The sequence below is a fragment of the Humulus lupulus genome, chromosome X, assembly GCF_963169125.1.
Source record: "Humulus lupulus chromosome X, drHumLupu1.1, whole genome shotgun sequence".
In the NCBI taxonomy this organism is placed as follows: Eukaryota; Viridiplantae; Streptophyta; class Magnoliopsida; order Rosales; family Cannabaceae; genus Humulus; species Humulus lupulus.
Window position 1 is genome coordinate 185,262,297 of NC_084802.1, and position 71,205 is coordinate 185,333,501.

The 71,205-nt window shown below is 35.6% G+C and overlaps 7 protein-coding genes across 8 annotated transcripts; 2 read left to right on the forward strand and 5 right to left on the reverse strand.

Annotated features, from left to right (window-relative positions):
• Positions 1–29,679: 29,679 nt before the first annotated feature.
• Positions 29,680–31,573, reverse strand: LOC133804384 (FBD-associated F-box protein At5g27750-like). 2 transcript variants are annotated; one of them, XM_062242552.1, is made up of 3 exons: positions 31,007–31,573; positions 30,267–30,928; positions 29,680–30,030 (listed from the first exon to the last, which is right to left on the reverse strand). In XM_062242552.1, exons 1-3 carry the CDS (start codon positions 31,479–31,481, stop codon positions 29,839–29,841), a joined length of 1,329 nt encoding a protein of 442 aa, XP_062098536.1. In that variant the 5' UTR covers positions 31,482–31,573; the 3' UTR covers positions 29,680–29,838. The 2 variants fall into 2 exon arrangements, with proteins under 2 accessions (XP_062098536.1, XP_062098535.1); XM_062242551.1 differs by having other exon boundaries at positions 30,267–31,573.
• Positions 31,574–33,083: 1,510 nt separating this feature from the next.
• LOC133804080 (ABC transporter C family member 3-like) lies at positions 33,084–38,844 on the reverse strand. The gene is made up of 10 exons (XM_062242230.1): positions 36,482–38,844; positions 36,291–36,377; positions 35,549–36,187; positions 35,282–35,446; positions 34,828–35,122; positions 34,510–34,724; positions 34,094–34,399; positions 33,934–33,997; positions 33,422–33,661; positions 33,084–33,322 (listed from the first exon to the last, which is right to left on the reverse strand). Exons 1-10 carry the CDS (start codon positions 38,612–38,614, stop codon positions 33,216–33,218), a joined length of 4,251 nt encoding a protein of 1,416 aa, XP_062098214.1. The 5' UTR covers positions 38,615–38,844; the 3' UTR covers positions 33,084–33,215.
• Positions 38,845–45,705: 6,861 nt separating this feature from the next.
• On the reverse strand, positions 45,706–50,899 carry LOC133807242 (pyrophosphate--fructose 6-phosphate 1-phosphotransferase subunit alpha). Its single transcript, XM_062245451.1, has 18 exons — positions 50,687–50,899; positions 50,287–50,459; positions 50,057–50,169; positions 49,189–49,377; positions 49,025–49,092; positions 48,668–48,751; positions 48,311–48,364; positions 48,061–48,141; positions 47,878–47,971; positions 47,652–47,725; positions 47,408–47,518; positions 47,261–47,305; positions 47,128–47,184; positions 46,861–46,965; positions 46,664–46,780; positions 46,434–46,537; positions 46,170–46,335; positions 45,706–46,088 (listed from the first exon to the last, which is right to left on the reverse strand). Exons 1-18 carry the CDS (start codon positions 50,774–50,776, stop codon positions 45,972–45,974), a joined length of 1,842 nt encoding a protein of 613 aa, XP_062101435.1. The 5' UTR covers positions 50,777–50,899; the 3' UTR covers positions 45,706–45,971.
• Positions 50,900–52,183: 1,284 nt separating this feature from the next.
• LOC133803297 (bZIP transcription factor 60) lies at positions 52,184–54,188 on the reverse strand. The gene is made up of 3 exons (XM_062241290.1): positions 53,712–54,188; positions 53,004–53,227; positions 52,184–52,892 (listed from the first exon to the last, which is right to left on the reverse strand). The coding sequence occupies exons 1-3, from the start codon at positions 54,116–54,118 to the stop codon at positions 52,633–52,635; spliced, it is 891 nt and encodes a 296-aa protein (XP_062097274.1). The 5' UTR covers positions 54,119–54,188; the 3' UTR covers positions 52,184–52,632.
• Positions 54,189–58,346: 4,158 nt separating this feature from the next.
• Positions 58,347–62,200, reverse strand: LOC133803294 (mitotic spindle checkpoint protein BUBR1). Its single transcript, XM_062241288.1, has 12 exons — positions 61,756–62,200; positions 60,775–60,990; positions 60,601–60,660; positions 60,161–60,305; positions 59,893–60,050; positions 59,613–59,694; positions 59,464–59,527; positions 59,346–59,391; positions 59,080–59,251; positions 58,908–58,990; positions 58,730–58,810; positions 58,347–58,647 (listed from the first exon to the last, which is right to left on the reverse strand). The coding sequence occupies exons 2-12, from the start codon at positions 60,969–60,971 to the stop codon at positions 58,584–58,586; spliced, it is 1,152 nt and encodes a 383-aa protein (XP_062097272.1). The 5' UTR covers positions 60,972–60,990; positions 61,756–62,200; the 3' UTR covers positions 58,347–58,583.
• On the forward strand, positions 62,200–62,776 carry LOC133803298 (calvin cycle protein CP12-3, chloroplastic). Its single transcript, XM_062241291.1, has one exon. It carries the CDS (start codon positions 62,220–62,222, stop codon positions 62,604–62,606), a length of 387 nt encoding a protein of 128 aa, XP_062097275.1. The 5' UTR covers positions 62,200–62,219; the 3' UTR covers positions 62,607–62,776.
• Positions 62,777–63,398: 622 nt separating this feature from the next.
• LOC133803295 (chlorophyll a-b binding protein 7, chloroplastic) lies at positions 63,399–66,179 on the forward strand. The gene is made up of 6 exons (XM_062241289.1): positions 63,399–63,588; positions 63,701–63,867; positions 63,956–64,102; positions 64,770–64,902; positions 65,536–65,628; positions 65,712–66,179. Exons 1-6 carry the CDS (start codon positions 63,448–63,450, stop codon positions 66,006–66,008), a joined length of 978 nt encoding a protein of 325 aa, XP_062097273.1. The 5' UTR covers positions 63,399–63,447; the 3' UTR covers positions 66,009–66,179.
• Positions 66,180–71,205: the final 5,026 nt, after the last annotated feature.

Below are 71,205 nucleotides of genomic sequence, written 5' to 3' on the forward strand. Positions count from 1 at the left end.
GGTCTCCTATATATCACTCTAATATATAAGAAAAGATGGTTTTAATAATACCAAAAAAATTTATAAAAGTCATACCATAATACATTTTGAAACATATATATGAAGGAAAGTTGATGAGTTTAGACAATTTCCACTTATACTAGAGTATTATAAAACATTTTTAGTATTATTTTAACATGCACGTTTAACTTTAAATGACCATTATCCTTATAAGTTTCCATTACATTTTTTCCACTTATATTTTAAAATATTTTTACCGTAACACTTTTTAGTATTGTTTTATCATTTTCATAAGTTTAAAATATGATTATTTTTCTTTAGTTTTCACTTATTGAGAGTATTATATATCAAATGCTCAACAATATAATACTTTGATGCTTAATTATTTTAAATGATAATAACAAAGTTAATTACATATTTGAGATAATAAAATCATATATTAATTAATTGGGGAGATGTAGTAAGAATTAATGCATTCATTCATGCTAGAAATTTACCCCTCTTTCTACTTTAAAATTATTTTTTTTAAAAGGAGGTTGCTATCTTAAGTTCCATTAATTAATAGTAACAAATTCTAAATCTAAACTTGTGTGTAGTTTGTTCTTTTCTTCTCAATCAGCAAAATACGCTAGAAATAGTAATACATACTACAAAATGAGAAAGAGATAAATGTCATATCAAGTCCACATACTATTATATATAATTATCTGATTACACAAGAAATAATGGCAACCTCTAATCAACATATTCAAAAACAAAACTAATAATACATGTTTATAAAACTAATAATTCATGTTCATATGCTAGGTCCAAATCCATAATTAGGGGTGAACATTTGACCCGAAAAACCCGCAACCCGAAAACCCGTTTTTTTGGAAAACCCGTCGGATTCGGGTTAAATCCGATCCGAACCCGACAAAAGTCGGGTCGGGTTTTAAATTTTTTTAACTCGGGTTCGGGTACGGGTTCAAACCCGAAATCCGAAAAAATTGTATTTTTATAAAATTTGGCTTTTCAGCCCAAAACCCAATAGTCCCAGCCCAACCAGAAATCAAACCGGAAATCTGAAAAATTGTATTTTTGAAAAAAAGTGTAAAAAAATAGTATTTTTGCAAATTTCACTTTTCGGCCCAAAACCCAATAGGCCCAGCCCAACCCGAAACCTGACCCGAACAAACCCGAAACTTGAAACCTCACAAAAACTCGATTTTTTCGGATCGGTTTCGGTACTATTTTTCTCCACCCGAAACCCGCAAAATCTGAACCCGATGCACCCAAAACTCGAAAATCTGACCCGTGTGCACCATCTTGATGCGTGTATATATATCTCTTCTATATAATAAGTGTGTAGATAACGGAAATTCTTGGTTTTAACGGTTTTTTATTTTTTTAATGTTAACTTTAACGGAATATTGTTATATTTAATAGAATATTCTTATATTTAACGGTAATTTGTAAATACTTAAACTTAAATAAAATAAAATAAATATTTAAAAAAAATTAAACTATGATATTTTTTTAGATATTTTACAATGATAATTATTTAAAAATAATAAATAATTAAACAAATTAAAATATGATATTTTTGAGATATTGTACAATGATAATTATTTAAAAATAATTAATAATTAAACAAATTAAAATATGACATTTTTGAGATATTTTACAATGATAATTATTTAAAAATAATAAAATCATACATTTTATAACTTAAATAAAATTTAATTAAACTTAAACTCACTTATTAGAATAATATCATATTAAATATATAATATAATCTACTGTTAATTAGCAACAAATTTTTTTTTTTTATATAGCAAGAAACTTAAATTTAAAACTCATGTATAATATTTAATATTACATTAAACATATAATATATAATCTATTGTTGTCACTCCCAAGTTCACAAACTAGAACAAACATAAACCTAAACAAAAATAAATAAATTATTTAATTAAAATAGGATATTTATTTAAAATTTATATGACATTAATATAAATTTAATAAAAATAATTAATAAATTCTATAAATAAAACTTAATAAATGTGCATATTGTACGTTGCTTGTATCTAGTATATATATGTGTGTATATTTATGATTTGTTGCAATGGTTAATTTGTGATTGTCACCACTTTGTTGTGTAGAGATATAGAAAATAGTACATAAACAGTAAAATGTAATATAAATTTTACACCTTATTTTAATAGAAAATAGTACTTACTTTACAAATAAATTTTAAGGTGATTCTATTAACACCTTTTTTTTTTCTTTTTGCATCCTCCATTAACAATAAAATTATATTTCTGTAGGAACACTTTTAATTTAACCGATAAACTAACAAGTATAAAATAAATTATAAATGTTAACATTTATTTTTATATATTTTAATTTCTTAACAAATATGAAAGTCAAATATATGTAATTTATTAATTGTAAATGAGGTAATTTTTTTTTTTAAATAATATTATTTATTTATTTTTATTTTGTGTTTAACAAAATAAAATTAAAATTTGAAATTGATTTTTTTTTTAATATGGAGATGTATTAATTTTTCTATATTATTTTAATAAATCATGGTGCAATTTTTTGTTTGTTTCTTTAAAAAAAAAACGGATGCCAAGCCAATACATAGGATTCATGCACTCTAAAAAAAAATACTTTAGTATATATACCCAAAATGATATATATATATATATTTAAAAAAAAAAAGTATTGCAACAAGGATAATTTTCATTAAATTATTATATGTGTAACAATGAAAATTCATTACGTGATGATAGGTCATTAGATTTAGATAGGCTACATACAATACAACCTCATGAAAATTTAAAAAATATATGGGTCAGTTACTAATTGGGTCTTATATCACCCATAAAATTCCCACAGTTGGATCTTAATAGATTTAAGAGTCTGGATTACGTATTAGCTGAGTTAACCTGTTTATATTAGCATTTATTATATTTATTTATATAGTTTTAGGAAAATCTCCTATACTATATATCATCACACCATCATAAATAAACTAGGCAACAATAATAGTTTTAAACCAGGCAACAAATTTTAGACTAATCAGTTCAATTAATCACCAGAGTGCAAGTTTTAAACTAGGCAACAATAATAGTTCAATCCAAACATATAAATTAATCTTAATACAGTTAAATAGGGGTCGACGTCCTTAGGCCGAGCCCTCCGATTATTAACTGATCCCAGATCGCTTAGGCCAAGTTGCGTTCAGTACACTCAGCATCAGCCCCAGCTCCCTTAGGTTGTATTTTCACATCACACATAACAGATTTACAGGTTACATAACACATACGTTCATTTACATGGAATCTCAGACCCATTCACAACTTAGGTGCAGTTTTCTTATCTCGAGTCCCGAGCGAAGGATAAAGAGCGGTCCCGAGCACGATTTTCAATCCTGAGCCTTAACAGTAATCCTAGTCACAAGCGACAATGGATAACTATAAAAAATTTAATCCAATTAAATGCTTTGGAATCAAATACTAACCTCCGGGACCTCGAATTCTACTAAACTGGGTAGTAGAAATCGTCCCGAGCCTCCCCAAGCCTAAAAACAAACCTAGGCTATGGCTGCCTAGGCGGGTCGCGACCTAGCCCTAAGGGTCACAGCGCGCCTCACGTCAGAGGCGCCAACCTCTTGTTCCAATGGGGAGGCGAGCCACGACTTGCCCTTTAGGGTCGCGACGCGCCCATAAGTCAGCAAGCCCCCAGGGCCTTATGGGGCACGCAGGCCGCAACTCCCATGAACTGGGTCGCGGCGTGCCCTAGTGAACCCAGAAATCCCTGGGTATCTCCAACATTTTTCCCAGCTTAACCCAATAATTTACACCCCAAACACCAGCCAAACCTAGAAGTATGCCTAAAATCCTCATTCAAAAAGCCCAAAAATCATAGAAATTCATAAACAACTAAATACCCTCTCCCAATACTCAAAATCAGACTTAAAAATCTACTTCCTTGCAAGCCTAAAATTCTAATGGAATTCAACATATTAATCAACCTAAAATCCTTACCTTGATGATGCTGATGTTGTTCCTGAGCTGCACCTCAAATGTAATGCCCCAAATTTCCTAATAAGGTTTAGGACCTTGATTAGGAGGCCGGGAGGGCCATAATTGATTTATTATGATATTTAATTATTATATGCATGTTTATGTGAATTATATTATTATATGATGGTAAATGCATGCATATGGGTTCATTTTTAATTATAAGGGCATTTTGGTAATTTGGCATTGGTTTTGATCTTGTTGCAGTATGTGTTTTGGATGAGAAATGGTGTTTGTGCTAGATGGAATTTAGGGCTTTGCTTTTCGGAATGGGTTTATGGTGAGGTTTGGGTATGGGACATGGGGTATGGCCGTTTGGCTATGGCTCTTTCTTTTGTGTAAAAAGTATGGTTCAATCGGACCATACAATAGCCCCTCGGTCCCAAGGGCATCCGATCGGATGCTAGCTATACTCGGACTAGGGCCCTCGGAACCTCGGACACGCACGCTTGAGCTGCTTGGACTAGACCCCACGGAGCCCTCGGACACTAGGTGTACCGCTCGGATGAGGCGTAGCTCCTCGGACCCAGGCGCGCATCTCCTCGGACAGTAGCTTCATGCGCGCATCTCCTCAAACAGCAGCTTCATGCACGCATCTCCTCGGGTGTGTAGGCATCCGACCGGATGCACCGCCCAGCTCCTCGACACTAAGCACACCGCTCGGACCAAGCATGGCATGCCCTAGGCACTTGGCACGCCACTTGGACCAAAAAAATTTCTATGTCCAAAAATTTTAATTCACGCTCACCCTAGGGACCTTAAGCAATTTTTAGGCACTTTAGGCACAAAATTTATTTTTTCTCCATGCATGCTAAATTTTCACTACTTAGATAAAAAAATTTCTAAGTAGAAAAATAAATTCTGCTCTTGTTGAAATTTATCTGTATGGTTACTCACCTCCCCATTTTTTTATTTTATGTAGAGGAATCGCTTCGACTATAGGGGAGGTGATAACCACACGCATTCTGATACTTTCATCCCGCAATTGAGCGATACTCCTCCAAGTAGCGACTCTTCGCTGTTAGTCATGCTTAACAATAGAGTTTCCTACTCGACCAATGATACATGCTCAGCTGACTAGGGAAGTTGTGTCTCTCCCGACCAGGAAAACGTTGCACTTGATTAGCTAGACTTTGTGCCTTGCCAGTAGTTCTCTTTTTTGTTGTGAAGACAATTGTTGCTTAGCAGCTTTGATATTTTTCTCGTACAACCGAGCTGTTGGCATTTATACTTTACTTTTCTTTGTTAACTTAAAACATTCTAAGTCTTTTTAGACTTAAAAAGTTATAAGTTTTTTTGTGAATAGTAAAGTCACTTTGATGTATGCCATATATTTTCGCATGAGTACTTAGTTTTCTAACTTAGAAATTCTAGACATTTCATAAGTCCATACTAAGTATACTTTCTCACACTCTTATTGCTTTAACATTTTATGAGCATAATGTTTATTGTCACACGAATATCTGCTCCTAACTTGAAATTTTAAAAAATTCCAAGTTACTTAAGCTTTGTCAAACAAGTTAGCTTAATGGCCTTTTTGGACTTCGAAAATTTACAAGTCAGCCTAAAAACATATATATTAACTCGTGCTCTTATTGCCTATGTTAAATTATATACCAGTATACCCCATATGCCCCCCAGGTGATCGAGGGTTGAAAGATCCTTAGTCACTTGCTACTTGACCGAATCTGTTCGAGCAGTTAATTACTCGTGAAACACATAGAATATATGGAAAATATTCGAGTAGTTGAACACTGCTTGAACGTATCGACCAGTTGAACACTGTCCAATTTTACTGACCAGTTGAACACTGCTCGGATAACTAACACACATGCATATTTGTAGCAAGAATCGACCACGTTGCGTGTAGTCTCTTTTATTACTCGTAAATTAAAAAGGACAAAACATGTCTAATAACGAGTCTTAAACAACCAAAATTGTTCAAAAATAAAATGACTGGTTAGCAAATAACCAGCTCATAAACCAAACTTAAATAACAAGTCAAACAACTCGAAATCAAGCTACCACTCTGAAAGCGGTATTTAGAAATAATATATCCTTCGATGCTCGCCACTCCAGTGGTTTCTGATCCTCGCACTCCCGCTCAGCATACTTCTTCTTTGCTTCGTTGCTTTCCTCAGCCAAGTGTGGACCTCCACATATAGTGTCTAAGGTAAAGTCCACAGGTCCGGGCTGCAAGGGTGGAGATCTTTGTCGCTTGAAACCAGGATTGCTGCTACCTCCTTCTCCTTGGGGTGTCTCTGCCCGATACTTCCTCAACTTGCCCGACCGGAGAAGAAATTCTATCTCGTCCTTGAGGTGATTGCATTCATTCGTATGGTGACCATAATCTCCATGGAAACGACAAAACTTATTCATGTCTCTCTTCCTCATCTCTTTTCTGATGGGTGGAGGTTTCTTGTAGGGAACCTCTTCATGACTAGCATGATATATTTCTGGTCGGCTAGCCGAGAGAGTGGTGTAGTTAGTGAATTGAGGCTCATACTTGGTTGGCTTTTCACTTGAATTCAACTTTGCTTTCTTTTCCTCATGGTGGCCAGACCCGTTATTTCCACGTTTCCTTCCACCAGAGTCAATTGATCCGCCCGGATTATTTATGTCATTCTCCTCTTTCTCTACTGCATCATCCAATTTCATATACTTGTCCGCCTGGTCAAGAAATTGTTGAAGTGTTGAAATTGGATTTCTATGTATACTGTCCCACAAAGGGCTCCGATAAGTTATCCCAGCAGATATGGCAACCATCTTCCCCTCGTCTCCTACAGTAGTTGCTCTATTGGCTTCTCTCATGAATCTCTGTATATAGTTCTTTAGAGACTCATATTTTCCTTGTTTGATATCTGCCAATTGGTTGGCATAAACTGGTAGAGTCCTGCCAGTGTTGAATTGTCTACAAAACTCCTTCCTGAATGCTTCCCAAGAGGTAATGGAGTTTGGCTTAAACTTCCAATACCATTCCTGGGCAGTATCCGACAATGTAGTCAGGAAAACTCTACACCGATAATCATCACTTACTCCAAGCAATTCCATCTGGTCCTCGAACTTCCCAATATGTCTAATGGGATCTGCCTTTTCTGTATATACTGGCAGAACCGGTGCTTTATATTTTGCCGGTGGCTGGGCTGTTCTAATCCGGGCACAAAATGGGCTGCCACTCCGGTGGTCTATTGCATCTATCCCGGAAGGTCGTTTTGACAAACCTTGCACTGCAGCTGCTAGTATATCCAGCTGGGCTTGGATGGCTGGTGCAACTGATGGAGTCCCAAGATCTTGACCGCCTGTTCGGGCATTACCATCTGGCGCGCCGTCGTCTAGTATTTCTACTTGACTGGCAGGGCGGTCCAGATTTTGCCCTTCGACCGGGACGGTCCTCCTCTTGTTGGTGATAACATCCCTTAGATCCTTCCGGGAAGCCTGCTCTTCTGCTCGATCGACCACCATACTCTTCAATTTCCTAGAGGGCTTACTACGTGGGACTTGCGTTTTCCCACTACGCTGCTAGCCGGGGTGCAGTGGAGGCCTTTCGGTACGCCCTGGGCAGTCTTTTCCTCCTTGTTGGCCATTTCCCTCCTTTTCCTTTGACTGGTCGGTGTGATGACTATCAGCCTCATCACGACCATGCCCATCTTTGAATTGTGAAGTCCTCTTCTCTCGAGGAGTCTTGGTCTGATCCTGCCTGGGTGGAGTCTTTTTACTGCCCGACTGGTGACTCCCTAATCTAGAAGTCTCTGATCGGTGGCATCTGGAGGGGGTTCTAGAGTGCTCCCTTTGCGTCGAGGCAGTTTTGGATCGGTCCCCATCATCTTCCCGACCATGGGGGTTACTCCTGCTTCTGCCCGGTCCTCGAGAATCGGCTCTGTCAGTGGTCCTCTAACCAGCATTATTATTTCTTGCTCCCTGGGTGGCTGCTTGTGCAGCGACTTAAGCATTGGCTTGGGCCAATTGGGTTGCTGCTTCTAGAGCAAGTGCTGCTTCACGATGTCTCCGGTTGACCTCCTCCTGTTGTTGTCTGAGCTCTTCGCTTTTGGCCTCCATATCGCGCCTTTGCTGTTCTAACGCGGCTTTCTGCCTGGCCATCTCTTCAGCGAACGCCTCCTGTCTGGCGTGGAATTGTGCCATCTCCTCCTGGAAGGCCCCCATGGCCTCTTGGAGTTCTTCGACTTCTGGAGTCACGTCCTCGAGCATGACCCTAGGCTCAGTCTCATGGTCTTGAAGGCTAGGACCTTCTGATCTGGCAGGCTCTTTAGAGGAGCCTGTCTTCTTGGAGGTCGCATTGGTGTTCTTAGGCGCCATAATACTTCAGGGACCGTCTGTCTTTCTCTTCAGGCTCTCAATGAAAGCACCAAAATGTTGACCGCATTTTTGGCCAACGACGTGTAGACGTCAAAAACGATAAAAACCTTCAAGAGAAATAAATGACAGAGACGAATTTTATAGTGGTTCAGCCCCAATGTGTTGGTAATAGCCTAATCCACTTAGAGTTGTGATTATAGATCTGCACTCAAGATCAGATGAACCTGAGTCAATTGAGTTTCTTCAGTGCAGATTACAAGAATACAAGAATTCTCTCCAATACAAGTACTCTCTCTCTCTAGAAAATAAGAATTAGAATCAAAAGTTCCAAAAGTCCCAAAAGTCCCTTTTATGATGCCATAAGCCTTGTATTTATAGGCTCAGGATCGTACAGATGATATCCCCCATAATCGGGATATTTTATTATTCTCATTATATTAAAATTACAATAATATTCAAAATATAACAATACACTAAATTTGTGGGATAAATTGAGAGATTCCCGCGTATGCCAAGACCAATTCTTGTTGAAGCCGTTTCTGGGAATCTTGACGTAGTCCTGCTCTATCTAGTCGATCCATATCACATTCAGTCTGGTCGGCTAAACCTTCACTGGGCAGACAGGTCATGACTGGTCGGACATGGTCACGACTGGTCGGACATGGTCATGACTGGGCAGACAAGGTCATGCCTGGGAAGACAATCATATGACTGGTCGGATAAGGTCATGCCTGGTCGGTCATGACACTTGACTGGCCAGTCAAAACTCTTCATTGGTCTACCGGGTCACTCCTAAGCCAGATCACTTTATCACAACTCTGAGGAGCCAATATATTTATTGACTATTAATGTGTCGTTTACGGACCATGCACTGCCACTTGTCACCTCTATTGCCAAATCATCGATCTCCAATCTTTGGGGATAACATTTTCCCCCCAAGTTTATTATACGATTTTCTCGTATGATAAACTTTTCTTCTAGCAAAATGTTCTTGAGGTCATTCAAAAGCTCCTATCCGGTCGATAACTTTCACGTAAACCCACGACTGAACTTGTCTTTTGATTTCTTCAAATCCAATTTTTTGATCTTGTTGCAGTATGTGTTTTGGATGAGAAATGGTGTTTGTGCTAGATGGAATTTAGGGCTTTGCTTTTCGGAATGGGTTTATGGTGAGGTTTGGGTATGGGACATGGGGTATGGCCGTTTGTCTATGGCTCTTTCTTTTGTGTAAAAAGTATGGTCCGATCGGACCATACAATAGCCCCTCAGTCCCAAGGGCATCCGATCGGATGCTAGCTATACTCGGACTAGGGCCCTCGGAACCTCGGACACGCACGCTTGAGCTGCTCGGACTAGATCCCACGGAGCCCTTGTACGCCTCCTCGGACACTAGGTGTACCGCTCGGATGAGGCGCAGCTCCTCGGACCCAGGCGCGCATCTCCTCGGACAGCAGCTTCATGCGCGCATCTCCTCGGACAGCAGCTTCATGCACGCATCTCCTCTGGTGTCTAGGCATCCGATCGGATGCACCGCCCAGCTCCTCGGCACTAAGCACGCCGCTCGGACCAAGCATGGCATGCCCTAGGCACTTGGCACGCCACTTGGACCAAAAAAATTTCTATGTCCAAAACTTTTAATTCACGCTCACCCTAGGGACCCTAAGCACTTTTTAGGCACTTTAGGCACAAAATTTATTTTTTCTCCATGCATGCTAAATTTTCACTACTTAGATAAAAAAATTTCTAAGTAGAAAAATAAATTCTGCTCTTGTTGAATTTTATCTGTATGGTTACTAACCTCCCCATTTTTTTATTTTATGTAGAGGAATCACTTCGACTATAGGGGAGGTGATAACCACACGCATTCTGATACTTTCATCCCGCAATCGAGCGATACTCCTCCAAGTAACGACTCTTCGCTGTTAGTCATGCTCAACAATAGAGTTTCCTACTCGATCAGTGATACATGCTCAGCTGACAAGGGAAGTTGTATCCCTCCCAACCAGGAAAACGTTCCACCTGGTCAGCTAGACTTTGTACCTTGCCAGTAGTTCTCTTTTTTGTTGTGAAAACAATTGTTGCTTAGGAGCTTTGATATTTTTCTCGTACAACCGAGCTGTTGGCATTTATACTTTATTTTTCTTTGTTAACTTAAAACATTCTAAGTCTTTTTAGACTTAAAAAGTTATAAGTTTTTTTGTGAATAGTAAAGTCACTCTGATGTATGCCATATATTTTCGCATGAGTACTTAGTTTTCTAACTTAGAAATTCTAGACATTTCATAAGTCCATACTAAGTATGATTCTAGGACTGTTGGTCAGCATGATTCTATTTGGGTGATAGTGGATCGCTACACCAAATCAGCTCACTTTCTACCAGTGAGGACTACTTATACAGTTGACCAGTATGCAGATCTCTATGTGAAAGAGATCGTGCGGCTCCATGGTGCGCCTAGGTCGATCGTGTCAGATCGGGACCCTACTTTTACATCCAAGTTTTGGGGGAGTTTGCAGAAGGCCATGGGGACGCAGTTGAAGTTCAGTACTACTTATCATCCTTAGACAGATGGGCAATCTGAGAGGACGATCCAGATTTTGGAGGACATGCTGAGGGCATGTGTGCTGGACTTTGGTGGATCTTGGAGTAAGTATCTGCCTTTGATAGAATTCTCCTACAACAATAGTTATCAGTCTACCTGTAATGCCTCAAATTTCCTAATAAGGTTTAGGACCTTGATTAGGAGGTTGGGAGGGCCATACTTAATTTATTATAATATTTAATGATTATATGCATGTTTACGTGGATTATATTATTATATGATGATAAATGCATGCATATGGGTGTATTTATAATTATAAGGGAATTTTGGTAATTTGACCCATTGGGTGCATATTGTAATTTGTGAATGAGATTTCATTATTATGGAGATATATTCGAGATATTCGACATGAGACAATCATAGATTATGAGTTAGCGGTTTTGTCATAACGGGGTCAATTTTGGGGTAATAGAAATGTTTATTTGGTGATAGATTGAGAATATTTGAGATCAGGGTGGAATTCTGGAAGTTTTGACTATGGTGTCCCCGGGGGTGTTTTCGAGACCCCGAGCACTAGGTTTTATTTGAGGTTACTTAAGCTTGAAGTAGCTTGTCAGATAAGAACGTATGTTAGAAAACCTCTCGTTCTCTCTCTTGACTGTCCGTTTTACCATTTGAGCATTTTTGAGGAAATCTTGAGTTCTAGGAGTCGGAATCAAGCGAGGGTCGAGGCATAGCGATCCTAGGAAAGAATCGAAGCATCTTAACCGAAGGATTTGACGGAAAACAACCCAATCGAAGGTAATCGAAGTTTAAGTTTTGAGTTTTTCCGAGTTTCTAAGCTTTGAAATGATTTTGTGAATCGTTGAGTTTTCGGTTCGTTTGAACCTTGGGTTTTGAGGGTTTTGAAGTATTGGGAAGCTTGGGAACCTTATTTTGATGATTGGGGAATGTTTAGGTATGTTTTTTGGGACTTTGGAATGTTAAAAGTACGTTTGGGAATGGTTCTGGGTTGGGCGCCGCGGCCCTGTTCTTGGGCGTCGCGGCCCTAGCTCGAGTTAGCAGGTGGGCTTTCTGTTTCGCTGGGCGCCGTGGCCCTTGTGTGGGGCACCGCGGCACTTGCCTCTGGAAATTTTGGGGGCCGCGGCCCAAGGTGCTAGGGCCGCAACCCTTGCCATGTTTTCACCCCGTTTGTTCGTTTTGACCCCGGGAAGTTAGCTAAGGGCCTCGGGAGTGTCCCTACTACTTGGATTAGTTTGGATTGATCTCTTGGAGGCTAGTTTTTGGTGTGGAAACCTATGTTGATCATTTTATTGATGGAATCCCATATTTGGTTATGATTAGGTGACCGCTAAAGGCTTCAAGGTTGATCGTTCTCAAGGGTCGGTCTTATATTGGTTCTAGCTCGAATCTGAGGTAAGAAAACTGCACCCTGTGTATATGTATGACATGCATGGCTATTATTGATGCATGTTGGTTGATTATTAAGTATGACATGCATGGCTATTCTTGATGCATGTTGGTTGATCATTAAACGTGACATGCATGGCTGTTATTGGTGCATGTTGGATTGTTGAATATTATACATATGATGGATGAGAAACATATGCCTAGGACATGCTTTGTATACTGAGTATGATATCGTTCGGAGCTTGAGCCTCTGTGTTTATGCATGATCCTAATTGTACTAGTACCTGTTAGGTAAGCATGCTGAATACCTTGTTTATGGATATTGAACATGTAATATATGTTTAGTGGCATGGCTTACCTGTGTATGGCACTGACTAGTCAGGGACCGACCCTAAAGTCGATGAACATGCATTGAATGGCTCTATGGCATTAATGCTGGATCGACCCTAAATTCGATGAACATGCATTGAATGGCTCTATGACATTAATGCTGGACCGACCCTAAAGTCGATGAATTTATAAGTGCTTGCCTGTTCAAAGACCAGATGACTATAGCCAGGGCATATGGCCCTGGTGACCGTTTGTCACATGGTTAGGGGACGCTGTCCATAGTTACGACTCTAGAGTCGGGAGATTAAATCTAATCGAGGTTGGCATTGAATGACCCATATAGGGTATTAATGCTGGACCGACCGGAAGGTCAATGGGAACTATAAGAGCTTACCTGCTCTAAGACCAGATGTTCACAGCCAAGGTATATGACCCCGGTGACTGTTTGTCACATGGCTAGGGGACGCTGTCCTTAGTTACGACTCTAGAGTCAGGAGGATGGTTATGTTGGTGACCAATCACCATGCACCTTTCCTGATCAAACTTATGAAGGAACCACTTATCAATTAAGCCTTGGTGACCCTATCGTCACATGGCTAGAGGGAGTTGTACCCACTTTTGTGACTTTTGGCTACTGTCACCTATCTGTTTTGGACCGTTGGTCCTGAATGGCTATTATGATTATTGTTGATATTATATCATGCTTTATCGGGTTTTCTTGCTGGGCTTCGGCTCACGGGTGCTATGTGGTGCAGGTAAAGGCAAGAGGAAGCTGAACCATCCTTGAGTTGGAGAGCTTAGGTGATGATGTGTACATATGTAACTGCTCGTCCGCCACGGCCGAGGTTTAAAGAGGAACTAGGGTTGAACCTCGTTTTGCCGCTTAGAACGGCCTGTTGTAAATATTTTCTGTAATAGACTCTGAAATTATATTTTCGGGATCCTAGTGTATATATTAAATGTTCTAGTGAAACGTTACATCTTAACCAAATTTTTTAATCCCTAAACCGCTAATCATACTTAGTTACACGATTTTGGCCAAATGACTTGATTAGCGAGTTTAGCACTGTTTACAAGACACACCGTAACGATCCCTGGAGTTGGGGCGTTACACTACCATTGGAGTTGCACCTTATGAGATGCTGTATGGTAGGAAATTTTGGTCTCCCATTCATTGGGATGAGACAGGTGAAAGGAGATACTTAGGTCCTGAGGCAGTTCAGAGGACCAATGAGGCCATAGAGAAGATTAGAGCCAGAATGCTTACTTCTCAGAGTAGACAGAAGAGCTATGCAGATCCCAAGCGTAGGAACGTGGAGTTCTAGGTAGGAGACTATGTCTTCCTTAGAGTCTCGCCATGGAAAGGGGTGAGAAGGTTTGGGAAGAAAGACAAGCTGAGTCCCAGATATGTAGGTCCATTTGAGAACCTGGAGAGGGTTGGTCAGGTGGCTTACAGGTTGGCTTTGCCTCCGGCGTTGTCTGCCGTGCATAATGTATTTCATGTTTCAACTCCTCGGAGGTATGTGCCTGATGTTAATCATATTCTGAGCTATGAAGATCTGGATCTTGAGGCAGATCTCTCCTATGAGGAATAGCCTATCCAGATACTCGACAGAAAAGATAAGGTCTTCAGGAACAAGACGATACCTTTAGTTAAGGTATTGTGGAGGAACAGCAAGGTCGAGGAAGCGACCTGGGAGCTGGAGTCAGACATGCAGAATCAGTATCCTGAGCTATTCAGGTAAATCTCGAGAACGAAATTTCTGTAAGGAGGGGATAGTTGTAATGCCCCGAATTCTCCAATGTGGTTTAATGGCGAGATTAGTAGGTCAGGAGGGCCATACTTGTTTAATTATGTCATTAAATGATATTATGCATGTATATGTGAATTATATTATGATATGATGTTATATGCGTGCATGTGGGTCCACATTTGAATAATTATGCTATTTTGATAACTTGGCCCATTGAGGGTGAATAGGTGTATTTGGGTGCATAACTTGATTTGTGAATGAGATTCCATTATTATGGAGATATATTCGAGCTATTCGGCATGAGACGGTCATATATAATGGATTAGCGGTTTTGTCATAACGGGGTCAGTTTTGGGGTAATAGAAATGTCTATTTGATGATAAATTGGGAATATTTGAGATCATGGTGAAATTTCTGAGGTTTTGACTATAATGTCCCCGGGGGTATTTTCGGAACCCCGAGCACTAGGTTTTATTTTAGGTTACTTAAGCTTAAAGTAGCTGTCAGATAGAACGTACGATTAGAAAACCTCTCGTTCTCCCTTTCGATAGTTCGTTTTACCGTTTGGGCATTTTCGAAGATATCTCGAGTTCTAGGAGTCGGAATCAAGTGAGGATTGAGGCATAGCGATCCTAGGAAATATTAGAAGCTTCTTAACTGAAGGATTTGACGGAAAACAACCCGATCGAAGGTAATCGAAGTTTAAGTTTTGAGTTTTTCCGAGTTTCTAAGCTTTGAATTGATTTTGTAAATTGTTGAGTTTTTGGTTGGTTTGAACCTTGGGTTTTGAGGGTTTTGGAGCTTTGGGAAGCTTGGGAACTTTGTTTTGATGATTGGGGAATGTTTATGTATGATTTTGGAGGCTTTGGAGTGTTAAAAATACATTTGGGAATGGCCCAGAGTTGGGGGCCGCGACCCTGTTCTTGGGGTGTCGCGGCCCTGCCTTGAAGAAGCAGGTGGGGTTCCTTGTGCCTGCTGGGCACCGCGGCCCTTGATGGAGGGCGCCGCGGCCCTTGCTTCAGGAAGTTCTGGGGGCCACGGCCCAAGGTGCCACGGCCGCAGCCCTTGCCCGGTTTTCACCCCGTTTGCTCGTTTTGACCCCGGGAGCTTAACTATAGGCCTCGGGAGTGTTCCTACTACTTGGATTAGTTTGGATTGATCTTCTGGAGGCTAGATATTGGTGTGGAAACCTATGTTGACCATTATTATTGATGATGTCCCATGTTTGGTTATGATTAGGTAACCGCTAAAGGAATAAAGGTTGATCGTTCTCACGGGTCGTTCTTTTAATCTTTCTAGCTCGAATCTGAGGTATATATGACATGCGTGATTATTATTGAGGCATGTTGATTGATAAATGTGGACATGGATTGCCTATTAAATGCTAACAAACGTTGAATACTTGTATATGTACTGATTAGTCAGGGACACTGACCTAAAGAGTCAGAAATGGCATAGCATCATGGACGCAGAGCCAAATGAAGATTAGATCTTATCGATATCAACAAAGAATGACTCATATGGGGTATTAACGCTGGACCGACCCTAAGGTCGATGAAATTATAAGTGCTTGTCTGGTCTAAGACCAGTTATTCAGAGCCAAGGCATATGGCCCCGGTGACTGTTTGTCGCATGGCTAGGGAACGCTGTTCCAGGGTTATGGCTGTAAGTCATGAGGAAGGTTATGTTTGTGACTAATCACCATACACCTATCCTGTTCAAACTTATGAAAGGCTCACTTATCTGTTAAGCCCTGGTGACCCTATCGTCACATGGCTGGAGGGTGTTGTCCCTGTATTAGTGACTCTTGCGATAGTCACCTATTTGTTGGGACTGATAGTCCTGGATGATTATTACGATCATTGTTGATATAATATCATGCTTTATTGTGTTTTCTTGCTGGGCCTTGGCTCATGGGTGCTATGTGGTGCAGGTAAAGGGAAAGAAAAGCTCACCCAGCCTTGAGTGGAGAGCTTAGGTGGTGATGTGTACATATGCGGCCGCTTGACCACCACGGCCAAGGCGTTCTCAGAGGAACTAGGGGGTTTACCCTATTTTTGCCGCTTAGGTCGGCGGGATTGTAAATTTGAAACTGTAATGACCGTTTTGTACTGAGAACAATTTGTAAATGTTTTGATTAGCTCTTCAGAGCAGTTTGTAATGAAAATATCCATTTCCTTTTTAGTAGCTTTTCACCTTAACCTGTTAATTACACTTAGAGCACGTTTTTGACCAAAGGACTCGGGTAGCGGGTCAAATTTACGGTCCACCGTTCACCGTAACTATTCTGGGGTAACCAAGGCGTTACAATTTTGATCCTCGCTTTGGGGATTATGAAAGTGATGTGGGACCGTCCGAGGAGTTAGAGGAGGTCCCAATAGATGAGAATGATCCGACCAGAGGAGTCAAGGTTGGAAAAAAGTTGAAGGCAGAAGTGAGAACACAACTGATAGAACTTTTGCGAAGGAATCAAGATGTCTTCGCTTGGTCTCACAAGGATATGGTGGGTATCTCACCAACTGTGATCAGCCACGTGCTCAACGTGGATGAAAGCTATCCAGTGGTGCAGCCGAAGAGGAGATTGCTTGACAAGGATCGAGCAAAGGCTCTTAAGGAGGAGGTAGAGCGGCTAAAGGAGAATGGGTTTATAAGGGAAGCGTATTACCCTGCCTGGGTTTCAAACCCAGTGTTAGTGCCTAAACTCAATGGAAAATGGAGGACTTGTGTAGATTTTACTGACCTGAACAAGGCATGCCCAAAGGACTGCTTTCCTTTGCCGAGAATAGACCAGCTGGTGGATGCAACCTCTGGTCATGAAACATTGTCCTTCATGGACGCGTATTCGGGGTATAACCAGATCAGCATGCATCCTCCTGATGAAGAACATACCAGCTTTCGAACAGACATAGGGCTATACTGCTACAGGGTCATGCCCTTTGGATTAAATAATGCAGGAGCTACCTACCAGCGTTTGGTAAATGGTATGCTCCGTGACTTAATCGGCAAGAGCATGGAGGTGTATGTAGACGATATGCTGGTGAAATCAAAGGAAGCTGAAGGGCATGTACAAGACTAGGAGGAGTGCTTTGCAATACTGAGAAAGTACAACATGAAGTTAAACCCCCTCAAGTGCTCATTTGGAGTAGGTTCTGGAAAATTTCTTGGGTTTATTGTGAACTCCCGAGGAATAGAGGAAAACCCAGAAAATATAAAGGCTCTCGCAGAAATGAAGTCTCCAGCCAGAATTAAGGATGTGCAAAGCTTGACTGGGCGGATTGCAGCTCTAAGTAGGTTCATCTCTAAATCAACGGACAAATGTGTCCCGTTTTTTAACCTGCTTAGAGGGGGCAAGAAATTTGAGTGGACGATAGAATGTGAGCAAGCTTTCTAGGCCATAAAGGAACATTTGGCCCAACCTCCTGTTCTTTCAAAGCCAGTTGATGGAGAAGACTTCTTTTTGTACCTAGCAGTCACGGAGCACGCTGTTAGTGCTGCCTTAGTACGAGAAAAGGATAGAGTGCAACACCCGGTATACTATGTTAGCAAGCGATTGATAGGAGCAGAATCCCGGTATCCCATGATCGAGAAGTTGGCTTATTGCTTGGTACTTGCATCACGAAAATTGCGGCCATACTTCCAGGCACACCCCATTAAAGTTCTTACCGACCAGCCCCTACGTCAAGTCTTGCAGAAGCCGGAGTCATCTGGTCGGCTACTTAAATGGGCAGTTGAGTTGGGCCAATTCGAAATCAAGTACCAACCGAGATCTGCTATTAACGGTCAGGCTTTGGCAGATTTCATGGCTGAATGTACCGGGATCGCTGATGTTCCCGACCAGCAAGAGCGTGTCACTGAGCAGAAAGAGGAACTTCTTACTTGGCAACTTTTTGTTGATGGGTTGTCGAATGAGCATCATTCAGGAGCTGGGATTATATTTGTCACGCCAGAGAAGCACTGAATTCATTGTGCACTAAGGTTCGGATTCAATGCTTCTAATAATGAGGCGGAGTTTGAAGCCCTCCTAGCAGGCTTGCGCCTGGCTAGAGATGTGCGTGCCCGGTCGGTGGAAGTGAACAACGATTCCCAATTGGTGGTCTACCAAGTCTTGGGGGAATATCAGGCAAGGGGCCTACGGATGGTGGCATACTTAAATAAGACCAAGGATCTGCTAGCATAATTCGGGAGTACACCATCAAGTTGGTACCACGGGAGCAGAACTCTAACGCAGATGCTCTAGCAAAGCTAGCTAGTGCAAAAGATGCTGAAACTCTGAACATAGTACCGGTGGAATACTTGGCGGAGCCGAGCATTAATGAACAAGAAGCCATGCCTATCACAATAGCTGACACTTGGATGACACCCATCATTGCTTACCTTGAGCAAGGAACCCTCCCAGACGATCATAATGAAGCAAAGAAGGTTATGAGGCAAGCTGCTAGGTACATTATGATGGATGGGGTGTTGTATAGAAGAGGGCACTCTTTGCCTCTACTTAGGTGCATAACACCCGACCAGTCAAAAACTTTATTAGCTGAAGTGCATGAAGGGTTCTGTGGAGATCATGCTAGGGGGCAGAGTCTATCTAAAAAGATTTTGCGGCAAGGATTTTTCTGGCCTACAATGAACGAGGATTCTATGGAGTATGTAAAGAAGTGTGATAAATGCCAGAGATTTTCTAAAGTGCCCAGGGCGCCTCCCAATGTCTTGAAGCAAATGCAGAGCCCATGGCCTTTTGCAGTGTGGGGCATTGATCTGATCGGAAAATTGCCCAAAGGGAAAGAAGGAGTGCAGTTTGCAGTGGTTGCAGTGGATTATTTCACTAAGTGGACTGAGGCTGAACCACTAGCCACGATCACCTCAAAAAAAGTGTTGGACTTTGTGGTTAAGAATACAATATGTCGCTATGGCCTGCCCAAGAAGATAGTGTCTGACAACGGCACTCAATTCGACAGTGACATATTTACCGATTTCTGCACTCGGCATGGCATCACAAAAAGTTTCTCCTCGGTGGCCCATCCACAAGCCAATGGGCAGGTTGAAGCCGTAAACAAAACTCTGAAGGACACTCTGAAAAAGCGTCTGGACCGAGCTAAGGGTGCTTGGGTGGAAGAATTGCCAGAAGTCCTTTGGGCATACAGGACTACTGCCCGGACAGCAACTGGTCATACCCCATTTTCCTTGGCATATGGGTATGAAGCCATGTTACCTGTGGAAGTAGACCCACCATCTCATCGAAGGACCATTTACAACCAGGAGGAGAATCACCAATTGCTAGCTGAATCTTTGGATTCCCTCGAGGAGAGACAAGAAAAGGCAAACTTGAGAGTTGCTGCTCATCAGCAAAAAGTGGCGCGCTATTTCAATTCCAAAGTCCGAGATCGAAAGTTCCAGGTCGGAGATTTGGTCCTCAGAAAGGTGTTCATCAGAGACCCAGCGGCTGGAGTATTAGGACCAAACTGGGAGGGACCGTATCAAATTGAGCAAGTCTTGCCACCCGGCACTTACAAGCTTGCTCGGTTAAATGGAGAGCTGATTAGGAACTACTGGAATGGCGAGCACTTAAGGAAATATTATCAATAATTACTGCTTACATAGTAGTAGTAAGCATACTGCTTATTCAATTGCATTGTTCGCTTGTTTTATTACATGTTTATTCAATTAATACAAACATTCATAAAATCCTGAACATATGGATAGTTACAATTATGGTGACTAGGTCACAGTGGATTATAGTTGTAATTATATGTTCAAAAGAACAAGTCCTAGATTAGATCAGTGCATTGGATTTTCACTGATTAGGAAATCTACGATATGATCTACTTACACATTAGGAGTGTGATGTCTTGTCCAAGGCATTGACCAAGTAGATATGATCGGATGTATTTGGTTACATCGGACTAGGACCGATATTGATTATTGATTGATAAATAAGTATCGTTGTTATCGAATCTAATCAATATCACAACGTTGACCATAGGTTAAGTCGATCTTAATTCTGAGTGATAATATTCTGCTAATTATATTATTTAAATCTTTTGACTTGTTCGTTACCAGCTTACCCTACGGTCTAGCCCATACTTACATCTTGGAGATTTAGTAATGAAATTGAGTGGGAGTATTATTCATAGATATGAAATCTATAACTTCTGTATGAGAAGTGAAAAGATGATTTCCTTAATTGCTTTGTTCAAAAGGTTAAATGATTGAGATCTCATTTCTGTGATTAAGTTCACGGAAATATCATTTATAAGGAACTTAGTGGGAGTTAAGGATAAAATACTGATGAGGGGTAAAACGGTAATTTTCACCCAGCTTGTTAGTAAGTCATTGATAGAGGATTGACTAACTGTAATGGTTATAACAATGGATAACGTATTTATGCTTTGGAAAATACGTTCTATGAATTCAAGAGTTCAATTCCAAGTCTATAGTGGAGTCACGAGGAATTAATAAGGTAGTGAAATTATTCGTAAATAAATTCACGGTAACTTATTGGAGCTTGATTTCATGGATCCATGGTCCCCGCATCACCTTTGAGTAAATCATCTAGAATGTCTCAATTAATTGATTTAATTATCAATTAGGATTTTTTTTAAAGTTGACTAGGTCAATTTTGGAAAATTTATAGAGATATGAGATTTAGAGAATAAAAGAGAATCTTTGGGTAAATTTATTAATATTGATAAATTGGTGTCAATATAAATAAATAAAAATTAAATCAAGTTTCAAATTATAATTAGTTAATTTGAATAAGGATTTAGTTAATTAATTAAAATAAATAAATAAATAAAAGGTTTTGAATTTAGGCCCAATTGGGATTTAAATTCAAAATAAAAGTATTGGGCCCAAGTCCATTTGTGGGAGCCCAAGGCTTTTATCTTTTTGTTTATTAGTTTAATTAATTCAAAATTTAAATTTAAATTTAAATTTAAATAAAGCCCATTAAGTTGTTTATATAAGGAATATGATATCTAGGGTTTTCATAAGTCAGTATCAGTTAATTCATTGGGTAAGTGAAAACCTAGACACTCTAATCCTTTCTTAGCCACTTTCTCTTCTTCTTTTCTAGATCTCTTTCTCATGTGTTGAGAACCAGCCCACACTAGTTCTAGATTGATCAAAGGCTTGGTGAGGAAGACTGTGTTGCTAATCTAATTCAATCTCTTGATAATACTCTGCTACAGAAAGGAATCAAGAGTTAGAGAGATTGAAGGAATGAGTTGTTCCAGTTCCGCTGCGTATTCGTAAGTTTCTACATCATTGTGTTTATGTTAATTTACGAATATAATGTTCATATGTATGTCATGTTATTCTATGTTTCTATTATGGTTTTGGAAAAATAATAGGAAGCATGCATCTAGATTTAAATTTTAAGATCCTACACTTTGTATCAAATGCTTAACTTGTTATTTAAGTTTTTTTGTGAACTGGATATTTGCTAAACAATGTTATTTTGTTTGAGACTCGTAATTAGACACGTTTTGTCATTTTTTTTCTACGAGTAATAAAAGAGATCACGCGCAGCGTGGTCGAATCTTGCTACAAATTTTGCATATGTGTTGATTATTCTTGCTTGACAGTGTTCAACTGTCATTACAATTTAAAACAAAAAAGGTCTTCTAAAAATAAATATACATATATACCGGGCAGTGTTCAACTGGTCGGTACCCATCAGAGGAATGACCAACGTTTAAATAGTTGCATGTTTTTGCAGTGGTTAACTGCTGAAATATGTTTGTATATTCTATGTGTTTCACGAGTAGTAACTACTCGGACAAATTCGGTCAAGTAGCAAGTGATCAAGGATTTTTCAACCCTCAATCACTTGGGGGCACATAGGGTATACTGGCGTGCACTTCAACACAGGCAATAAGAGCACGAGCAAAGATATCTGTTTTTAGGCTGACTTGTAAATTTTTGAAGTCCAAAAAGGCCACCATTAAGCTAACTTGTTTGACAAAGCTTAAGTAACTTGGAATTTTTAAAATTTTAAGTTAGAAGCAGATATTGTTAGGAGTGTGTCCTAAAAGCATGTAAAGACATTTGTTTTTTCTGTGAATAAATAAATACAATGTATTATTATTGTCATATTTAGATTGTTAAATTATTGTTTGAATAATTTTGTAAATATCAGAAAAATTCCATATTCATTATTGAGGATGTGATCTTGTATTAGTACGAGAGAATTAAGATCACATGAATGAATAAAAAATGGTCAACAACGACAAATTAAAGTTATGGAATTCTTTAATTGGAGTTGTAAGTACGGTTTACTGAGTATCATAATGATACAAATAATCTAGATTCGGATTATTGATGTGGTAAGACATCTCGGTAAATGTGCTTTATATAATATGATTATATATGACATGGATCGATGTGAATTAAAGTCTTTATCCAAAAAACCATTTAACAATAAAGACTTGTAATTCATATCATAACTGATGATCATTTATAGATCAACCTAAATTCTGAGTGTTCATGAACTCCTGTTCATGTTTTATTAAATCTTTTGATTCACTCGTTAAAGTCTCTTCAAAGAATGAGGCTAATGACTTTTGTTTTGGAGATTTAATATCATGGATGGCTGGGAACATGTATCAACAACACGGAATCTAATCTTTCCTAACGGATCGTATATTAGTTCCCTTAAGGGTTAATTCTGGAACTGAATGATTTTGAGCTCAAATCTATAATTAGATTATAGATTAATTATTCACTAGTGAATTAATGGTACTTAAGGAATAAGAAATAAATTAGAAAGGTTAAATGGTAATTCTCCCATTCTAATTTATGAACTAATTAATTAGAGGGTTGAACTATTGTAAGATGGTTATATCAATGGACGACTTAAGAAAAAGATTTCTGTAAAAGTATATCTATAACATAAAGAGTGCAATTCTGAATTTATAGTGGAGTAATATCAGAATTAATAAATTAACTATTATAATTAAAAAGTTTAATTATTTAGTTTCAATTTATTGGAGCTTAATGTTATAGGGCCATGGTCCCCAGAATGGCTCAAACAATCACTGTCAAAGGCAAATACAAAAATGGGCAAAAAGGACTTATGTGATAAGTAAAATATTTTTCTATGTATCAAACATAATTATTGTTTAATTATGTGTAATTAATTAATTATTTGATTTAACAAAAATATATTTAATTTTGAATTAATTTATTTTTGGGATTTTTGGTATTTAAATAATAATAAAAATTGGGAAAAATCACATGCATGCATATGCATGTGGTACACGTGTGGCACAGTGCACATGCACTGTGCTACATGCATAAGAGATAGACTTGGTCTCTTGATTCCACAATTTTAGTTATTTAAATATTAAATAAATAATGAGATATTTTGATTTGATTAAAATATTATTATTTAAACAAAAATCTGATAACTGATCAGTTATTTTGAATTTGTTTAAAATAACAAATATTTTAATATATTTGATATTATTAAATATTGGATATCAGTTTTCATAGAACGTAAGTTTTTCAGGGATAGAAAAATATCTAGGATTCTCTCAGAGAAAAAGATCAGTGACAAAATCAAAGGTCATTGTTCTTCACAAAACTTAGGTCCAAACTTTATCAGGTCTCATGTGTTGAGAATATCTGATAAATAGTTATTGCCTATTATTTGTATAACGAGCCCACACTCGTTCTTTGGGTGACTGAGAACATTTTGGAAGATCTTGGTGTGAGATCTCAAGGATTCAGCCATACGAAAAGATAGTAGCAAGGAAGGACCTGAGGTAATGTTTCTATTCTTGTCCTTGATTCAATAAATATATGAGTGTGAAGAAGTAGATCTAGAAATCTTATGGGATTAATCTGACAATTTGATTGTTGTTCCGCTGCGCATAATCTCTGATTTGATCAATAAAAACCAACAGATATTCGTGTGACAATAAACGTTATGCTCATAAAATGCTAGAGCAATAAGAGCGTGAGAAAGTATACTTAGTATTGACTTATGAAATGTCTAGAATTTCTAAGTTAGAAAACTAAGTACTCATGCGAAAATATAAGGCATATATCAGGTGACTTTGCTATTCACAATAAACTTGTAATGTTTTAAGTATAAAAAGACTTAAATGTTTCAAGTTAGAAAGAAAAGTAAAGTACAAATGCCAAATAGCTCGATCATACGAGCAAAGGTATATAACAAAACACAAAACAAAGTATGATAGAGGGCTGGTAGGATAACAACTTGTCTAGTCAGGCAAAGGCTTCCCTGGTCGGATGAGGAGTCACTGGTCGGCTCTGGCAGGCTGGTCAACCCTTTCTTCAGCTTCAGCTGCTCCTTTCGATCGGAATGACAGCGTGGGAGAAGTAGATGTGGCACCGGCAGGATTAGCAGCTTCCTCAGCAGCCCTGGCCTCACATTTGGCGAGCTCCTCTGCCTTAATCTCCTCGGTGAGAAAGTCGAGGTTGAGAGGCTTGTTTAGCTTCCACACCTGATAAAAACAGTTGAAGCAGATCTCCTCGTAGCGAGTCAGATCAGCTTCCTTCTCCTGCTTCAGCTCCTCATTCTCGCGAATTAGTCCCTCGTTCTCGCGAGCTAACCCCTCGTTCTTTCAAGTTAGTCTGTCTAGCCGATCAGTCAGCGACTTGTTGGCATGGGTTAGTTTGTCATTCCCATCAGCCAACCCCTTAAGAGACTCCTCTTGCTCAGCCACAGTCTTCTCTGACCGCTCCAACTTGGACTGAAGAGCATCCACCTTAGCTTGAGCCTCCACTAGTTTATCATTTAAGACCTTGATCAACTAAGGGATTTCTCTCAGATATTGGAAATGCTTTATGGAATTATCAAGCCTCAAGGTGTTTCTAGCCAAGTGCTATAATAGATAGAAATGTTGTGTCTTTCAAGTGAGCTATAGACTCCTATTTATAGAGTTTAGAGACACCCTTTGAATTTCAAATTCCACCAACCCCTATGGCTGTTACCAATGTTTAATTGGATTAATATGGAATTAAAAATGAGATTTTGGAGTTATTTGGGTTTTTTGAGTCGTTCAACAAAGATTGAAAAAACTGAAAAATTGGTCAGTTTTTGGCCTGTGGCCGCGGCCACTGGTCTTTGTCCCACAGACCGTGCCTACTGAATGTTGGTGGCCGCAGCCACCGACCAATTTCAGCACAAAAAATGTACTATTTTTCCAAACGGTTCCAAACCCTCCCAAATGGTTTTGTAACTCCAAAAACACATTATTGGGGTTAAAATCATATCTCTAACAGCCATATCACATATGACTTTATGAAATTCATCTCAATATTGTGTAACAACAATTTTACACAATAAAGGGTAATATTTAGAAGTTACAAATTTGTAACACAAAATATGTTACATTATTTGGATATATCTCATATATCTAAATATTGTAACTCTCTATTATATGTTACAATATGTGACACCCTTTGTCACATTTATTTAATCTAAAACATTATATTATAATATAATATAATATTACATTATATTATAAAAATAATATAACAATTAGAACAATTCAAATTGGAAAAAACTGAAAAAAGAAATTGGTTGTCAACCTCACTACCTGCGGCCATTGGTCTTTATCCCCTAGGCCGCGACCAGGGATAAACAGTGGCCGCAGCCACAGGCCATTTTCAGCACAAATTTTTTCAATTTTCCAAAACGTCTCAAACTCTTTCCCACATGATTTTGTAACCTCGATACACCTAATGTAAAAACATGTCTCCAACAACCATATTTCATAATGGCTTTGTCAAATCAAAACTCAAATGTGTAACACACAATCTACACATTATTGGGTAATATTTGGGAGTTACAAATTTGTAACTATTTATGTAACTCCAAAATATGTCACATTTTGGCATACACATGTGTCCAATTTTGTGATTCTCAAAATATGTTACAAGATGTGACAAATCAAATTTTGTCACATTATTTAATCTAACATTATATTATTTAAAATAATATAACATTCCACTACTTAAATTAAATAATCACATTTTGTTTCACTTATTTAATCAATCAAACATTATATTAAAATATAATACCATTGACAATAAAATTATATTTCTTTAGCAAAACTTTTAATCGATAAACTAACAAGTATAAAATAAATTATAAACGCTAAAATTTATTTTTATATATTTTAATTTTTTTAATGAATATGAAAGTCAAGTATATGTAATTTATTAATTTTTATTGAGGTAATTTAAAAAAAAATAGTATTATTTATTTTTAAATTTTGAAATTGATTTTTTTTTTAATATGGAGATGTATTAATTTTTCTATATTATTTTAATAAAACATGGTGCAATTTTTTTTTTTGTTTCTTTAAAAAAAACGGATAGGAGCATGCACTCTATATATCTTTTTAAATCAATGGGCTGTAGTTGTTGAATTTTTAGTTATATTAGTTAAAAGAAGAAATACTTTAAGTATATATACCCAAAATGATATGTATATATATATATATATATATATTTAAAAAAAAATTGCAACAACGATAATTTTCATTAAATTATTATATTTGTAACAATGAAAATTCACTACGTGATGATAAGTCATTAGATTTAGATAGGCTACATACAATACAACCTCATGAAAATTTAAAAAATATATGGTTCAGTTACTAATTGGGTCTCATATCACCCATAAAATTCCCACAGTTGGATCTTAATAGATTTAAGAGTCTGGATTACGTATTAGCTGAGTTAACCTGTTTATATTAGCATTTATTATATTTATTTATATAATTTTAGGAAAATCTCCTATACTATATATCATCACACCATCATAAATAAATAAAAGAATATATATATATATAGTAATAGAACAAAAAATCATATCAAATCTACAATTAATTACAATATTATCTGCATTAATTAAGTCAATTTTTTTTTAGGATTGCCTTTAATTAAACCTCTTCCGCGTTAAGTCATGCCTGTTATATAAATTTATTTAACATGATTATTACAAAGATTTACAAAAATAAATTTTAAAAAACTTATTTTGAGATGAGAATATTGATCTCAACAATACATTACAAACTTGCACCTACAACTCTATGTATATGTACATGTATGAATATTATCTATATCTACATAGATATATACTGACATATATAAATGGTGAAGGGAAAGGCTAATAATTTGATACCTCTGGCGTGGGACTATGGTAGAATTGAAGAAGGTTGCGTCAAAGATATCAACCACAAATGACAAAGGAAGTTGGATAACCGTAATAATACATCAACCACAAATGACAAAGGAAGTTGGATAACCGTAATAATACAATTATTTCTAATTATCGTAATTTTTTTTTTTTTTAATCACCGTGATATGTATATACCCAAAATGATATATATATATTTAAAAAAAAAATATTGCAACAACGATAATTTTCATTAAATTATTATATTTGTAACATTAAAAATTCATTACGTGATGATAGGTCATTAGATTTAGATAGGCCATATACAATACAACCTCATGAAAATTTTAAAAATATATGGGTCAGTGACTATAATTGGGTATCATATCACCCATTAATCTTGTAAAATTCCCACAGTTGGATCTTAAAAGATTTAAGAGTCTGGATTACGTATTAGCTGAGTTAACCTGTTTATATTAGCATTTATTATATTTATTTATATAGTTTTAGGAAAATCTCCTATACTATATATCATCACACAATCATAAATAAATAAATAAAAATATATATATATATATATATATATATAGTAAAAGTACTAAAAATCATATCAAATCTATATCTGCATTAATTAAGTCATTTTTTGAGGATTGTCTCTAATTAATAATAGTGTTCCTTGAAACATGAAGATTTTAGATAATACATGTTCATGACATACTCTACTTGAGGCCCAAGCCCAAGCCCAAGCCCAAGCCCAAGCCAAGTCCAAAAATTGACTAACTATTAAACCTCTTCCGCGTTAGGTCATGCTTTTATTTTTTACTTGTTAACTAAGTTTTGATTTTTAAGGTAATAAGCTCATAAAACAACAAGCCTACTGTATAGAAACTTGGGAGAAACTCCAATACCAGTAACTAATACCTGTACCACTACCAGTAACCAGTCCAGTAGCTTGGGAGGAATTTTTTCCTTTAAGTTATATTGGGATTTGGGCCATATTCTGGTGCAATATTGCTGCTGCTCTGGGACATTTTGGAAAGACTTATAGAAGCCTAAATTTTGACAAGTTAGCTTCAATTAGTTAGTTAGGATATTGTCATGTGTTTATTAGAGATGTTGAAAGAATTTTAGAATGTTAATTTATTTGTATATATTAACCAATTGTAAACAGTCTCATACATTACATTTTATTAATTATTCTCTTGGTGTCCTTTGTCTTGTCTTGGTTACACAAGAATGTATGTTTAATTTCAGCCATGTAAGCTCAGCTCAGGACAAGAAGAACAGATTCACCAGCCTAAGATGCTTACTATTTGGTGAATGCCCACAATAAAAACCAGGATTGCCAAATCAGAATTGATGGCAAGAGAGAGCTTCTAAACTTACATTTAAAAATTTCACATGATTGTCAAATTTGACCAAATAAAAGCACAGACCATAATTCAAGTCCATTTAACTAAATATGCAAGCAAGGGAATTTGAATATAGATATGGAATTTTAAAAGAGAATCAAACAATATTATATATATATATATATCTGCAATAAGCAGTTGTAAATTCTCTCATTTTTTGTGATCAAAATCTCTGTTCACACAGCTGTAAACTTAAGTCTCTGCTGCCATTGTAATCGCCAAAGGCAGCTCCTCAGTTTTCTGCAATTTATTTATGAAGTTTACTTGTTTTGTGACTGTTCTTCTTTGGTAATAGTTTGATCACCACAAAGTATTTGATTATAAATACTTTAATGTTTTAACTGAGAATTAAGATATGCACATATGTATACAAAAATGGTGAAGAAAACTTTGTTCGACTGATTATTAAACATTAAGCCTACAATGAAATGAAATACTTTCAGCATAAGAAAATTAGAGAAAAGTATAGAATCAAAAGAAACAAAAAAGCACTAGAGCTTTTGGGTTAAAGTGTAACATTAAAATTACTCAAGGTGATATTGAGCTATAGTGATTTAAAGCATATAAATATCTATTCTATATACTATACATTATGTCTCTAAGGCATTTCCTCAAACATATGGAGTGCACTCTTCTTTCTTTTTAAACCAGAGGCATTGTTGCATAAAAATTACTCCAAAAAAATTCCAACTAAAATGAACAGTACTAAATGTAGAACCCAATTGACATTATTCCAAAATATAAAAAATAAACACCATATCCAATTGGCTTTCTGATAAGAAGAAAACTCAGCATATGATGCAACACATACTACAATCTTCTAATTATACATCTTTCAAGATATAAAGAAGCAAACTAGAATAACATTAACTCACTCTCTGTTCCTTCTTCAATTAGTAGTGTTTCCAAATGAGGTGAAACCCAATATAAAGAGTCTTTCAACTTAGATTCGTCTTCCAATCTTTCGAACGTCTTGATCTTCAGGTGCTTAAGGTTTGTCAATGGTCGATGACTTCTTCTTTTAAACTCTTCAGGGAAGAGGAAAACCTTAATACATAGTAAACAGAATCAATTGGCTAGCATTGACCATGACCATGCCAAACTCTACAATCTTATAAAGAAAAAGAGACTAGAAATCAAGTCTAATTAAATTACTCACCAAGTATAAGTTCCTATGACCATAGCACAAGAGAACAAGCAATTGAAAATTTTGATGTACTAATGACCAATGGGTATCGAAAATGTAAACTGCTAACTGAAAAAACAAGAAAGAATTATTGTACCTGTTCTGACTGAGCTTCCAGGCTTAAAATTTTCCAAGGGCAATTGATGCTGATAAGGAAATGCACCATAGAAGTGCCCAAAATCAATTGATCATTTGGCAAGGTACCACTAATTACGAAAGTACCATTCAATTGATCATTTGGTGGTGAGATTATGGTCATGCCAAACTCAAGATCACCTTTATAGGAGAAGGAAAGTAGATTTGGGGTTTCCATGGTGGCCCTCACTTCAGCTGAGTGGACTTTACCAAAGGCAAAACTCGTCAAACTGTTGCTACGGATTGTAATGTGTTTCAGAAAATAACAATGACAGAGACTCAAATGTTCAATGAGAGGAAGTTTAGAGATGAGATGTTCCAAAAAATTGTCATCAATATTGTCGCAAGCAGTGTTTATCGATAGATTCCGGAGTGAGCTGAAATGAGTGATATCAATAATAATCTTGTCATGTAAAGCTCCCCTGACTTGAAAAGATTGAAGATTTGTTGCATCCACTCGTAGATTTTCACGACTATATCCATAAATTTCCAAAAACTTGAGACTCGAACTGGAAATACAAGTATTTGACAACTGTAAACTCTTCAATACAAACTCCTCAAGTACAGGAGAACCGAGTAACATCTTGGCTAATAGATCGTCCTCATTCAAACCATGTACATGAACTAACCATAAACATTTCAAACGCGGAAGATTTGGTGAAAAATCAGAAAATGGATCGTTGTCTAAGCAAAAAGAATTACCTGATTTCAACTTGAGAAGAGTTAAAGATTTTCCGGTGAAAATGTAGAGGGGTATCATGATCATATGGGATATATTCGCAGCAGGGGATTCGCTGAGATCAAACTCCACAACATTATCCCAAATAAATGTTGATCGCATCACCCTCGTTAGTACGGCTGTCTGAATCTTGGGATACTGCAGCTGAAACTTATATTGAGTATGGATTGAATGATCGTTATTGTGGCGGTGGCGGTGGCGGCGTCTCAAGCACTCTAGCATGAAAATTTCGAAGGCTCTCGGAGTAGAAAAGCCGAGGGAGTCGCAGAATTGCATAGTGGGGATCTCATCGGAGTACCACATGCGTTTCCACCGCCTTGAGAGTACACTCATCCGAACCACATCCACCGCCGGAACTGAGGACAGGATTTGATGAATCAGAACTTCTGGTAAATTCGAGATTCGATCAATAGTTTCATCATCGCCATTTTCATTCATTTTCACTCTCTCTACTTCTACGTAACAAGAATTATAGAGAAATAGAATCAGAAAAATAAAAAATAAATGAAAAAGAACCAACCCAGATTAGGATTTTATGAGCTTACTTACTTACCTTAAAAATCAAAACTTAGTTAACAAGTAAAAAAAGTTTGTCAATTTCTGGGCCTGGGCTTGGGCTTGGGCTTGGGCTTCAGCCTCAATTTTTAGTTATATACAACATTTATGAAGAAACTACTATAATAATAATACCACATTATAAAATAATTACAGTATAGTACACAATACATAACCCAAAACACAAAATAATTCTTTATAATCAACTACCACATATTATGCTACTTTCCAAAAAATTGAATCTGAATATATATTGATTTTATAGGCTGTAATTATATGGAATTAAATGAATTAATCAGTTAATTTTTTGAAATGCTGCCAACACTAAAAATGAATTCATGAATAATTTTCCATTCTCTCTCACATTATTAAATTCCTTCCTAATCCCTCAAAAAATCTCAAATCTCCTTTTCATTAAAAAAAAAAATCCAAAATCTTATCTTTGTCAAAAACAAAAACAAAAAAAAATTTCATTTATTGTAACTTCCAAAGTTTATAGAGTAATACTAAATACATATTCAAATTGCACACAATTTTTAGACATACATATTAGTGATATATTATGTAAGTATTGTAGTACCCTACTAGTACTAATCATCTTTTGTTAATACTAGTGAGAATAGCACGTGCAAGACACATGCTGATTCTACATTAATAATTATGATGAAAATGTGTTACCACTTTTGTTAATTTTCATTTTCTTGTTCACTTTAGGAGCAACCTTTGTATGATCCTTTGTTTCTTGTAGAGATTTTGGACCTAGGCTAAGCAACTCAACTTCATAATAATAGACTGTACACATAAATAGGTAGAATTCACAAATTACTCCAATGTAATTTGTAAATGAGATATTTGCCGCAGAAATACCTAATATTTTACGCTTATTGCAGTTAAATGCCTCATTTTTTATTTTTACAGCAAAAATACTCAATGTACAATATATGTTAAAGATAAACACCTAATCTTTTTTCTTTGCGGCAAAAATACATAAAGTTTTTAAAATATTACCTCTTAATTTTTTATATTTTAAAAAATAGATCTATTTTACTAAATGAAAAGTAAAATTTACGGAACAAATTAGAAAAAAAATAAAACACTTGTTTTTTCTATAATTCTTTAAACTTTGGTTACTATATAATTGCTCAAATTGAAATTTTGGGAAAAAAACTATAATTAGTACAATTAAGAGTCTAATAGTGTCAAATACTTTTTTTTTTCAATGGCAAAAGGTAAACAAGTTACAAAAGAGTAGTATAATGCCTAAGAAGAAAAAATGATATATATCTTTCAAATTACATTACCATAGTATATTGATTCCAATTGAAATGAAATCTTTAGAGTGAATTAGTGAAATTTAGGAATTAAATCCTGAATTTTTTAATAAAGAGAGACAAAAAAAAAATTATGATAATGAAAATAAAGTTAAAAAATTTGTCATTTTGCTAGATGGTGTGATGACTTGGTTGGTAGTAGAGCATTTAGAAATGGTTTAACTAGAGCATTTTTTTTGAACTCATATGTATTATTTATAATACAAAACCAAATAGATTATTCATAACCAAACAAGAAGTAGACCACACTACACTACTTGATTTTCACAAGTGTCTACAAATTATCTCAAAAATCAGAATCTGATCTCATGGTATATTCTCCTACTAGCAGAGAGAAAGATGATGCCTTGTCCTCTAGCAATCTTTCTGGAGAGCCATATTCCTCAACAAGTCCTGTGTGAACAAATTGAAAGAGTAAAGATATAGAGTATGAAAATCAAGGAGGTAAAGCAGTTAGTGATTAGTATTGCCATTGAATGGCCATGTAATTACCATGACTAAGAAGTAGAACCATGTCACTGTCAAGAACAGAAGTTATTCGATGTGCGATTGTGATGACCGTGCAATCAGAGAAGTGTTGTCGAAGTGTTTGCTGTATTAGATTGTCTGTTGCAGTGTCGACGGATGCTGTAGCTTCATCGAGCACAAGTACCTTACTTTTCTTGAGTAGAACTCGGCCTAGGCAAACCAGCTGCCTCTGTCCCATACTCCAATTCTCTCCATTCTCAGTAACTGCAACCAACAGCCACATCAACATAATAATATAAGAATATGTTGACATTATGTTTTAAGATTCATGAAAACAAACTGATAGGAATTTCTTCTCTATCAAAGACGAACTCTAGAATAAAACTGGTTTTCTTCTCTTATTGCAATGAAACACACAAAGTATAAGTATGGTTCCAAGCTTTCAAGAGGCTTGGTCTCTCCCAAATTACAAACCAATCAGATAGACTACTTATAGATTAGGTAGTTAGTCCAATTAAAGTATGTCTATCACAAACCTGTAGAATCAAGCATCTCTTCCTTCTTTCTCACTTCATCTCCAAGTTGGCACTTATCTAGAACCTAAAACATGTAACAGAGACATTAAACATAATGTAACAGCAGGAAGTTTCTGACCATAATGAAGTGACCCAAAACAAAAAACAAAAAACACCCCACCTCCCATATTTTTTCATCTGTGTACTCTTCAAGTGGATCCAAGTTGCTTCTTACAGTCCCTTCAAACATGGTAGGATCCTGAGGTATAATGCTCAGCCTTGACCTCAAGTCATGCAGTCCAATGGAAGATATGTTGACGCCATCTATCACAATTTGACCAGCAGCCGGGTCAACAATTCGAAAAAGTGTCTGTATGAGAGTTGATTTTCCACTGCCTGTTCTTCCTACAATGCCTGTTTTGAGTCCTCCGCGAAAAGTGCATGATAGACCTCGCAACACAAGTGGCATGTGGGGGGCATACCGAACCTACAATATGCCCATCAAGATCAAAAAAATGTTAAGTCATACAAATGAGGAACTCTGGATAAAGTTGAATGATAGTTTATTGTAGTAACAAGTAGAATACTGGTGCATACTTGTAGATCACAAATATTGACTTCTCCATGTGATGGCCATGAAGGATCAGGCCGATTTGATTCTATTACAAGAGAAGGCTCACTTGGGATGCTTGTGTATTGAAGTATTCTCTCAACTGATATTATTTTGTTCTCCATTTGGCAAAGATGCCATATAACCCAAGCTTGTAATATATTCAGATTAAGTCCATATGTGACAGCTAACCCCGCGATACCTTTTACATGACAAAAAATGAAAAATGGAAAACTCAGTCTCATACACTTTCTATTGGAAAGAGAATTGAAAAGCTTGACTCGCATCCATATGAAAATACTTGCCTGGATCAATAGCTCCCTCGGGAACAGATATCAATACAACCAAAGAGAAAGTGAAAGTAATAGCAGACAACATATCCAAGCGAAATGATAGCCATTCCATTGCACCAGCCATACTGAATTTAGGCCGGGAATATCCATCCATCAATTTCATGTTTGTGTCCTGGAATCTTGATTCTTGATTGAAACTCCTTATGGTTGTCAACCCAGAAATTGTTTCTGCAAAATGTTGAATCACTGGAGCCTTGCAAACTCCAACTAATCGTGCCAATTCTCGCGCTGTAGGTATGTAGTATTGCTGCATAATTATAAGCTACTTAGATACTTGTACTTTATCAAGAATGTCAGGGAAAAATCTTTCTTGCTTCATTAGTAAAAAATACAAGGACATGATAATATCTTCGAAAGTCAAAGACAAATTTTAGATACAAAATGAAAACATAAGAAGTGAATGTACCTCATACCAGATGCAGGCTGCAATGACAGGAACAAAAAAAATAAAAATCTGCCATGAAACCTGGCACATTACAGCAATAATTCCAAAAAGCTGTATCATAGAGAAAGCGAATGCAGAAACTTGCGTTGAAATGTTAAGATCCACTGCACTTTGGTCTGTAGAAGCCTAACCAAAAATAAATAAACAATAAAAAGTTATGTAAGGCCCTATAGTAATCTAAGATAAAGGAACAAGCATTATGCCTTAAAATAAAACCTATGTACTTACTCTATTCAGGATTCTTCCACTGGGAGTAGCATCAAAGAACGACATAGGAGCACGAAAAATGCATTCATGCATTTTATTGAAGAGTAAAGTAGCTGTCTTATATGAGACTGTTGCCAGAAGCATAGATCTCATAAGGACACAAAAAGAGCTTCCAATGGCCAAAATAACATATACGACTATAAGTGTAGAGCTATCAACAATAGGCTTTTCATCTGCTGAAACAGGACTTGCCCAAGCCATCCAGAAGTTGCTTCCAATTTGAAGTCCCTGAAATAAAACTTGTGCAAGCAGTATAAGAGGCACAAGAGCTCCTCCATATGCTGTTGTGATGTATTTCCAATAGACTGAAAAACCAACTTGTCCCATCTCTCTTTCTTCTTCTTGAACAAGTTGTCCTTCAGGCTCATTGCTTTTCCCATGTTGAGCATCTCCATTTTCTTCTTTCTTCACTAACCCACTTGCACAGTTTGACTTTCCATCATTCTCAATGATACTTGCTTTTTCAGCTTGAACTTCCTCTTTGGCATTAAGTGTGGACAATGCTTCCTTGTGTGCACCCACAAGTTCCATAAAATCAGTCCCAGAATTTAGAATATCATTGTATTTTCCAGCTTGGGTAATCCTTCCATCTTTCATGACCTATGAGTTGGGAACAATTTCGGTTGATAAATACACAAAACAGAGAACAATGAATTTTCTGTGATGATATGAAATCACAAAGAAATGCCTACAACTCACTTACCAGTACAAGATCAGCAGTGGGTAAGAATTCAACTTGATGAGTGACATAAATAATCGTTTTTGAATTCAATAGGCCTAGCAGGCATTCCTGTCATCAAGAACAAAAATAGATGTAAATATTCTACTTTTAAGTATTGAATAGAAGTGTTAGCATTAGCAGAAAGGCCAAAACAAATTACACATATAGATTACCCTGAAGAGATGAGAGCCTGTGTGAGCATCCACAGCACTGAAAGGATCATCAAACAGATAGATATCGGCATCTTGGTATAAGGCACGTGCAATTTGTATTCTCTGCTTTTGTCCGCCGCTCAAATTAATTCCTCTCTCCCCAATGATTGTTTGATCACCAAATGAAAGGATTTCCAGGTCCTTCTTCAAGGAACAAGCTTCTAAAACCCTCTCATACTTTTCTCTGTCCATCTCTTTACCAAACAAAATGTTCTCTTCTATCTTGCCACTCTGAATCCATGGTGACTGAGCAACATAGGCCGTCGTCCCACACAACTTAAGGGTTCCAGACAGTTTTGGAATTTCTCCTAGGATGCAAGAAAGCAAGCTTGACTTCCCTGAGCCAACAGTGCCACAAATAGCAACTCTCATACCATGGAGCACTTTGAAACTAATATCTTTCAGTGTAGGATTCTGAGAAGATACATCCCAAGAAAAGTTAGCATCATCTATCTCAATGGCTGCATCAGAAGTACCATTTGGAATTCTTTCAATAACATCAGCCTGCAAGTCATCAAAACGAAGAAAAGATGATATTCTACCAATAGAAACCTTTGCTTGTGCCATCATTGAAATTGTGTCTGGAAGATTATAGATAGGCTCTTGAAGAATCCTGAATGTTGCAAGTGCGGACAAGATTTTCCCTGAATCAAGAGGGACCCCTAAAAGGATGCAAGTACCAAAAGTGACCACAGATACAAATGCTGGGGCACCCCAGAAGACATATGAGGTCATAGCAGAAGTGTAAAGATATTTTTTCAAGCAGCCTGACTCAGTTTTCCTAAGCTCAACAATCTTAGATAGAAACTTCATCTCCCATCCTTGTAACTTGAGAATCCTCATATTTCTCAGTACCTCCGAAGTTGTCTTCATTCTAGTATCTTTGGATGTCATCAACTTTTCTTGATAATTCTTTTGCAATTTCCCCAAAGGAATATTTGCCAACATAACTAATACAATGGAAACAAATGTGGAGATAGCAGCAAGACCAAGATTTTTATACAATATCAACAAGGCTAAACCAACTTGTACAGTGACTGCCAATGGATCATGTATGTACCAGCTGAAGTCACCAATTCTTTCAGCATCAACGGTCATGAAATTGATAATCTTCCCAATGCTGTGCTCTTGCTTGGACTGACATGACAGAGTTAAACCCTTGCTATAAACCATTGCAATAAGTGCGGCTCGGACCCTTACTCCAATCAGCTTTCCTCTAAAACACCATTGCATCTGCGAGAGGCACTCCACAATCTTTGCAACAAAAAATGCAGACACCAAAATAATGCCTTCATTCTTGAACTCCCGTCGCCCATTAAGGTATTGAACAAAATTACCAATAAGATAAGGACCAGCATAAGAAGCCAATGAATACAGAAGCACAAACAGAGATGTCAAAAGAATCTCTCCCCAGACCGTGAAGATCAATGCTATTACCAACTTAAGTGAGGTGACTCTGTTAATTGATCCACAGTCTGACTCAATCCTATTCCTTAAATTTGGAAAAATCCTAACTACACTATCTCTAGGATCAAGCTGAGGAATATCCTCGAGGTCTATGGTTTTCTTATTGCCAGCTGAAACTAGAGGAGCTATCCAAGAGAAAGTAAATATACTGAAAAGTCCAGCATTAGAATAAGGAGTTACAGTTTTATCTCCTGTGGACTTATTTGACACTACATCATTAGCATTCAAAAGGGGTTCTTGAAGAAGGGTATCTTCACCTACTTTCTTCCCCAAAAACCCCACATATATGAAAAACAGCCCCGTAGCAACAGACACAAGATCAAAAACCAAGGACTGAACAGCTATGGAAACTTGTTTTTTGTATAGAACAAAGTCTACTATAAGGCAATAGCAAGAAACGAATAAGTAGAAAACCCACCAAACTCTCAACAAAAATGGAAACTTTGATTGACCAGAAATAGAAAATTTGGCGTGGAAGAAAACAGAAGCTGCACCCCAAGCAAGTGTTCTCATGACTAAAACAAAATGGATCACTAAGCTTTCATCCGACCAACCATTCCTATACCAGTAAAAGTAGCTCAATAAACACAACACTATAATAAGCGCAGAAAGACTAAGACAACCCATTAATTTGGTTTAAAACACAAACACCTTGTTTTCTTAAATCTTCCCTTCGAGGTCTCACTATGACTCACTCCAACAAGCATAACAAAAGGAAATGTAATCAACCAGAAAACCCAGAAAGAAAATGAGCACTTAAACAAGCATTTGGAATGAGTAAAAAAGTTAGAGAAAAATGATGAGATGAGATGACCTGTGTTGAAGAACCAAAAGATTACATGGTCTGTAGAGTAATGATGAGCACTTACGCTATACGTATGCTGCCTAGGAGGGGTAAGCGGGTTAGTGGTGGTGGGTCAAGTGGTCAACTCAAGGGTAGTTTGGTAATTTCTGTGTTAGCACTTGCTTCTTTCTTGCATGAGCATGTGGAACTAACTTGTACTTGTGGCTTGGCTATTTAAGGTGGTCGGTCGGGGTTACATCACAGTTAGAGCTCGTGTTTGTGATTCATGTGAAGATTTTTGGCTTGTAATTATAGAGAGGAAGTCAAAGTCAAACGCGAGGAGCAAGACACTGACAGAGTGATTCATATATAATAATATATGTGTTAAAATGTGGTACACATAGAATATTTGTATCTTAAAATATTTTAGTGAAAACTTTATAAATCTAGTAAAATAGAATATTTAGAAAACTAGAAGTAACCAATCAAGAAGAATGTAAATCAATTAGAAAAATTGTAAATCATATAGAACTAGAATAATCTAGATAAAATTAAATGTAGGGGTAAGCAACTATAAATACCCCATCAAGCTTCCAAATTGTAACCAAGCTTGAGTAGCCAAATCAAGTCTGTTACTATTAACTTACTACCTTGTCTCCTCTTTTCCCACACACATAAAAATTAAAACATAACTCTTCCTTGTCCCACCAATCATCCAACTTATCAACATCATCATACTACACTACCTAATATCCATCCTATACAACCTCCATACATAATAATTTAAATAATTCATATACAAATAACAATTATCTTACTCAATCTCATTTAACATTCCATCAGTGGTATCAGAGCTCCGTTCGATCATATCACTGGGCGTAATCTTTTCCGCTCATCAACATGAGTTTGGAGTCCAACCGCTCTTCTCTACCTCTTCCAATTTTCCATGGAGAAAACTATGATTTTTGGTCCATCAAAATGAGGACCTATTTTCGATCACAAAATCTATGGAAAATTATTGAAGAGGGAATCACTATTCCGGAAGACATTACATCTCTTTCGGAAGATCAAAAGAAGGTAATGGAGGATAGTCAACAAAAGGATTCTCATGCATTATACTGCTTGCAGCAAGCTATGGCAGACAATCTTTTTCCACGGATTATGGGCGCAGCAACGGCAAAAGAAGCATGGGACACGCTGCAGGAGGAGTTTCAAGGAATAATTAAGGTACGCATTGTTAGACTACAAAAGCTTAGAAGAGATTTTGAAAATCTTAAAATGAAAGATAATGAGACTACAAAAGATTACTATTCTAGAATTAAAGAAATAGTAAATCAAATGGGAGCCTACGGAGAAATAATTTCTGACAAGAATATAGTACAAAAGATACTAATTTCTTGTACAGAAAAATATGATTCAATAGTTTCTGTGATAGAGGAAACTAAAGATTTAGAAACTCTATCACCAACTGAACTAATGGGCTCTCTTGAAGCATATGAAAGTAGACGAGAAAGGCATAAGGAAAGTGAAGCTGAAAATGCCTTTCAGTCTAAAATCAATCCGCGGTCTCAAAAACCAAAAGTTGATGGGAAAAAGACACAAGAAAAACAAAAAGAAAATAACGACAAGTATCCTCCATGTGGCATTTGTAAAAGAAAAAGTCACTTGGAGAAAGACTGCTGGTTTAAAGGAAAACCACAGTGCCAAAATTGTAAAAAATTTGGCCACACTGAAAAAACTTGTCGTTTAAAGAAATCCCATCAAGCTAATTTTTCCGAAGAGAAAAATGTTGAAAGTAATCTCTTCTATGTCTGCCAAGCTGCAACAGAAGAAGGAAAAGATACTTGGTATCTTGATAGTGGTTGTAGTAACCACATGACGAAAAATGAAAGCATCTTTTGTAGTCTTGATAAATCCAAGACTAAAGTCAAAATCGGTAATGGTGACTTCATGGAAGCAGTCGGCAAAGGCACCATTGCCATTGACACTAAAAAAGGCAAGAGATACATTAATGATGTACTCTTGGTACCCAACATCGATCAAAACCTACTTAGTGTAGGCCAAATGATTGAAAAATGGTACTCTTTGCATTTTGAAGGAAATTCTTGCACAATCTATGATAAGCAAGATAAATCCTTTCAAATTGCAAAGGTAAAAATGAAAGAAAACAGATGCTTTCCGATACAATGGAGATATGCAAGCAGTGTGGCAATGCAAGCACAAACAGATGAGTCATGGTTATGGCATAGAAGGTTCGGTCACTTTAACTTCCATGGGCTAAAGATCCTCAAGCAGAAGAATATGATGCGAGACCTCCCAGCAATTAAGGAGATCAACACAGTCTGCGAAGGATGCATGCTCGGGAAACAACATCGACAACCTTTCCCATCCGGCAAAACTTGGAGAGCCAAAAAGCCACTGGAGCTGGTCCATACCGACGTCTGCGGGGCAATGCGCACTCCATCAAATGACCAAAACAGGTACTTCATTCTCTTCATTGATGACTTTACTAGAATGACATGGGTTTATTTTATGCAACAAAAGTCGCAAGTCTTCGATATTTTCAAAAAATTCAAATCCCGTGTCGAAAAACAAAGCGGTCACTACATCAAGACAATTAGAAGTGATAGAGGCAAAGAATACACTTCTAATGAATTCAACAAGTTCTGTGAAGATGAAGGGATGGAGCACCAAATCACTGTTGGATACGCACCAGAACAAAACGGCGTATCTGAAAGGAAAAACAGGACTGTTATGGAGGCAGCAAGAGCCATGCTACTAGAGAAAGGTCTCCCAAAACGATTTTGGGCAGAGGCAGTAAGCACTGCAGTCTACTTGCTCAACAGATGTCCAACCAAAGCTGTGCAGAATAAGACGCCGATCGAAGCTTGGAGCAGACGTAAGCCATCAGCAAAGCATCTCAAAGTCTTCGGCTGCATATGCTACTCTCACATTCCAAAAGAGAAAAGAGGCAAGCTTGATGAGAAGACTGAAAAATGAATCTTCTTAGGCTATAGTACTCAATCAAAAGGTTATCGAGTCTATAGCTTGGAATCAAATAAACTAATAATCAGCCAAGACGTAAAATTTGACGAAGATGTTGCATACAACTGGGAGACACAAGAAGTTGAAAGAAAGACAGTCAATATTCCTTTACCGCCAAGACAAGAAACTGATCAAAATGAAGTTCCAACTCAGCCAACCACAGAGGAACCGACACAAGTCACAGAATCCCCGCCAGACTCACCAGTAAGGCGAACAAGACCGCTTGCTGAGATCTATGAGACATGCAACCTAGTGCTTATGGATCCAGGAAGTTTTGAAGCAGCTCAACAGCAAGAAGTATGGAGACAAGCCATGAATGAAGAGATAATGATGATTGAAAAGAATGAGACTTGGGAGCTTGTAGATCGTCCACAAGACAAAGATACTATAGGAGTCAAGTGGGTCTACAAGACAAAGCTAAACGCAGATGGCTCTATCCAAAAGCACAAAGCAAGATTAGTTGCGAAAGGATACTCACAACAATACGGAGTCGACTACAACGAAACATTTGCTCCAGTTGCCCGCCTCGACACAATAAGGGCATTGATAGCTCTAGCCACACAGAAGAAATGTAAGATTTTTCAACTCGATGTTAAGTCGGCATTTCTTAATGGCTTTCTCGAAGAAGAAATATACGTGGAACAACCTCAAGGATTCGTGGTGCAAGGACAGGAAGATAAAGTTCTTAAGTTGAAAAAGGCCTTGTATGGCTTAAAGCAAGCTCCGCGAGCCTGGTACAGTAGAATCGACCACTACTTCACTGAAAAAGGATTCAGGAAGAGCAAAAGTGAGCCAACACTCTATATCAAAACTCAAGGTACGAATGAAACACTTATTGTCTCCTTATATGTTGATGATCTCATCTACACAAGCAATAATGAGAAGATGATAAAGAAGTTTAAAGAAGACATGATGAAAATTTTTGAGATGACCAACCTGGGATTAATGCACTACTTTCTTGGGATCGAAATAACTCAAAAAGAAGATGGGATCTTCATCTCACAAAAGAAGTATACGGAGACACTATTGAAGAAATTCAAAATGGAGGGATGCAAGACTGTATCAACTCCATTAGACAACAACAAAGCTCTCAAGAAGGAAGATGGCTCACCAAAAGCAGATGAATCAAAATTTCGAAGTCTAATCGGCAGCCTACTCTATCTAACTGCTACAAGACCAGACATAATGTACGTAGTTAGTCTTCTATCAAGATTCATGCATGATCCAAGTCAAGTTCACTACGGAGCAGCCAAGAGAATCCTTCGATACTTACAAGGAACAAAACTTTACGGAATCTGGTTCGAAGTCATGAATGAGTCAAAACTGATTGGCTACACAGATAGTGACTGGGTAGGATCCATGGACGACATGAAAAGCACGTCAGGATATGCCTTCACACTTGGATCTGGAATATTTTCATGGGCCTCAAAGAAACAAGCAACAGTTGCACAATCATCAGCTGAAGCAGAGTACATTGCAGCAGCAATGACTACAAGCCAAGCTATATGGCTTAAAAAAATACTAGAAGACATGGGAGAATCACAGAAGGAAGCTACAAAGATATATTGCGATAGCAAATCAGCTATAGCAATGGCGAAAAATCCAGTATTTCACAGAAGAACTAAGCATATAAGCATCAAGTACCATTTCATCAGGGAAGCAGAAGCAAATAAAGAAATCGAGCTCAAGCACTACAAGACTGAAGAGCAGGTAGCAGACATATTCACAAAGGCACTACCAAGAGGCAAGTTCGAGCTACTGCGAGACATGATTGGAGTCACCAAAATGTGTACCAAGGAGGAGTGTTAAAATGTGCTACACATTTCTAGAATATTTGTATCTTAGAATATTCTAGTGAAAACTTTAGAAATCTAGTAAAATAAATAAACTAGAAAAGCCTAGAATATTTAGAAAACTAGAAGTAACCAATCAAGAAGAATGTAGAAGAATGTAAATCAATTAGAAAAGTCTAGAAAAGTTGTAAATCATATAGAACTAGAATAATCTAGATAAAATTAAATGTAGGGGTAAGCAACTATAAATACCCCATCAAGCTTCCAAATTGTAACCAAGCTTGAGTAGCCAAATCAAGTCTGTTACTACTAACTTACTACCTTGTCTCCTCTTTTCCCACACACATAAAAATTAAAACATAACTCTTCCTTGTCCCACCAATCATCCAACTTATCAAGATCATCATACTACACTACCTAATATCCATCCTATACAACCTCCATACATAATAATTTAAATAATTCATATACAAATAACAATTATCTTACTCAATCTCATTTAACATTCCATCAATATATATTGTACGTGCGTGCAGCTAGCGTGTACATAATAATATATTATATATCCTAAACATCATGTAACGTGTATGTGTATGTGTATCTGATTCTACTCAAATAAATATTGTTCCTTTTCAAAAAAAAATGTTAATTCAACTACATCAAAGTATATTTTAAATCAAATGGACCCTAATATTTGGATTATGCGTCTTCACCATTAAGAATGATAGTTAAACTTATATAAAAAAAAAAAATAATAATAATAATAACTTCTTGTGTTTTTAATATAATAAGTCATATCTTAAATAAATATGATTGGTTAATATAATGTTTGAATGTACATGTGACCATATTAGATGATAATAAAAGAAGTTGAGAATCATTCAATCAAGACCATTCTTTTCCATGTTCATGCGTCTATCATTCAATCATAGGAGAAATGTTTTTGATATGTTGTATTGTAATGTCATGCCATATTTAATTTGATGTCAAGATTTTAGACCTTGACATAAAATATGATTTATAATTTATAGAAGGATCAAAAGAGTTTGAACTTATGGTGGGAATTCACAAAATCATGTTAGATTTATTGCCCTTCGTTTTTATTTTTCCAAAATTAATAAATATTCTCCCTTCTTTGATGTTTTTTGGTCTAAACTTCATCTAAATCAATCCATGGTAGAACCATTTTTACACTGAAAAAATCTCTCAATACACCCACTTGAACTAAGGTTGATCATTGGGCGGGTTGGTCGGGTTACAAGACATTTTTACCTGTCTAATGTTATAATCGGGTTAGTAAAAATGACCCGTAACTTGCCCAATTAAGAAAAAAAAATTTAACCCGTCCAATAATTTGAGCGGGTTGACTTGCCCAAACCGAAATGGTATTTTTTTTGGGCCGGTTGGTCGGGTCAACCCGCCCAAACAAGAGTGGTTTTTTTTTTACATTTTTGTAATTTTTTTCTTTTAAATACTAGTACTAATAGTGTGAAGTTTATCTTTTTAAGCTTAAAACAATATTTTAAATTTATAGTAAAAAAATTAAAACAAAACTTAATTAATTTATATATTTATTTGAATATATTAAAAATAATAAATTCTTAATTAGGCGGGTTGGGTTATATTGGGCGGATTGATAATTATTTTCAACCCACCCAATGTAACAATTGGGCGGTTTAAATTTTGGTCGGTTTATTCGGATTACGATTTTTGGCAGTTTTTTCGAGTTGATTTAAGCAGATTATTCCGGTTAGGCGAGTTGTAAAAATTTCTAGACAGTCCTAACTTGAACATAGTTTGTCGAATCATAAAGGTGTCAAGCGTCCTATATTGAATCTTAACTGACATTTATAATAGTTCTCTCAAGTGTTATTATCCTTTCCTTACTTGAGTTTCTTGCTCTTTTTCTTTTTTGGCTTATAATTTTATTTCACATAACAAGAATTAGAAACCAATTGGTCTTTCCAAAAGACAGGAACAATTTAAAATTAGTTTTCTACCTTTAACAAGTTAAAAGTGAAATAATTTCAGGCAATGGTTTTTGAGTTAAGTAAAATGTAGCAATAAGAGTGGAATGAAACTAGCACGTCCTCAGCTACTTGTTAAAAAAGCTCATTTCAAATATAGTTTTGAACCACTCAAAACTGCTCTATAAGCAAAAGTTATCCTTCCACATACATAAAAGTTACAAACCTCAATTATTTTGTAGAGTTACATGAGATGAGGTGAAAAAAAAAAATGTTATTTTCATAACTTTAGTTCCGCACCCAAAGCCTAGGAAAATTTGAGACAGCAAAAGACAGCAATTCTTTTCATTCTTGTGTCAAATGCACCAGCCATCGAAAATAAAAGGAGTAAACTTTCAATGGGATGGCGAAGTTGTAGTCATCACAGATAGAACATCTGTTACTGACGACATGACGCTTAATGCTACTTTCAGAACCTCCTGCGAACACCCTGGCTTTACGATGGTTCGGACCTGCGAATGAAGAAAAGAATTCCATAAGACAAGATAATTCACAAATAAACCAAGTGATGAATCATAGGTAAAATTTAGCACCTTGTCAAGATACTCTTGAAGTTTCTTGATCCGGCCCATGTAATCCTGGTCTTCGACGCATAGTGTCACAGCCTTGGCATCAGCACCAGGACCGTCAAACTGAAGCGGTCCAGGATTTCTGTAGAGATCTTCTAACAGAAATTTTGTGGCATTTTGCCTCAGCAGCCTGCAACCAAAGCACCAACATAACATAAGAAAGATTTTACTTTATGAATTATCTTCTTTATATCATATCTAAGACAGAACAGAAGTGAGTAAACTTACTCGTATGCTTTGCCTTTCAAATCTACAGTAGCGGGATGAATAGCAGGTTTTCCAATGGATGAAGCAATAGGATTTTGAGACCACCGCTTCACAGTCATCATTGCCTGAATGTGTTCACCAAATACAATAAACAAACATTTCAACATTATAGAAGAAAGACAGCCAAGCAAGAAAATTATGCTCTGTGTTTGGAAGCTATACATAGTGAGTATAAATAGAGAAAACCATACGGTAATTGGAGCAGCACCACAACGCCACTTGTTGACTGGATTCTTCAGATTAGTTACTGTTGCCATGTAACCATTCAATCCAGCTGCTAAAATATGGTAGCAGATATGCCCAAGAACCTGTAAGGATATTAAACCATATTTAAGAAAGAACAAAATAAAAACTAAAATATGTACTTGATAGTGGCTGCGCAACATACATAGGCATAATCACAATCAAATTTTGATGGTAAAGATCCACGAGCTTGGTAACCGAAAAAGTGGCAGATGGCATTAAATTTCTTTCCCTTGTATGTCCCTTCTTTCTGTTCACACAATCAACAAGATTAGTTAGCAAGAATGTCCAACGTAAGAAAATTTTACTAAGATTAATTATGTCATAATTCTTATAAACAAAACCCACACTCATAATGAGAGTATGGATGAAAGAACTGAAGTATAAATGGAAAGCATCAGAAAGGTATTACCTGACGCTTGTTCATCTCTGTCTCAACAAGATGTGCTAGAAGTTTCTCTGTTTCAATCTGGAGAAAGTAAAAAGATTAAGCACCTAAAAGGATGGCAACTCTTCAAAGCATTGAGAAATCTAAAGACAAATACCTGGGATAACTGTGCAGAATTATCTGATTCAGGATAGAGAAGCAGCTGTAATGAACAAAAAAAAATCAGGGTTAAAACGGGATCCCACTGTAATTAAGCATTGATAACAATTAGAATGTATTTATGTATATAAAACATAATTGGAACCTGCTTCTTGATAAAGGGTGGCAAAAACTCAAACAAAGCTGCAGCCCAAGGTGAAAGTTTAGTATGAATGGTGTCAACAGAAACACCCTCCTTAAGTAAACCATGAATTTCCTGAAAGGAACAAAAGAAACAGTGTTAACACATGATTTGGATAGGGAGTAGGTACAAAAACAAAAGCATAATCGATCAGAATACAATGCTCCCGAAGAAAAGATTCCACAAACAAGTCAGTTGCATCAAATACCTTCAAAAGGGCATAGACTTCGGGAATGTTTTCTATGAGTCCTTCTGGAAGTAGGATAACACCATGGTACTTGTCTGTCCAAAATATTAGATTGAGTAACCAATAAAAAGAAGAAACTACAAAATGCACTAAAATAACTGTGTGTGTAGAGTGTGTGTGTGCGTCTCTCTCTCTCTCTCTACACACACACACATATTTATTTAAAACCACCAAAACAAAATAAAACCTTGGTCTGCACGGGCTTGAACTGCATCACAAATTTGCTTTGTTATGTCAAAAATAGTTAGTTTTGATGCAGCCACCTCCTCACCAAGAATAACCTGATGAGACCATAAAAGCTCATATTAGAGAAAAAGTGTGCCCCGCTAAAAGCAACAATAAAATGAATTAACAACAGATAAGTGCTGACCATATTTGGATGAGACTGAAGCGTGCACTCCAGGGCAACATGTGAATGCTTTCGGCCCATGAGTCGAATAAAGTAGTAATACTGCAAATAGTCGAGGGGAAAAGATTATTCAAGCTATTTATGCTTCTTCTCATATAAGAACTTTCTCATCAACAAAGATAAAAAAGTTGCAATGCACCAGGATGAAGATTCAAGAACTCAAATAAATTAAGAAACAACGTTATGACATAATAAAAAAGAAGTAGACTACCTTCTCTGCGGATAGAGCATCGATGCAGACATTGCTTATAAGTTGGGAATTGACCTGATTAAGACAATAAATTTTAGTATTCATAAATCATCACTACTTTGTAAATTATAAATCCTTCCCTAAGAGAAAGAAGAAAGAGAGAGAGGAGGGAGAGAGAGAATAAGGGAATTTTAAGCAAAATATAAAGATATTGTTGGTTCCTAAATTCTATGTAGAGAATGAGGAAATGAAAATATTATCATTTAAATGCTTACTGTATTCTTGTAGTAATAAAGAAAGATAATAGATATATGCACTCTTATGAAATGCACTAAAGCATCTTTATGAAACCAACCATTACATAGGTTAAGGTAGTACCTTGCAAATTGTATCATAACCAACATTAGTTTCCACAAACTGGTTCTTAAGATCTCCATTCAACGTAACAGGAACTCCAACCACCTACATATTCAAACAACACAATCAACGTTTTATGTTTAAAATCCGCATATCAATCAACTAAGACCCGAAGAAAAAAAAAAAAGAGAGAGAAGATGAAGTAAGCAACACAATTGCAACAGAAGCACCACAAGTTAGATCAACTAACTCTAAAGTTGCAAATTTTCTTTTAAAGAAGCTACAGGATAACTGAAATAATAATTATTGACTTTTGTTTTTTCAAGAACTCGAGCCATAAAAATACTAATTAAGTAATTAGTATCATGTATGGAGTACCTTTGTTGGACATTTCTCTTCGGCAAATGTTTCTGCTAATTGAGCAGCATCAGTGTTTGATGTCACTCCTACAAGAATAACAAGAATCTAGAATTAATTGAATGTTAACAAATATGTATATATATATATAAATATGCCAGAAAACTCTTATGCACGTAATTTACCTCCAATTATGACAAGGCCGTCTAGTTTCAAATTTCTGCATGCAGTTAACGCAGCATTAACTTGTTCAGTTGTTCTAATTTGATCTTTTGTTCGTCCCAGCAAATCATAACCACCTTGATTCTTGTAGGTAGCAAGAATGTCGTCAGTTATCTCCAGAGTTTTCTGTGCAAACAAACCTTCAGAACCCCCTGTGGATAGATAAAGTATCATATTAATGGTAGAGCTCCTTACAAACAACAATCAGTCATCAAAGTGAGGCTTTCGAAAAAAAGCCTTTAAGGCTTACGCCTTTGGCAAGAGAAGAGAGGCTAATGCCTCTTTGTTTGAGGCACCCAAAATTGGCTCACCTCACTTATTCTTCTTATTTTGGGATGGTTTGAAGTCAAGTGTCCAACAAAACTAGCTCAACGGAACAAAAGTGACTTATCTATGTATTAAGCCTAACAATAGTGTTTAGAATGGTAATTTATTCATAAAATCCTAACATTAGTTAGAAAATAGCACATGAAATCATTTGCGGCTGCTAGCTCAAACAATTGTTTGAAGTTTTTTTTTTAGAATTTTGCCGTTATATTTTAATGATTTATTAATTTTGATTAGTAGTGTTTAGAAGTTTACAGATCAAAAGAACAGATTTTCAACATAAGATTTGAGGCTTACCCCTGGCCTCGCCTCACCAAGACAAAATGCCTTGAGCTTAAACTAGCCTTTTTAAACATTGGTTTGTGTATTAACACAAGTTCAAATTCAATATTGCAATAACAGAAAAACTAATCATTGTTGATGATGATAAGAAGACCCACGTACACACAAACAAAACAAGCTAATAACTCAATCCGTGCCTTGTATGAGATAATTAATGCTTACCCAAGAACCCAAGTAAAGTGCTTGTGGGGTTGTGAATTTTAAGAGCATGGAGAAGACCCCAAATGACGTTGTGTCCTCCGGGTGATTGTCTCCCACAAAAGACTATTCCCACCCTATTAAAAAGACAACAAATTACATTACACATGATCTTTTTTTTTTTTTGTCTTTTCTTCTATATTTTTTTGCAAGGAACATCAGAAGTGGTACTGGTAATATAGCAAAGCACAAACCTTTTAGCCGGATGTTCAGTTATAATCTGAGCATCAGCTACTTTCGCAGTGGCCCTAAGAAAGTGAGCCAATGGGTGACCATAAGTATGAGGGAAGGATCGACTTATGGTGGGGGCATCAGTCGGGTCAAAAGATGTAGTTGTATCACCAAATTCAACCCTCACAGTCGTACCCTGCGAACGGAATCAGCAAAATAAAAATCTCAGTATCAATGCAACATCACTAAATCAATAGCAAAACAGATCTAATGTCTTCTCCTACTTCGGCATGCCAATAGATCCAATCAAAAATAATAAAGTTCACTCCTTTCCTTGAGTATGAATGAGTTCTACGACAAAGCCTACAACCAACCACATAGAGAATATGACAGCCAAAAAAAAAAAGAGAAAGAAGAGAGAACCTGAAGACAAGGAGGAAGGTCGGGCTGGTAGGCAGATCGGATTTTTTGGAGATCAGAGAGTTCTCTGGGAATGCCGTAGTCGGAATCCATGGTAGTAATAGATCAGTCTCAATGGTCTTTTTAGAGAGAGAAAGAGTGAGTGAGAGTGCCGTCTCTGAGTACCCGATTTTATATAGTCTAGGCAAACTGGCGATACAACCAACCCAAGCACACCTTTTTTTGGTATGACCCATTTGTCCTTCATTTTCACCTTAATTACCATAATGCCACCACCAGATTTTTAGCCCTTTCTTAATTATTATTATTTTTATTATTATTACAAATTAAAGCATGCTATTAAGATAAGTTTTACCTTTTAAATTTGTATACGTACTTTGTTTTAAATAACGGATATTATGGGTGTGTTGTGGAAAAATTTTGTTTTTGAATTTTTTAAATACAAAAGTAGTAATATCATTTTTATTTTTAAAAAATAAAAATATATTTAGTAATTATTTTTATTTTTTTGTTTTTAAAAATAAAATATAAAAAATGTATTTGATAATTTTTATTTTTATTTTTTGTTTAATAATATAAAATAAGATATTGATTTGAAGAAGTGAAAAACGGTTTAAAAAAATTTTGAAAGTGAGAAAATTTTATTTTCAAAATTTAATGAATTTTAATTAAAAATTTTAAAAATAATTAATAAAAATAAAGTTAACAAATATTATTTTATGTTTAATTTTTAAATTTTTAATTAATTAAATAAATAATTTTTTTTTAAGTATTACCAAACAACTCCAATATAATTAACAATAATTTTTTTTGGAGAAATATGATTTTTTCTTCTCGAAACTCTTGACTGCCAATCCTTTTTTTTCATATATTTTTTTCATAAATTATTATTGCATGTCCCTTGAATTTTTTATGATAGTTTAATAACCAAAAATAAATTTGGAAGACAAAATTGGTAGTATCAAAAGTTTGGGAAATAAAAAATTATTTTAAATGCGTATTTTATTTTTTAGTGAATTACTTACTTAGAACATAAAAATGAAAATGTGTTTTCTTACCAATCTAAAGTAAATTAATTAATCTAATTTTATTTGATGATAATAATATAACCTTTACCAAAATTGGAATAATAATAATAATAATAGCATACATAATGACTCATTATTAGAGTATGTATATTTTATATAGGCATATTTACAGCAAATACTTAATTTTTTATTTTTAAATCAAAAATACTCTATGTTAAATATAAACATATAATCATTAATTTATTTTTTAAATTTAAAATATATATTTTTTTAAAATAAATTGATTACAGATGTAAAACATTGGTATTATCCAAATATATAAAACCATATCCAAGCCCTTAGCTTTTTTAATGACAAATGTGTTACACCGCACAAGTATTTCGTTAGGTAGGTCAAAACAAAGTCCGAATGCTTGATAATGAAGCAGTCCAAACACTCGAATCAATCAACTAACGAAACTAGAAATCAATGATGAGGCTAATTTGGGAAATTCACATTGATATTATTGAATTGGACAGAGATGAATCTATGAGCGGAAAGGTGTTAAAGATAAAAGGTTGAAAAAGCAAATTTACCAACCCAAACCAAACTAAACTAAACTATGGATTCTTGATTGAGAGAATATGCTCAAAACTCAAAAGGGATATTCCTGTAATTTTAAAAAATTGGCCCACTGACTCACCAAACTGCTCAACTAATAAAACTACAACAAACACACCACCAGCACCAGATCACCCACCTAACACTCCAACACCAAAACCATAGATCTCTTTTTTTTTCTTTTTAGGAATATATAAATTCATAAACTCGTACTAATATTAATAATACATAATAATCCGAAACAGAACCAGAAATACACATACTAATAATTTATATAGGTAAGAAGAAAGTTAACTAAAGCCCCATTGCTAGAGTAACACATTAAAAAACTAGGAGAGAACCATGAAATTGAAAGTGTGGTGGAGGTTTCATCTTGGTCCAGGAGGCTTTGCATCTTCTACTCTTTACAAAAGATTGGATTGGGTACCCATAATTCTTGTCACTTCTTGATTCTCTTCGATCTTGTTCTTGATTTTGATTTAGTAGTTGTTGTTGTTGTCGAGGAGGGGTGAGTTGCGGTGTTAACAGGCATGTGATGGTGCCCACTAGTAACCATAGCAGGGAACCCAACAGCAGGGATTCTGTAACCAAACACGATTCATTCATCGACAATTCGTAAGAATATTATTATGCATAGCAAATGATATGATGACGATACAAACAAACCCAAGAAGAGTGATGATGAAACATACCCAAGAAGAGCACGGCAGACTCCTGCTTGGTTGTGGTGGAACCACCAAATGCGTAACAACTACTACTAAGGCGTAAAGCTTGATTCTCTGCATAGACACACTGGAGCAAACGCCCCAGTCTTCTGCATTCTCCTTCCAAATACTTGCTTTTCATCTCCAATTCCTTCACATACATCTTCTTCCTCTCCCTTGATCTCACCGCCGCATCTCTATTCCTCACTTGCCTACATTCACACCGGACTCATTCCTTTTAATTTACACATTATAATTATTCTATCAAAAGTACAAGCAAGGATTTTTAGAAATTCATTTGGACATCAAATCCTTGAGTTTCAAGAACTTAATTGCTACTGTTTATAGAGAATGGAGGAGTTGATTGCCAAAAAATCTTAAGAACAATTGCAAAACAGTAAAACCTCAGGGATAATTAAGCTAAAACCTAGTACAAACAATATTATTCGTTTCTCTAATCGGACTAACACAATCAAATTCCAAGTTCTATCAAATTCGTTCCTCCTAATCCAACACGCCAGACGGCATCTCTATTTCTCACTTGCCTACTACATTCACACAAATTCCTTTTTGTATTTTATTAATCTATCAAAAATACAAACAATATCATTCGTTACTCCTAATCTGACTAACACAATCGAACAAAAAGTAAATGAATTCAAAAGCTATCAGTAACTTGAACGAAATTACTGGTACCTTCTGCGTTTCTTGGAGACAGGATCATCGGCGTCTTCGTTGTCGAGATTCGCTTCTACTTCCTTCTCGGAATTAAAATTTCCATCGCTAGAAACGTTGCCATCATTCTCGGCGGCGGCGGCGGAGACGGTGGGGGCCTCGTCGGAATCGTTGCCAGGAGAATCTACAAGTATATCTGCGAGAAAATTTTGACAAAATTCGTTGTCGTTGTGGTCGTCGTCGTGGTCAGACTTGGGAGCAGCCTCCTCATCGTCTTCCTTCATCAACAAGTTTTCAATCTCATCGATCCACGAGGAAGGGTCGGACGAGGGAGAAGAAGCGGAGGAATCAGTGGTGAGAACGGGCGGCTCCCACTCCAACAAAGCATTCCAATCGATATCTTCGATCAATTCATCGCCAAATTCCATTGACAAACGATGCTTTGGCCCCAAGAGAGAGACTTAGACAAACTTCGCTAATCTAATCTAATTCACGAAAATGTCTCGGTAGATTTTTAAGTTATATATTAATGGAATTTGGGGAGGAAGCGCGTCCTGGAGCCTTCGCTAGCAAGGAAATGGTAGTGGAGAACCAGATTTTGACACGTGGAACATCAATCCACGTGACGGATGATTTGGTTTAGACTTGTGACTTGGATTATTTGTAAAGTGGTGTTGTCATTGGACCAATAGAAATGCAGAATTTGGACACCAGGACTTGCTTCAGGTTTACACGTGGACAACGAAGTTTTTGGGCTTTTCACAAACCCACAAATGCAATGTGAAGAAGGCCCAAATCCAAATGGTTTTTTTTTTCTTAAAACAAAATTATAAGATCATTTATTTATTATTTTTTTAGGGGAATATGATCATTATTATCAAGGTTAAATGAAAATAATATAACAATTAAAAATTAGTAATGAAAGTAACCAAATATATATATATAAATATATATATTAGATATAAGTAATTTAGTTTTATTTATAAAATTTATTAATTATTTTTATTAAATTTATATTAATATCATATAAATTTCAAGTAAATATCATATTTTAATTAAATAATTTATTTATTTTTGTTTAAGTTTATGTTTATTTTAGTTTTTTAATTTGGAAGTGACAACAAAAAAATTATATATTATATATTTAATGTGATATTAAATATTATATGTGGATTTTAAATTTAAGTTTCTTGCTAGTTTTTTTAAAAAAAATAATTTGTTGTTAATTAACAGTAGATTATATTATATGTTTAATATGATATTATTCTAATAAGTGATTTTAAGCTTAATTAAATTTTATTTAAGTTATAAAATGTATGATTTTATTATTTTTAAATAATTATCATTATAAAATATCACAAAAATATCCTATTTTAATTTATTTAATTATTTATTATTTCTAAATAATTATCATTGTAAAATATCTAAAAAAAATATTATTTTAATTTGTTTAATTATTTATTATTTTTAAATAATTATCATTATAAAATATCTCAAAAATATCATATTTTATTTATTTTTAATTATTTATTTTATTTTATTTAAGTTTAAATGATGTTTACAAACTACAGTTAAATATAATAATATTCTGTTAAATATAAGAATATTCTATTAAAGTTAACATTAAAAAATAAAAAACCGTTAAAACTAAGAATTTTCGTTATCATAAAAGATACAAGAAAAGATTATAATTTGGGAAAAAATATTAAATAATACACCCTAATTTTTTTTTTAAATCTCACTTTAATAGAATATCCATTTTCATAGCAATTAGTTTTGGAAAAAATCTATTTTACAGTGAATTTTTTTATTTCCTTTTTAATAGAAACCAGCGGTGAATAATTTTTGCTAGAAACTGGTGAAAGAAAACGAAAAGTTGTTTGGGAAAGAATTATTATTATTATTATTATTATTATTAAAGTTTGCTAGCTGTTGTATGACCACAGATTTATTGCAGCGTCTCTTCTTACAATCTTTGAGTTTTTTATATATATATACATATTAAAAAAAAGGTTATATTAATAATTTTTGTTTGCTTATGATAATTAAGGAAGCCAATAAAACAAGCCATGTAATTATAAATAAAGTGATCGCATATCCAAAAATGAGAGTTTTCCTAAGAAAACAAGTACAAATAGATAATTCTCCATGCATTGAGCAAAAGAAATATAATTTAGATATAAAATATTAGGAAATTTTCCACTAAACTATATAGCCCCCTATAGAGTTTTGCTTTTGAATTTTTTTATGGTAAAAATACTCCTGAATTATGTTACTTATATTGTATTTCGTTCATTTTTCTCATGTAGCTACGATGTTTAACTAATATGGCAGGATGCCACGGTCCTAATAGGCAAATATATATATATATATACACAGAGATATAATGGTAAATTTTGAAAATATGTATCTGCATTTTTAGAACTAATTTGTGTATGTTTAGCGTCAATAAAATCGATTTTGACTAACTTCAGTTAATTAAATAGACTCTCGTACTGTAATTATATGCATATGACATGTGACTACGTAGCAAACTGCTTAAAATAATGAACAAAATGTAACAAAAAGGACATGTTTGCAATGAATTTCATAATACAGGGGCAAAACTTTACAAAGGCTATAGTTTAGGGGGGAAATTGGATATTTGTCCAAATATTGAATATGTAAATATATGTTTAAGGAGAATTCAAACATTATGTCATTTTCCTTTTCTTGCAAAGGTCTTCCTTCAAAAAATCTTGAACTCACACACTAAGAAAAAAAACTCACAAGTTTTATGGTCCACTAAAATAATAAAACAACCCTATATATATTATTGCCACTTTATTAAACTATGAGTATATTCCAATTTCAATAGTTCTATTTTTTTTCTTAATAAAGTATAGTTTAGTTTTCTTGCAAAGAACTGATTTGAAATTATTAAGGCACAAACTAAGAAAATAGTAACAATTTACAATCATCAACTGTCAAAACCCAAACATTTAATAAATCAATGAATCCTTATATAATTATATGTATTTAGAAGAACAATGCAAATCTAAAAGATGTGTTTTGTTTTGTTTTGTTAAATGGGAGAATTTTGTTGTAGAAGAAAGCTATCGTAACAGGAATAGTTTTGTTAACTTCATCATATTTCAACAAAAGATGAGATGACATGCATGCATGCAATAATAATAATAATAATAATCTTTGTGTAAGTAATTCCCAAAATAAAAATAAAAAAAATGAAAAAGCCATCAAATTTGAACTTCACATTTTTTTTCGCCTCAAGTTTGTGAGGCCTGCGATTTACTACCCAGAAATTGACGAGGGGTTGCTCAGAAAATCTGACGAAGAACCTGATCCATCTTATTTTGAAGCTCCTGAACCTGACGAAGATGATGATGATGATGATTTTACAGATGCTACAGATAATAATGATGATGAATTCTCGTTTTAATTAATGCATATGTGTTTGTTGCCAGCCACTTAATTTTCATTTATTCTAGCTTGTTTCAATGTTTGAGTTTTTTAATTTAGATTTATTAGGAATGCCTAACAAATATTTGATAAAATCTTTTTGGCTTCACCGAGATGTGAGTTTGGGGTGATTTTTTTTCTTTTAAATTTGTAATTATTTAGAATGCGTAAAATGATAATGAAGTTTGAGACTTGAATAATCAAAACCAAATTTTGAACTTCTACACATTCTAAATATGTAAATCTAAAAAAAAATTACTAAATTTTGTTTAACCTTACAGCTGTATACTTCAACAAAGTTTTTTCTTTTTTAATAATTTCATCACAGACCATCGCAACTACATCTAGGGGTGGCAATTTGGGTCACGACACAATTAAGGTAAATACGAATACGACACGTTAATTAATCGTGTCGTGTTCGTGTTTACCTTAATCGTGTCGTATCATAATCGTGTTGACCCGTTTAATAATCGTGCCGTGTCATAATCGTGTCAGACACGATAACACGAATAATTTGCATAGGTTTTATGATTTATTTTTCATATAGTTATGATTAATTGTGTCGTAATCGTATTCGTATCTTGTTGACTCATTTAATAATCGTGTCGTGTTCGTGTTCATATTTTTGACATGTCTAATAATCGTGTCATGTTCGTGTTTACCTCAATCGTGTCGTGTCATAATCGTGTCGACACGAATCTGACACGTTTACACGAATTGTCAACCCTACATCGCATCTGCACTGTTAGGCATCGTTAAACATCGTTATTTAAGGCACCATCGCAACTGAATCATTAAACATTGTTGTTTTTTGTTGCCAAAAACCATGTTTTAAAGGCAACATGGCAACTGTATCGTTTTTTTTTTTTTTTTTGCCTAAAAACCATGATTTCAAGGCACCATCACAACATCACAAACGCATCATTACACGTCATTTTTATGCAAATTATAGAGCTCTAGATCTAGAACAAACAAAAAAACAAAAAATATCGTACACAAGTGTTCGAATTCTATAAGTTAGTGTCTTAAGTCAATCTTTTCTTAGTTTTTAAGTGTTGAATGGGATTTTGACTCATTAATACACAAAATTTTGAAGAGAGAGATTCAATGAAGTGCTTCAACGATGATGGAAGGTGACGACGTCAATAGCGACGACGACTTTAATGGTCGTCAAATACTCAATTAATTTAGTAAACAAATAATAATAACACTATTTTGCTTATGATAAACTCATTACATATATAGGAGTTAATAAAGCAAGCCAATAAAACAAGCCACATATTAATTATATAAAAAGTGATAGCATATCCAGAAATGAGAGTTTTCCGAAGAAAACAAGTACAAGTAGAGTGGTCTCAGACTCAAAGGGGGGCTGGGCTGGCTGGCTTTAGAGAGAAAAGCTCATCTCATCATCAAATACAACTTCTTCTATTTTTATCTCGGAAGGCTGTTTGAAGGGAAATTACGCAATGGATTCTCCCTCAACAGTTCTGTTTCCCTGTAAAAATAGTAATATAATTAATGAGTTAAACAATAATGATAATTAAATTACTACAATAAGCAGAGTTAGCTTAACTTACGTTTTAAGGTTTTGGTCATTTCCCTGTCTAAGTTGAAAATTCAAAGACCTGCTGCTACTCTCAACATCGTTTTTTGGCATCCTATACCATAAACATAACAACAACAACAAAGTTGATTAATTTCCCGCTTTAGAGAAATATCTACTAATTGATTCACACACACACCCTATCTACTTACTCTTTTTCACATTCTTCATCTACAAAAACCTCAATGCAGCCACTTGACCCTCCTCCAGCTATGGTTCCCGGCTTTTGAGGAACCTGAAAACAAGAACACGTTACATGTTATAATGTCATATAACAACTAATATAAATGATGGTAATGAGTGAAAGCTCATAAGAAATGAAACCTTGTATGCTTTCCACTTGCTTGGCTTGGCATTATTCTCTTTGTTTCTCTCTGCTCGAGATCCAAGAGTCTGCCAAGAAGCTGTGTCGGTCTTTGATATATCAGGCGGGTGATGGAAAGTGGTATCAACAACACTTGGATCTTTGTATATGCTAACAAGAGACGAATGACCCCTACCACCCCCAAGAAAAGATAAACAAGATTAATTTAAAAATACCAAGTCATTAAATGCTGCTTTCTTAAACAAGATCAGCTAGCTTAGCTTACCTATCTTGCTTCAATTTTTTACTCGAAATATCTGTGGTCCTCATTCCTACAACAATGGACAAACTTGTGAAATGATGAAACTAAAGAGACCAAAGGTGCAACAGTTGATGAAACTTACTGTTTTCTCCTCTAGAGAGGACAGTTCCAAAGCTTCGGAGTGGTAAGTTTTTTTCCACAGTGTCCTACAAGTTGAGGAAATTAAATTTTGGAATCAAATGGCTTTACAGGAAACAATACAGAATACTCTCTTGACCACACTTTACATACATCATTAGCTTTTGGTCTTCTCATTGAGCGCATAAGAAATTCCCTATATGCATCCTTCAGTGTTTCTATTGGTTGGGCATTCCTATCAATATTAGATACAAATCAGAAGGTAATGTCCACAATACATAAAAGCAAAAAAAAAAAAAAAAGTTGAAAATAATTTAAGGATATATCATATATATATATACATATACTCCATATAATTTCATTCTAAGGGACCAACAACTTCCCCATGCCAATTATAAAAATAGGCCGCCACTTCATGCAAAATAAATCTTACCTAGATATGCCAAGATTAAATATATCATTGGCCATTTTCATTTTGTTCTTGGATTCCATATGAAAAGCATATGATATGTAGTACGCAGCATGTGTCTTCCCAATTTCATTTGTGTCAAGAAAACTGTATATGATTTCAGCATCACTGCAATTTTGTGCCTGCCAACCCCCCAAGTTTATATTAAAATCATTAAGCCGCTACTACCACAGACATTAAAAAGAAAACAAAGAAAAGACCAAAAGAGCTTAAAGAGGAGAAAGATACTTACGTATTCCATCCACACTTTCAGATAGCGGAGGTCATCCTTGTAGCGGTCTGAATGCCAAAAGGTGCGCACACATTGTTCATATATCACAACCAGTCCAGAACTGTCTCCACCAGAAGGGAATGCTTCCTGAACCCACTTAATGCACCTTCAGAACAAAAATACTAGTACTGTTACAGTCATAGATGAATGCAGGTGCAGAACCTAACCAAATTGGACTTTTTCAAAACGTATTTTTCAACAAATTCATGAAGACATGACCAGATAAGGTTACTCGAGATTACCAATGATTGAAATTTTGAGAAGAATAAATGGATAGAGTAGAGATCAGGGGAACCAAACAAAAAGTCTAGACTTTTAAAGGATATGAAAAAGAAAAGGTTTCACAGAAATTGAAAAGAGTAATAAACAAAAAGAGCACAATTAAGTAAGATGGTACTTACTGGAGCCATGGATGGAGAGGGTCATCTCCAGCATAGTCATCAATTGCCTCAATCAATTTCCTAAGATGGAAAAGAAAGTTCAGTAAAGAGAATAGTCAGAGAAAGAGAGAGAGAGAGAGTTCAGTAAACCGTATATGCTTTAGAATAGTCAGAGAGAGAGAGAGAGAAAAGGACCTTCGTTGGTGAAGAAGGGAGTTCTTGAGAAAATTGCTGGTCTGGGACTTGAGAGCCTCGTTCAAGATAGCAACGTTTCGACCTCTCTTCAAAGGCCTTACATTCTCCTTAAAGAGCTCCCACTCATTCCCAGTCTCTTGCTTTGAGAGAAGGAACTCCGTCTCTGGGTCCAACTTCTCCACCTCACAATTCTCCATTAGAGCTTTGCTTTGCTTTCTTTTGAGCAAAAGGAATAGAATTTAGATATAAAATATTGTACATGTAAATATGTTAAGAAGAGTACAAACATTATATTAGGTATTGGTTATAGTTTAAAGACATAAATACTAATTCTCAAATGCCAATACAAATGTCTATATATAATACTTTGGTGATCGATTTGAGTTTCTCATAGATAATAAACTTTAGTTTTCTTCTTTCTAAATGCTAGAAACACTAAAAAAATCATAAGTTTTATGAGTACAAGATGAGGCTTGTACTCTCAAGAGATCTTGCAAAGAACCAATGCAAAAACAAAGTCAAATCATAAGTATAAGGACCTGAATTCTTCTGGAAAAGATTACAAAACACCTAAGAGCACTTGTGCTCATCAAACAATCTACACCATAGTGTTTTTGCAAAGTTGTTCCCTCTAAATGCTAGAACACACACTAAAACAAAAAATTCATAAGTTTTATGGTCCACTAAAATAACAAAGCAACCCTATATTAATGCCACTTCATTAAATAATGAGTATATTCCAATTTCAATAATTAAGCATGTATCTACACCATAAGCTAACCCTTATTTCCTCAGCACCAACCAGAAACTACTTAAATCATAGCGCTAGCAGGCACAGATTATTTCAAAATTCGAAACTCAAAAGCATGATATAATAGCATCATATAGCATAGAAAAACAAATAGATTGCTTTCAAGGATTATTTCAAAAATTGCTTTGTTTTCCCATGAGATACAGAATATGAAGTTAGAACATAGTTACTTGCACAGGTGGAAGGAAGACCAGCCGGAGTCGCCGGACTATGGGCTGCCGTCGCCGAGAGAGAAGACCGTGAAACGCAGCTGGAGGGAGAAACGAAGAGAAGGGAAGGCTTGGAATCTGAGTTTACCGTTACTCTACTACTACTCGCACTTCTATATATGGGCGGTGGAATCTTTGAATTTGAAAAAAATCAAGAATTTGGGCCGGGCCGGGCTGGTCCGGTCCGGGCCTACTAAGCCCACCCAGATTAATCGTGGGCTTTTGGATTGGAGCGTATAATAACTATAAATAATTAATAAAGTTAAAAAGAAGAGCGACTGATTGGGTTGGTGGTTGGTATGGATAATGATCAACCTCTAACCGTGGTTAGATAGTACTAACTATGGTTAAGCTAGAGAGTCAGCGTAGAATTTAATAATATAATATGATAGTACTGATGGTAAAGTAGTAACAGGAAGAAAAGAATGGGATCTTTACCATTGAATCTGAGTTTGAGCTTGAATTTGAGTCGTCGGAGATGGGAGGAGGACGGCGGAGGAGGAATGAGCTTGAGTAAGAGTAAGAGGAGCTGCCGAGGAGTAGTGAAAGCGATGGCGGTGCCGAAATTCAAAGGAACGCAGGTGAGAGAGCAGCAGCTGACGGAGATGATCGAGAAGAAGGTGAAGGAGGCGGTGGAAGTGTGCGGTAAGGGAGAAGCGGCGTCGGAGGAGTGTAAGGTTGCTTGGGACGAGGTGGAGGAGCTCAGCCAAGCCAAGGCCGATTTCCGTCTCAGGTTGGAGAAGCAAGATCCCCTCGAGTATTTTTGCCAAGATAATCCTGAGACCGACGAGTGTCGGATCTACGATCACTGATCATCATCGTCGTCGTCGTCATCATGATCATGATCATGAATGATTGTGCGTATGTATGTATATTGATCGATTAATATGTATGTATGTATTGATCTATGTTATATGAAGGAATGTATATATAAAATCCTTGGTTATGAATAATTATAATGAACGATGATTATTATGACTTTTACACTTGATTATACGCAAATTTTGTTACTTTATTCATCGCAAACAAACCCAATTAAACTAAAAGTGCAAAGATTTTTTGTTGTTAATGATGGAATAAACCATGTGGTCAAAATTCACCAAATTAAAAAAAAAATGAAACTTGGTCTGCAAGGGCTTGAACAGCATCAGAAATTTGTTTTGTAATGTCAAAAAGGGTCAGTTTTGATGCAGCCAGCTACCTTCTCAGTTCTCAACAAGAATAATATGTTTAGACCATAAAAGTCCATATTGGCAGAATGATGGAGAAGATTCAAGAACTCAAATAACGTAAGAAAAAAAATAACATATATTATGACATAATCAAATGAAAAAAAGATTGACTTTACTCGTGAAATATAAGCAAATACGAACTTTATTTATCACAAACAAATCCAATTAAAAAAAAAAATGCACACTTTTTTGTTTTGAATTACATAAACTAGATCATTTTGTCGTATATATGAAAATTCATTTTATACTTGAAGAGAGAGAGAGAGATGGGCTAGGAAAAGCATAAGAAGCCCATTGGGCTGTGTAAATGATTGACAGAGTCCAGCCCAGCCCAATAAATAAAGGCATGGCTTCATCATCATCATCATCTTCATCTATAATTGTGTAGTAGTGGGTGGCCAGAGGAGGAGGTGATCTGGTGATGGCTGTGATTCATTCACTGGGTTTGGATTTGGGTTTCTCAGTCTCAGTCTCATCCTCCTCTGCTTGGACTTGGAGGCTTCGGAAGTCAAACAAACCATCCAACACCAAGAGATATGCCTGCAAAGCTTCATGGGAAGAGGTGGGTTAGTACTAGTAGTAATAGCTTAGCATAATACTAGTTGTTTATATAAATTTATACATATATATATATATATGTATGTATGAATGCTTGCAAAATTACGTGAAGCTAGCTAGCGGGTGTGTTGGTCTTCTCTGCCATACCTTTCACGGCCGTCAAAGCCATAGCTAACAGCCCACTTGGAGAGTCGCTTCAGAGGCGATTGCAGCAAAGGAAGAAATTTGCTGTGGAAAATGCTGCCAAGTTCAGGTCTTTGGCCTTAAAAGCTAGAAAACAGAGGTATTATTATGATTATAATTATGATTATTTGTAGAGGAATGTAATATTCATCGTATTTATTTATTAATGCATATGATTATTCATGAAGCTTGTGGTATGGAGAAGAGCGTCCTCGGTGGCTTGGTCCTGTTCCCTACGATTATCCTAGTTATCTCACAGGAGAGCTTCCTGGGGACTATGGTTTTGACATTGCAGGTCTTAGTAAGGATCCACTGGCTTTTCAAAAGTATTTCAAGTAAGCCCATTGAGTTGCTTCTTTGGTTTTCTTACTTTTGATTTGCGTGGTATATCTTACTACTGCTGCAACTAGTACTGTCATTGCAGCCAATTGGGGTAGTAGTAGTAGTAGTAGTAGTAGTAGTAGTTTACTTTTGACTTTTGACTTTTGTTTTGTGTTTATACTAGTAAGTAAGTAACTCACTACGGTCATTGCAGCCAATTGGGGTGGCAGTAGTAGTAGTAACTCACTACCACCACTGTTACTTTTAACTTTTGTTTTGTGTTAGTACTAGTAAGTAACTCACTACTACTTCGACTGTCATTGCAGCCAATTGGGGTGGTAGTAGAGTAGTAGTTATGCTAAGTATCTTTGTTACTTTTGCTTTGTGTAGTAGTACTGCTAAGTATCTTATTACGACTAATACTATCATTGCAGCCATTTAGGGTGGTATTAGTAGTGCTGCTAAGTATCTTTGTTACTTTTGTTTTGTGTGGTAACACACTAGTACTGCTAAGGATCTTCCTACTGCTAAGTATCTTATTACTACTAATACTGTCATTACAGCCAATTGGGGTGGTAGTAGTAACTCATTACCACTCTTACTTTTAACTTTTTTTTTATTTATTTTTTAATTATTTTTGTATTAGAACTGCCAAGTAACTTACTACTACTGATATTGCAGCTTTGAAATACTGCATGCTCGTTGGGCTATGCTGGCAGCCCTTGGTGCTTTGATTCCTGAAATATTAAACCTCACTGGAGCCTTTCACTTTGCAGAACCTGTCTGGTGGCGAGTTGGCTATTCCAAACTCAAGGTTCTTATTTTTTTTGTATATATAGCGATAATCTCTCTGAAGTTTTTCGCAATTTGACAGTTCCGTTTTTCAGAGGGAAAACAATGTGGAGATGTATAATGTAATTAATAGAAAAATACCAAAACTCAACTACTGTTTTTAAGAATCATGACCTGAATTTTTTTTGAAAAAGAGACAGAGGTCATGGAGTGACCTCTTCTCAAATAAACTGAGAACCCTCCTCACTTATGGCGGAGGAATACCGTGGTGACAAAAAAAACAACTCAAACAAACAAAAATAAACAAACATTGTCAAAACAACACCCAAGGACTCACACTCAACAAACTCTAATGCACCCATAGACTACGCCACTCCCTACAAAGATCCAAAAAAGACAAACCGTCAAAGTCTGTCGTTCTATACACCCAAGTGGCCACCCAGAACTTGATTTTATCCCAAAGGCTGTCCCCTACAGAAGAGACATCTTCAACTGAATTATCAAACAACGAAAAACTTAAGGAGGTGTTTATGCTAAAAACTCTTTTTATTACAACCCCTCCAAACCAATCCTATATAAATCACCACTACTTAATACTCACTACTCTACTTACTCTCTAAGTCATATGTAAGTGTGTTTTAATTTCTTTCTCCAGGGAGATACATTGGACTACCTTGGCATCCCAGGACTCCATTTAGCTGGAAGCCAAGGAGTAATTGTCATTGCAATTTGCCAGGCCATCTTGATGGTACCTAATCAACTAGCTCTATCTCTTTCTCATAATCCCATATATGTATAGTAATATTATAGATTATTGTTTTGGTTACATAGGTTGGACCAGAATATGCAAGATATTGTGGGATTGAGGCATTGGAGCCTCTAGGAATATATCTACCAGGGGATATAAATTACCCAGGAGGAGCATTGTTTGATCCATTGAACCTCTCCAAGGACCCTGAAGCCTTTGAGGAGTTGAAGGTGAAAGAGATTAAAAATGGGAGGCTAGCCATGGTTGCCTGGCTGGGATTTTACACTCAAGCAGCTTTCACTGGTAAAGGCCCTCTTCAGAACCTTATTGACCATGTTTCAGATCCCTACCACTGCAACATCTTTCACATGCTTCATTAATTTAGATTCTCTTCTTTACTCTTATCTTACTTGCTTGTACATATTGTATACACATGCCATATTCATATCAACTATTTATATATATATATATATATTCTTCCTTGCCTTGAGTACATATGTGGAATCTGGATTCAAGGAAAATGCACATGTTTGAGGAGAAAGACCATGACATTTTTTCATTTCATTTCAGTCTATGACTCCTAAATTTTTGTTTAGATATAGCTGGTCAGATTTCTCTTTTATTATTATTATTAATAATTGAAAGTTGACTTGAGTTTAATTAAATAGGTAATACTTATTATTATTAGAGAGAAAGTCTCACATTTCATCTCTATATTTTCATGGTCAAGCCTCTGGCCACTCCTAAAGGATTAAATTTTTATTTTGTTCGGTTTATGATTAGTCAAGGGCATTAAAGGTTTTTTTTGGTTGTTTAGTGTTGCCATGTGACACAATCAGGTATTCAACACCATATGATGCGAGTTGCACGACAAGTCATCTGCTGCATCGTGTGGTGTTAAACAAGGCTTGTGATAATAAAGAAAAAAGTCGATCAGGTCCTGTTGTAGAGTTGGAATGAACGAGAAACATAACAAATTAGAAATCGCTAACGGAATGAGAGGATAAATAATTAGGAAATCTTTTGGCCTTTTGGGGGATAGAGGGACTTGAACCCTCGGGATTTTTAAAGTCGGATTTTTTTCTTATTGTTGTCGATATTGACACGTAAAGTCAGACTCTATCTTTATTCTTGAAGTGGAGTAAATAATTTGAAACCACATGATGTAATTTAATATCACGATTTAAAATAAAATATAAGATATTCAATATTAAAATGTATTAATCATTGTATACTGCACCGTGCCCCCAAAACAATATTCTTTTTTTTTTTCCCAATCTTATCAAAAGCTTAATTATGAAAATGAGAAGTAAAATCAATATGAAAAGGTGAATTTGTAATAATCAATCTTCAATCCATGTTAAATTGTACAATTGGATCAGATATATATACTTTGTTAACTGTGTAATCATATCAATCTTCAATCACGTGAATGAGGGTAAAATTGTCATCCTCTTTTAGTTGATTTTTTTATTTAACTTTCTACTGTTTTAAATTTCAGAAAAACTAATACTTATCCATATTTCTCTATTTTTTAATGAATCCTTTTTGTTTTACATCTTTTTGAATTGATATATATCTTTTCATTTTTGTTTTTATGGGAGGGGTTTCAAAATTTTTGTATTTCTGACTTGGTGGGATTGTGTTTTATAATCGTGAACATTATAATTATTTAGAGTATCCTGCAAATTTTTAGAAAATTCTAACAATTTACAGTGTTGAAAATTAGGTTCAAACATACTATTTTTTACGGACATAAAAAAAAATTAGTCACGCGTGCAATAATCTGTTTTTAAACTAGTTTTCGGCACTGTAAATTATTCAGAATTTTTTGAAAATTTGCAGGATGCTCTAAATAACTACAATATATGCAATCATAAAAAAATCACACCGAAAACAGTTCATAAATTGATAATACAAAAGAGTCTCACCGATAGAATTCTTTTATAAGTCCCTACATAAAAATTTCCTATATATTAAATGATTATAATAATTTGTCAAAGAAATAATAATGATAATAAAAATTCACAAATTTATTGAGGTGGGCAATGAGGTAATCATTGATGTTTTGTTTAAGGTAATGGTTGGTACATTTGACAAAACTGTTAATAAAAAGAAAAAATTGGTTTAGGTGATGTTGTCAAATGGTAATTAAATGTAGAAAGTGACATTATCGGATTAAGGCAATCGCAACTAATTTAATTATTTATGCCCTTAATTGGTTCGTACGGTTGTATTTTATGACTTGAAAAAAATATTGTCTCTTTTGTTTTGTTCCTAAATTTGACCAATTATGCCAAATTTAATTAGCAATTGTTACCATGGGCCGATGATTGGCCCATCTTGACAAAGTGGGCCTCGAAAGAAGGCTCTTTCATTTTCTGGGCTCGGGCCCCACCCACAATAAAATGGGGAACACGTGCAACTTGATCATAAATGATGATTAAAGTTGAAGATGATCTTGACCGTTGAAAAGATGAATTTTGAGATAATGGATGATGTGGTTGTGGTTGTGGTTATCTAATAGTCATCTTTCCGTACAAATGGGAAGTGGGCTAGGGCATGGTGGGCCGAGCGCAGGGTACATGGGTGGGTGGTGTTTGGCCCACACCTTCCACTACTACGCCTACTTGATTGTATTGTCTACCTCCCAATGAGGGGAATCTTCTTCCATCTTTCTTCATTCTTAAATCTATTTCTTTTCCTTTTTTTCTATCATAGCTATTAGGGTTTTTTTCAAAGCAACATTTTAGTTTTTCAATTTGGCTCACGAGAGAATAGTGTATAATAATCGAGTTTTTGCGTTCGTTGAACAATCATAATTGGATATACAACTGAACTGCATTATAAACACAACTGTTCTATTTTTAAAAAAAAATAGAAGAATCTCGATAGTATCTTTTGTGCAATCATTTTTTTATGATTTATGACTCATCTTGATAAGATTTGTATTTTTACATTTATTGAGTAAGTATTTCGTAATATTTATTTTAGAGTTGTCCTTATACTTAGGTCATGTCTGATTTGACCTTTAGTTATTTGAACTCGAGGTCATTTATGATTTAAAATTAAGTTGTTTAGGCTTCAAGGCATGTGTTGGATTTGTATATTTGGACATTTTTACTCTACAAGAGCCATTGTACTATTTTTCACAAGATCATCTGGTTGATGATATGGTTAAGAAGGATGGTTGTAGATCTATAAATGTGAGATGGTCCAGTTCAGTACAATCCACATTTTTGTGTTTTTGAAAAATACAGGTCGGATCAGGCAATGCCAGCTTACATTTGAGGAGGATGGCTTAGCACAACCCAGAAACACAACCCATTCGAGTTGTGTCGAGCTTTATTTGTGCCATTTTGTTTTTAAATTCGGGCCCAGTTAATTATTATTGAAAAAAAGTAAGGAAGGGGATTTGGATTTGAAACCCCTCCCCCCTCCCGAACAACTTCTCTAATGATGAAGGGTACGTTTAGTTTAAAGTAATGAAAATAGAGGACTAAGAATGGGAATGAAATAAAAATATTAATTTTTTTCATTGTACATTGGAATGTTCTTTCCTAACTTTGTTTTTAATATATAGTCATTCCACCAAAATGGTAGAAAAATCGTTCTAATACGTTAATGGTGTGTTTATTTGTGAGATTAAGGAATAGGAATAAGGAATCATTTTCATTACCCTCTTTTACTTCCTTATTTTTTGTTAGAAATGAAATATGTGTGTGAGACATGCACCAATTTGGGATTGAGGAATGCAATTGCTAATCCCATTAGAATGGGGGGATTGTCATTCTTATCCCTCCTAATATTATAAAATATCAATTTTTTTCCCCTCATTTAATTAAAAAAAAAACTAAAAATAAAATATATATACATATTATTTTTTTAATATTTTTATAATATATAATTTTTTAATAAAATAACATATTAAAATAATAATTTAAATAATTAATATTTATCCTTTTTTATTTGTTTCAATAAAAAATAATATAAATACATTAGTTAAATATTTATCAATTTGTATTAGTGTTTTATTTGAAATTACTCATTTTTATTTATAATATATTTTTTCATATTTTAATTTTAAAAATTAATAGAAAAATGAATTAAGTTCTAAATATATTTTATTAAAATATTCATATAAAAAAAACTAACTTATAAAAGTTTTACATACATATATAACTTTATTCAATGATATTTCTGTTACTTAGAATTAATTTATTTATGTTGACTGATTTTTCGTCAACTACCAAATAATAAAAAAGCTTAAGAAAGAAGAAGATTAACACTAAGTTTTACGTGGTTCAAGCTATTAATTAAACTCAGTCCACGAATCAATTATATTAAAGATGAAGAACTTGCAAGACTTGAGCTCTCTTAGAATTCAAACAGCATTTTTGCTCACTCTGAAAGTTGGGATCTTTTTACAAGTAATGCCCTAGCCCTATTTATAGGGGCTAGGGAGATTAAACTCATTAATTGAAACTAATTACAATTATTCCTCTCGTAATGAGACTATTTATTACATAAATGTGGATTTTCTATATTAAATAGGCTAGTGGGCCCCATTAGATCTCAGGCGGGGCCAATACGAGATGTCGAGCCCATTGCTTTATGGGAAAGGCGCCCATGACATTATCAGGGTCATAGCTGCACGTTCTTCCATGTCTGGTGGCGTCATGAGACACCTTTTTTGTCGCTTGTACGAAATCAACAGGTGTTTGTGGTCCAGAGCGCTTTTATGGCCGACACCTGACAATTGTCATCTTCTCCTAGAGGAGGTCCTCTAATATTTTAAAGAGTTGGTCACGGCTCGAAAGACTCTTAGTGGGTTACCTTTCGACTAGATCCTTGGGAGGTAGTGACCGTGACCGACATACACTTCCCATGGTGAAAATAATCACGAGAACTAGGCTCGAGCTCCCAAGGAAAACTAATCATCGTAGTAATCCATGCCACATGTCCAATGTTGAAAACACATACAACATTTTCGATTCCAAAGTAAAGTAAACACGTCAATGAGAATAATGTTGATTCCATTTCTGATTCCTACAAATCAAGTAAACAGCTTGTTCCGACTCCGATTTAATAATTCGATTGGAGGTCAATCTAATTACTGTGATTTTAATTGTACATCATTCCAATTATATACAAGTAAACACGCCATAAATTGCAATCAAAGAAATGAATAGAATGAAAAATTTATTCTTTTTTTTTCTAGACCCCAACCAAACATACCCTTAAGAGGCTAACCATTAAATTAAATGTACTTCTTTTTTTTTTATTTAAATCATAATTTCAGTAATTTACAAATGTTTTTTAACAATACTTCACCTACATTTATATTATAGATATTTAGAATTATTAAAATTTTAATACCAACAAATTAATATTAATATAATTTTAATTTTATAATTATTTTAGTTATTCGACTATATATACTCGAGTTTATATGAGACTTTTATAATTAGTTCAATTAAATATAATTCACAAATAAATATTTGTTATAATTAATGTCAAATTATGAAACTTAATCAAGATTTTTTAATGTGTTGTGCTTTCGGACTAATTTATTTG

Excerpts from the sequence above, each read along its gene's own strand:
- LOC133803297 (XM_062241290.1), bottom strand. The coding sequence starts at position 54,118 with ATGGAATTTGGCGATGAATTGATCGAAGATATCGATTGGAATGCTTTG. Across the intron at positions 53,228-53,711 it reads GTCTCCAAGAAACGCAGAAG|GCAAGTGAGGAATAGAGATG; the intron begins GTACCAGTAATT and ends GTGTGAATGTAG. Across the intron at positions 52,893-53,003 it reads GTCTGCCGTGCTCTTCTTGG|AATCCCTGCTGTTGGGTTCC; the intron begins GTATGTTTCATC and ends GTTTGGTTACAG.
- LOC133803295 (XM_062241289.1), top strand. The coding sequence starts at position 63,448 with ATGGCTGTGATTCATTCACTGGGTTTGGATTTGGGTTTCTCAGTCTCA. Across the intron at positions 63,589-63,700 it reads GCAAAGCTTCATGGGAAGAG|CTAGCGGGTGTGTTGGTCTT; the intron begins GTGGGTTAGTAC and ends ACGTGAAGCTAG. Across the intron at positions 65,629-65,711 it reads TTTGCCAGGCCATCTTGATG|GTTGGACCAGAATATGCAAG; the intron begins GTACCTAATCAA and ends TTGGTTACATAG.
- LOC133803298 (XM_062241291.1), top strand. The coding sequence starts at position 62,220 with ATGGGATCTTTACCATTGAATCTGAGTTTGAGCTTGAATTTGAGTCGT.
- LOC133807242 (XM_062245451.1), bottom strand. The coding sequence starts at position 50,776 with ATGGATTCCGACTACGGCATTCCCAGAGAACTCTCTGATCTCCAAAAA. Across the intron at positions 50,170-50,286 it reads ACTGAACATCCGGCTAAAAG|GGTGGGAATAGTCTTTTGTG; the intron begins GTTTGTGCTTTG and ends TCTTTTTAATAG. Across the intron at positions 47,306-47,407 it reads CACCCTTTATCAAGAAGCAG|CTGCTTCTCTATCCTGAATC; the intron begins GTTCCAATTATG and ends TGTTCATTACAG.
- LOC133804080 (XM_062242230.1), bottom strand. The coding sequence starts at position 38,614 with ATGGGTTGTCTTAGTCTTTCTGCGCTTATTATAGTGTTGTGTTTATTG. Across the intron at positions 36,378-36,481 it reads CAGGCTCTCATCTCTTCAGG|GAATGCCTGCTAGGCCTATT; the intron begins GTAATCTATATG and ends TCTTGATGACAG. Across the intron at positions 34,725-34,827 it reads CGAGGGAGCTATTGATCCAG|GTATCGCGGGGTTAGCTGTC; the intron begins GCAAGTATTTTC and ends GTCATGTAAAAG.
- LOC133804384 (XM_062242551.1), bottom strand. The coding sequence starts at position 31,481 with ATGAATGAAAATGGCGATGATGAAACTATTGATCGAATCTCGAATTTA. Across the intron at positions 30,031-30,266 it reads TGGAAGCTCAGTCAGAACAG|GTTTTCCTCTTCCCTGAAGA; the intron begins GTACAATAATTC and ends CTATGTATTAAG.
- LOC133803294 (XM_062241288.1), bottom strand. The coding sequence starts at position 60,971 with ATGGAGAATTGTGAGGTGGAGAAGTTGGACCCAGAGACGGAGTTCCTT. Across the intron at positions 59,695-59,892 it reads TTTAATCTTGGCATATCTAG|GAATGCCCAACCAATAGAAA; the intron begins GTAAGATTTATT and ends TAATATTGATAG. Across the intron at positions 58,811-58,907 it reads GATGAAGAATGTGAAAAAGA|GATGCCAAAAAACGATGTTG; the intron begins GTAAGTAGATAG and ends TTTATGGTATAG.